This window comes from Benincasa hispida, chromosome 8 (genome assembly GCF_027475165.1).
Source record: "Benincasa hispida cultivar pf3 chromosome 8, pf3_genome.v1.1, whole genome shotgun sequence".
Lineage (NCBI taxonomy): Eukaryota > Viridiplantae > Streptophyta > Magnoliopsida > Cucurbitales > Cucurbitaceae > Benincasa > Benincasa hispida.
The window spans coordinates 60,295,554-60,366,863 of record NC_143485.1 but is presented as its reverse complement, the minus strand read 5'-3'; the positions used below and the strand labels follow the sequence as shown (position 1 = coordinate 60,366,863).

Sequence of the window (71,310 nt, the reverse complement as noted above, 5' to 3'; positions counted from 1 at the left end):
AATAGATAGGGAAATTACTAATTCAACATGTGAATGAGGGTCAACTTTAGAGGAAATGAGTATATGTGTAGATAATTCTAGTTCAATACATGTTATTTAATACTAAAGAAGATTTACAACTTACTGTAAAAAATTACTGTGTGACAGAGCACTATGAGATTATTATAGTGGAATGATTCAAACAGTGGAAGGATGGTTGTGATTGGAGGTTACAGGCATGTCGGCGTAAAACTCATAGGATGTTCGAAATCACCAAACTTGAAGGGGAACACTCATATTTGTTTTCAGAATTGACATAGGATCATTCACAGCTTGATTCAAATTTTATAAGTATCAAAATCCAAAATTTGGTTAAAGATGATCTTAGGGTACCTGTGGCCCTACTCCAAGAAAAAAATTAAAAAACAATATGGCTAAAATTATAGATGGGTGTGGCAAGCCAAGAGAAAAGCGTCGATTGTTGTGTTTGGTGATTGGGAAAAATCATACTCAGAGCTTCCGTATTGGTTAAGTGCTCCTGTTCATTACAATCCAATAATACGATCGGATTGGTATTTCCTTCCGTCTGATGTGCCAGGTATGACTATTTCGAGTTTTTTGGTCCTTCGATCCTGCAAGAGAAGGGTTCAAATATTGTAGACCATTAATCTAGATCGATGGAATTCATCTCTACGAAAAATATAAGGAGAAATTATTGACCGCCTTATCTATTGATACAAATGGGCATATATTTCCCCTTGTTTTTACTATTGTTGAAGGTGAAAATTCGTCCAGTTGGTCATGGTTTTTACGGACATTGCGTGAATATGTTACCCAAAGAGATGGTATTTGCTTGATTTCTGATAGGTAAAAAGGCATTCTTGCTACAATTAATAATGAGCAAATTGGTTGGAGTGAACCTAGAGCGTATCATCGATATTGTCTTTCTCATGTTGCCAGTAATTTCAATATGAAATATAATTCAAAGAAACTAAAAGATTTGGTGTTTAAGGCAGGAAATCAACACCAGAGGCGCAAGTTCATTCAGTGCATGAAAGAACTGAAACGATTGAACCCTGAATGCCTTGAATATTTTTCTGATATTGACTTGGAAAAATAGACCCAATCACATGACGGTGGGTACCGCTATGGGTGGATGACAAGCAATGCAGCTAAATGCATGAATGGTATTTTGAAAGATGCTAGAATGTTACCAATTACTTCTTTGGTTAAGCTAACATTTTATCGCACAATACTATATTTTGAACGTCGAAGACAAGAGATTAATGGAGCACTCGACCGTAGGGACATGTATACAAAATATGCCCTGAAAAAACTTAAGAGGTGGGGAAAACGAGCATCTGTACACACAGTGACATCTATCGACAGGGAAACTCAAAATTTTAAAGTACAAACTAGCATAAGTATGATTTCTCCCTATAAAGGACAACACACACAAGTTTTGAGCTTGAAAGAAGGAACTTGTTTTTGTAATAAATGGCAGTCATTCAAGATTTTATGCTCTCATGTAATTGCAGTTTGTAATTACATGCGTTTGACATACATACCTCTTATTGATGAATGCTACAAATTGTCCCATTTCAAGCAATGTTATAAAGGTCGCTTCCATCCAATAGAACACCCAGATTATTGCCCAGAATTATCATTTACAGAAATTCGTCCGAATGCGGACTTACTAAGAGAACAGGGTCGGCCAAAAAGTAGCGTATTCATAATGAAATAGATTGAAAAGAGGCAAGCCAAAAAGTTCGATGTACAATTTGCAAGAAAGAAGGACATAACAGACGTACTTGTCCACAACGTACATTAAGTGCTTCCTCTTCAAGTCATTAAAATTTTTATATAATTGAATCTTTTATGTACTTGTATTTTTCATGTAATTGTATCTTTTATGTACTTGTATTTTTTTTTATGTAATTGTATATTTTATGTACTTGTATTTTTTTATGTAATTGTATCTTTTATGTACTTATATTTTTTATGTAATTGTATTTTTTATGTAATGAATTTATTTTATCTATTCATTATTGGGAAATAGATTTTGTTATGTGATGGATTTTGTTATGTAATGTAATTTGTACTTCTTAGGTAATGGAGTCTGGTCCTTCTAATCCTATATAACTATATCAACAAAATACGCAACGTTCACAATCGATATGAGATAGTTCTTCTACCACAGTTTTGAGTTGTCGGAGAAAGGAGGCATCTACACAACATACTATCCCATTTGATCAACCTATTATTCCCTACATTGAACATGCAGGTTTTCTTGGGGTTGCACAGATCGGATTTATCCAAAATGATTGGCACCTCATTACTGCTTTAGTTGAGCGTTGGAGACCAGAAACCCACACACTTCACCTGCCTTGTAGGGAATATACAATTACGTTGTAGGATGTTGCCATTTAGTTTGGGTTACGAGTGGACGGAGGATCATTGATAGGTTTGTTACAATATGATTGGAAGAATGTTTGTGACGAGCTCTTAGGCGTTTTACCAGATGATTTGAAAGGTTCAAGATTGAGTATCCCGTGGTTGGCGTCCCAGTTTCCAAAATTACCTCATGATGCCAACGACATCAGCGTACGTAGGTATGCACGAGCATACATCATGCAGCTTATTGGAGGATTTTTGTTTTCTGACAAGTCGAACACTCTAGTACATCTCATATTTCTCCCGTTACTATCTGATTTTGAGCATGCTGGTACATACTCGTGGGGTGGTGCCTGTCTTGTATAGCTTTATAGAGAACTTTGTCAAGCTACCAATGCACAAACGTTGGAAATAGCGGGGCCGCTGATACTATTACAGGTATGGACTTATGATAGATTTTCAATTATAGCACCACAAGTCCAGTTACAGGCCCTAGGTCATCGTCCACTTAGTGCCAGATATTATTTCATTTATATATTTATTTCATTGTCATTTTATGTAAGAATATAAATTGATTGTATTTTTTATAATTTTAGATGGAGTGGTGTATTAGCTGCTTCTGAACAGTAAACAAATATGTTGCTAGTATACCGAAAAATATTTGACAGACTGATGTACAATCAGGTAACAAATGTATATATAAATGAATATTTAAAACATTTTGGGTTTATAATTATTATTATTATTATTTTGTTAGATTAATTGGACGTCATATACACAAGATATTTGGTCATCACTATCTGGTAATGGTGAAGACATCTGGTTAACCGTTAGCCTTCTTATATGCTTCCATATAGTAGAATGCCATCTAGATCGTGTGTTGAGGCAGTTCGGTCTGCAATAAACGATACCTTCGTTGTGCTATACACTCCCGACACTACACTAGATTGATTTGAGAGGTAAGTACGACCAAGACTGGCGTCAAATTTACGTGAAATATATATCTTACTGGCATAGACGACGTGATTGTTGTGCACAGGGAGAAATAACAAATGGGTCAACTGTATCAGATGACTACTTTCCTTGATTCAATCACGAGGTGATTTATCACATCTGACGACACTTACTATTACTACATGGTAAGAGATTTAAAATCAGACATTTTTCAAATATACGATATGAATATTGTTTAATATTTGTTTTTTTCATCGTATAGAATAATTTTATTAGAGATGTACAACAAAGACGTATTCGTTTATTTTTTTCAAGTGTTCTTTTTTTTGTCAGATTAATTGGACTAAATATTGCTGACACTGATCGAAGATGTATTCGTCGTAGACGATAACGACAACAGGATGAACTAATTTAGAGGTACATGAAGACGATCCCATGTGAGGTAAGGACCAGGGGTCGTTTTAAAATTTCATGTAAACTTCTATTTTCAAATTAAAGAACTAATTGTAAATTTATCATTACATTTTTTTTTAATATGAGTATAGAATAATTATGTTTTCATTGTAGATTAAATATATAATTAAGTTTAATAACGAAGGAATTTGTGGACCCGGGTCCACAAGTCTTAATATTGTTGTACATCTTCGATTAAAAAAAATAATTCGTCAATCGATTTTTTTTAAAAAGAAAAAAGAAAAAGAAAAAAAATCGTGGACCCAGTCCACGACCTATCCACCAACTGAGTCGACGTGGTGCTGACAGGATTAAATACGTGTACCATGTACACGATTTTCCTTCATACCAAAATTATCCTTTTTATCATTACTTTCCATTCCCACCTATTTTTTAAACTTCTTCCCTATGTACACCATTTTTGTGAATGATTTGAACATCTACAATATTTTAGAACTTGATTCGAAAATAAGTTTTGAAAAGAATATATCTATATATTAATAGTAGATTTTGGGTTTATGATTATTGCAAATTGGGCCAAGAAAGGACGGAAGACCCAAACAAGCAAACATAGATCTCATCGTCATCTCTGCGAGCAACAAGCAACCGGAAAGGACACAACGGCGATCATTTTATCCGTTCCGGTGATCATCAAGCAACCTGAAGGTCTGGGCAGGTGAGGAACTGACCTCAGAGGGCAGTGAAGAAGTGGTACGATGTCGGATCCATATGCAGGGGTGAAAGGAGGTAGGCTCACCTTCAAGGGAGGAGTCTTAGCCTCTCGTAGCAAGGATATTGACAAGAAGAAGAAGAAGAAGAAGAAAGACAAAAGTAAAACCGAGGAGAACCCCACGGACGAGGCCGAGATTTTGTCGTCGGCTGATGGTGTAGAAGGTGGAGACGGAGCAATGTATACAATTGACGCGGCCAAGCGTATGAAGTATGAGGAGCTCTTCCCTGTGGAGACCAGGAAGTTTGGTTACGACCCTAACAACTCCAATACTAAATTCAAGTCTGTGGAGGAAGCTCTCGATGACCGTGTCAAAAAGAAGGCTGATCGTTATTGTAAATAATCAGGTCACTGCTCTCGCTATTCTACTTTAGTTTGTCTCTGCGTTTGTTCTCTCTATTCCATTGTGCAGTTTGTATTTCCTGCCTTACTTTGATGGATACTTTAGTTAGGATTTTCAGTTAGATGCGTAATATGTTTAAAGCATTAAGCATATTAGGTTAAGATCGTACAAATTAGGTTAAGTGTTGGTTTCTAACGAAAGAAATGTTTGTCCAATGTGCCTTATACTTGGAGAATGTCTGAATTTAGTTAGGGAAGTCTCTTTTGTTCTTTTTTCTTCTACATTTGCTTCTTTTAATAATCCTTGAATAAATATGCATAGGAAGGAATTCGTTGCATAGTTCCTTAGGTAGCCACCAAAATTTCCCCTAGTCTTTTACTGTTGGAGAACAGGAAGCAAGTTGGATCTGAACTAGCGAATTTCTGATCCACTCCCAAAGAATCTCGTCTTATACCGAGAGCTTCTTTTCTGGATAGTAGTTTTGCATACTCGTTTGTGTTTTTAGTTCCTAGCCGTTCATGAATTCATTAATTATCGAGGCTGCATTTTAAATGTTCCCTTTGGTAAGGAACATCATTTGTTTCCATCCAAGTGCAAAGGCAAGGCAGTTCAGGTATCTCCAGAAGAAATTGAGATACAGAAGAAGTTGGAATTTGGAAATTGGTCCTCCAACTTGTTAGTTTGTAAAACAAAGTAAAATCGTGCTAATCATCTGTGAATGATAGCTGTGAAATAATAAAGGTTTAGACAAGGCAGTGCAGATATAACCCCGGATTACAAAGGAGGTCTCTGAGTTGTCAGTAAATAAGCGCCCGCGATACTGGTTGGATGCAAAGCTAGAGGTCCTTCTAGGATCCTTACAAACACTCACAAAGAAAACTACTTAGATCGAACTTAGAATCTATGATGGTCACTCTTAGATCCTAAGACAACTCACTCCAGAATTAGTTTGATCAAAGACTAATCCAATGAATTGATTTAAATATCAAATCTAAAGCAAGATTTGAAAGAAAAAGACAACACCAAAAGGTTGAATAAGCACAAACTTTTTACTATTGATAATCTGAATTTTGAAGAACATTACAAGCCATTTTATAGGCCAAATGGTCGTGGATGCAAGAAATGCAAAAGTCATTCAAATACAATTAATTGCAAATTGTAGAAAATAACACCTAGAAACTTGAAACTTAATTGCATACTAAATTATAAGTCCAAATGCAAAACTAGGAATGTAGAAAGTCTTCAAATTGCCTTAAATATCTCCTCTAGAAGGTGGCAAAGTAGATATACACGTTTGACAAGGTTTGACATCACATTTCCCCATGCAGTGTACACTTGACAACATTTTCTTCACAAAATCTGCACACTTTTTTTTTACCACCATGTCATCTTCCAAATTATAGGACTTTTCCCATGTCATCTTCATGTCATTCTCTTCTTGACTCATCGAACTAACATTATATAAAACTTTGGTCTCAAAATTATTTGTCGGTTCTTGTGAATTTGCTAGTTTTTGAAGATGTAGTGTGAATGCCTCTTGAATCTTCTTTGCCTTACTTCTTGTAATTGGTCCTTTAGATATATGCAATGGTTCAATGGTTGAAGTCATATCACTAGCATACAAGGTTCTATGACAAATATCCTCTGCAAGTTCCATAAAGTTGCCTAAGTGAAATCTTTTGCCCAACACACTTGAAGTCCCCGTATTTATCTGCAGAAGTTCGTCTATTATCTTCTAGATTCATCAGTAGGATGCCCCAATAGCATTAGTTGGATGAATTTTAATCTAGCCTTGAGTGTTGGAGATCAGCAAGTCTTGGACATCTAACTGATCTCTCTCTCTCTCTCTCTCTTTTCTGGGGAGAAACATGTCTGTAGCCAGCCTTTGCCTATGAGCTAGGGGGAGACGTGCTTAGGCATAAGTTAGTTACCTGCTTGACATGATATGCTGATTTAGACAAGTTAACTCATGTTACGCATAGTCTAAGGCAACAAGAGAAAAAAGCAAGAGGGAGACAAAAGTAACTACAAAAAGAGGTTCCAATCTAACAAAACCAAACTAGGATCATAGTCACTTGTGGTGTTATTCAAAATCAGGGTAGCAGTAATACTAACACTCTTCACTGAATGCTTGATCTGATCTCTACTTCCCCCATATCCTTCCTACAATTCTCTAGTTCTTTGATAATCTTAATCTCTTCAAGTTTTCTTCAAGTGTGGTTCTTATCCCTTTCTGAGAGAATAGCTGCCAATTTCTTCAAGTCTTGGACATCTAACTGAACTCTCTCTCTTTTCTGGGGAGAAACATGTTTATAGCCAGCCAGCCTTTGCCTATGAACTATGAGGAGACGTGCTTAGGCATAAGTTAGTTACCTGCTTGACATGATATGCTGATTTAGACAAGTTAACTCATGTTAGGCATAGCCTAAGGCGACAAGAAAAAAGGGGGAGAGAGGAGAGAATGTTTAGCCTAGCCTGTCTTAATGTTCTGACTGTGCCTGCCCCAATTCCTAAATGAATGATTGCTTTTTAGAAATAATGGAACTTTTAGCTTGTGCTGTAGAGAAGGCGCCACATATGGTAGGTATATATGTAAACTTGGGCAGTGTCACTGGGCTGTTATTATTCTTATTATTGGGTTTTTCTTTTTTCTTTTTCTTTTGGGAAGAAACCAAACTTTCATTGAGAAAGAAGGAAAAGAATATAAGGGGATACAAAAAGATCCCGATTTTTTTTTTTTAAAAAAAACCAAACTAAGATCATAGTCACTTCTCATGAGGTGTTATTCAAAATCAGGGTAGCAGTAATACTCTTCACTGAATGCTTGATCTGATCTCTACTTCCCCCATATCCTTCCTACTATTCTCTAGTTCTTTGATAATCTTAATCTCTTCGAGTTTTCTTCAAGTGTGCTGGGAGAATAGCTGCCATTACCTGAGTGGATAACTGAAACTGCACGGCAGTGATTTGTGTGATTTACATATCATATTTCTATGTTTGAAAAACGGTTTATGTAAATTACAAGAAAATACTTTTTTGCATAGCCTATAAAAGGGGGAATGCAAAGATTGCCTAACTTGATGGTACGCTAATTGAACCTTACTTAGGACAATTGCATTGCGTGTGTTGATTCAATGCCGCGGTGCACATTACCTTTTGCTCTACATTTAGTCATTAGTGCATAATTGTGAAAAACTAGCATCCTTCCGTACTTTAATGAATTGATGTTTGTTTCACGTTCTTGTGGAAGCTTTCGGTCCTGAAAGTCTTCACCATCTTGTTCATGTTTGCCATAACGCTCATATAGTAGTTCTTTGTTGCAGGCATCGGTCATAGTGGAGATTCCAGGAAGTTCTTGTTAGGATGCTCATCGTGCTCCACTAAGCAACGGGTTTGGTATCACTATGCCTAAGATTTATGGGTTTCATGGTATTGTGATCTATATATATAACTCATGGACCCATTACAATTGGAGAAATTTTAGTATCTTGCTGATTGTAATTTACTTATTTCTCCTTTAATAGTTTTCTATCCCACAACGTGTCTAATGGGCCAAATTTGTACCAGCTATCATGAAAAGATAGCTTAATCTTTGGTTGTCAGTATTTTGTAGAAATGATGGTATATGGATAAATCTAACAATTCAGGAACCAAATAATTTAGGATGGATCGAAATGTGAATCTTCTTGACTTACTCAAAAATCGTTGTAATGGTCTATACGTTATACCCACTTTCTATTATGGTATGTATGTTAACTATCTGAATCTGAGGCCTGAAATTTGTTATATGATCTCTAACGTATAAAGTTCGTAGTTGTTGTAAGTTGTTCTTATAAATCATTCTTAAGAGTAGTTTGTTTGACTTTTCCTTAAAAACTTATTTTTACACTTGACTTAATATCTATATTTTTTTAGTACAACCATCGCGGGAATAGAGAATCAAATTTGTAATCTTAAGGATAACAAGAGTGTAGTTACTGTTGAGTTAAACCTACCTTAACACCCTACTTAATTGTTATTATGTTATCTTGTTATTTTTTATCATAATAATTTAAAAAGCTAGTTCCCTGTTTTTTAAATAAGAAATAATTGAACAACCACGTTACAAGTTAAATGAAAATTAGAATGAAATTTAATTAATTATTTATTTTTTTATTCCATGTGATAGTTTGTTTTCAAATATCTATCACAAAATATAAAAAAGGATAATCTTTCTTAAAAAAATTGGACTAAAATATATACAACTATTTTCCTTCGTGGGTGTGTATATATGTTATGCTTGATTATATTACTATCTATAGTTAAACAGGATGATATATATATATATATTTATATATTTATATATTGTTCTATTATTCCATTTTCTTGGTGGAGATCCGTTCTAATGTGGCGAGATTGCCTATTTAGACGGTGAATGAAAATTATCCCTAAACTAAACGATGTAAATGATATGGTCATTGTTTGTTTAAAGAAAAAAATTGTTTTCCAGACAAGATTTCAAAACCATATGTTGTGCGTTTCCCACCTCATTTTTTTTTATCTTTATTGTTCAAATGTACACTAATTATAAAATAACTTAAGCGGAGAGTTATGTAAATTTAGGCCTGTGTTTTACTTTAGTTAGCTAAGTCATTACTAAAGATGTAAATTTGTTATAAATTCTAGACAATTCGTTTAAATTAGCTCACCAATTATATTTGAGCCCACTGAGGCCCATTAGATGTTTTTATTATTTAATTTATTTGAAGTAATATATGGACCGTCCGATGAAAATGTATTTTTTGGTTTTGGTGAATCAGTTCGTAGCTTTAGCAACCTATTATATGGAGGGAAAGGGCATAACAATCTGTTAGCGCCGTCCGGGAGTCTAACTTTCTTCCGCGAGCCTCAGTCTTATCCCCCAACTCCAAAACCCTAGCCCAAAGGTAATTCCCTCCGTCCTCTCCGCTCTTCATCTCTCAATCCATCATCTTTAATCTGTTTTTGGTTCTTAGATTCTTTTTTGTCGGGACTTTTCAATCTTTACACATGGTTGGGCTTGTAGGTTTAGACGAAGTTTTTATAGATTGGTTGATACGGATTCTCTATCTTTTTGCACACTAGGGTTTTCCTATTGTTTTCGATTATCCTCTACTTCTGCAAGGTCGTGTTCTTATCTTGTTCTTCATTTATGCCCCATTTCTTTACCGAAATTAAATTAATGCTTGCATTCGTTCGTACCTCATTCTTCTATAATTAGGAAGCCTGTTGGAACAGCACGACATTTTTATTGCTGCATTTCGTTTCGGGTATATTTCTATGATTGAAGGATTTGGGTCTGTTCAGTGGAGGGTCATTACTTATGCTGATTGAGTTTCAGTATGACGGTTTTGTTTGTGCAGTCTCTTTTCTGATTTGTATATAGTTTTTTTATTAATTGATAGTGGTAGATGAAAAAAATATTGTCTTGAAAGATTACTCGAGTGTTGCCTCCTTTTTGGTGGGTATCTGCTCCTGCTCGTAGCTTTTGGGTTTTACTTCTATTATATTTGTATTGTTCGAAATATTCTGTTCTTATGACTTATACCCGAAAAACTGTTGCTCCTCGTGTGCAGCTTTATGGCTTACTTATGATTGGCATAGTTTAATTCTATTTAGTGTCATGCAGATGGATCAGGAGAGGCTTAGAAAGATTGCCAGTGCCGTTCGCACTGGTGGAAAGGGTACCATGAGAAGGTAATTTGTAATATTTATTGCAACTTTGTGCTTGTCCATTCTATTGTTCAGCACTGAAGGTGATGTCGTTGAAGCTTGTATTGCTGCCTGGAAAATGATAAGCTTTGATATATCATATAACTACCCCGACTCTTTACCTTAAATTTGATGGGTAGTTAGAACCATCCGAAATTTCAATTTTGCACTGTGATAAGAAATTATGCCCTCTTGAAGTTAGTATTTTCATACTAACTGAAATTTATTTTTCAAAAATACAAAACTAAAATAGAGGATATTAATGTGAACCTCTTTTAAGCCATCGTTCATGCCACTTTTGAAACTTATAGCTCGTTTTGCTCTGACCTTGTTAGTTTGACCTGACGACTTTTGAAAATTAAAGTCTTTTAAGTCTTGTTTACCTTATAATATACTAACATAGAATAAGAAACACACCCTGTTTGGTAACCATTTGTTTTTTAATTTTTGATTTTTGAAAATTAATTACCTATTCAAAAAGAAAAAAAAAAACTTTTGGATAGTCTTTCTGTGTCATTACATCCCATTGTCTTGTATTTGTAAAAAATGTTTCATTTTCACGTCATAACCTTTCTATTATTTCTTCAATGAAATTCACTAGAGACATTATCTTATTATTCCATTGGTTGAATTTTTATTTTCAAACCAACCTTGATAATAGAAAGAAGAAGGCAGTTCATAAGACCACCACAACTGATGACAAAAGGCTCCAGAGTACCTTAAAGAGAATTGGGGTGAATGCCATTCCTGCTATTGAGGAGGTCAACATTTTCAAGGACGATGTGGTTATCCAATTCAACAACCCGAAGGGTAACTTTTATTAGTTAATTTATTGTACTTAGCCTTGCATTCTTGGATGGCTCATAACTATTTTTATAACTTTTTTCCCGTCCAGTTCAAGCATCTATTGCTGCAAACACCTGGGTCGTTAGTGGATCTCCTCAAACAAAGAGTATGTATCTCTGCTAAACTATGTTGTAAATCTCGTAACACGATTGTCTTCTTTCCATTGCTTTAATATAAATTGACGTACTGGACAACCATCGGAGGCATCCTAGGGAGTAGTTGTACTTCTTTGAGAGAATGGTTTCTTGTTTTGGGAAATTGGATCATGGCTACAGGGAAATAATGTTCTTGGACCGTGTGAGATCTCATCAGTTTTAAGTGGATTTGATTAGTAATTCGTTGAACCTGCTTCTTCTTACCAACCTTCAAAGCATGTCTTACTGTTAGAAAACATCTGATTTGTATACAATAGATTTTGTTGTCTTGTTAGGCTGAGTTAAATTGTCTTTCATTCTAATTTTTATTTTTCTTTTTTTAAAATTCTATTAATTTGTGCCATTTCCAACTACAGAATTGCAGGATATCTTGCCTGGTATCATCAATCAATTGGGTAATTATCTATTGAGTTGTTTTATTGTTGGGTCTCCGTTGGTTTGAACTTCAAAATAATGTTTTCTTGTTCTACTATCCTCAGGGCCAGATAACTTGGACAACTTGCGTAAATTGGCTGAACAGTTTAAACAGCAAGTACCTGGAGCAGGTGGTGATGCAAAGAATGCACAAGAGGAGGATGACGATGTTCCAGAACTTGTTGAGGGGGAGACTTTTGAAGCACCTGCAGAAGAAAATCGTTCTTCCTAGAAAGATCCCATTTGAAGGAGTGTTTTATGACGTTTTATACTTCCTAGAGTTGCTTCAGACAAGTTTTTATGATTTCGATAATTCTTAATCTTATCATAATTTAACTTGTTCTCTTTATGATGAGGAACGGTACTTTCTCTGTTTGTTCAATGCCCTGCCATACTCTTAAATCTTCCAATGATCCTTTCAATTAGCGGTATACACAACAAAAATTGCGGAGCTATCTTCTCCGCCAAGACTTGTGCCGTCCATCATTATTCTTGGTAGCTCTCGTCATCTAAATTTGAAAAAATTGTAATCTACGAGTGCATTCGTGGGAACAGGTGGCTTCAATGTTGAGTAACTAACCTATATGCAATCAAAAGCTGTTTAACTGTGACATCTGTTACGGGTTAAGAGCTCATTCTCCTATCGTATGTTTTGTGTACCGTAAAATGTTTATGAAAGTGTTCCAATTAACTACAAATTATCATTGAAATCTCAATTTAAAAGTGGATTTTGTGATGGTGCATGGAATATCAAACGCATTCCTTCGGTAATTCCGTGAACCTGACAGTATCTTTACAATAATCGTATGCCAAGTGCCTTGCACGAACCACTTGAGTTGATGTGCTTTGTGCTTGGTTAGCCCTCTTAATGACGGTTTGTCCCACCAGAATTGCCTCGTTAGTCCACATCTGGCCTCTGCATCCTCTCTTTCTGTCCCCAATTCGCAATCTTTAATATCAAAATCCCGAAATGTTGCCACAAATGGCGCATTACTCCAATTGGTTTTAACTCTAACTCTTCTTCTTTGTTCTCGAACACTCTTATTAGAATTCTGTCCACCAGAAACCTATAAATCTAAACATATTATTAAACTGAAGTGTATGATATTGTTAAATTTGTAGTCTTGAAAATGCGATACTTACAATATCGAGTAGCGATTCCAAAAGAGGGAATAAATATGGAAATCGGCTGTAGGGTCAAACCAAAGAGTGTGCCTCTGCCTTCTGTTTCCAGTGTCATTAGTATACACATTGGTCTGAAGTAAATATGGGTGTCCCGAGACATTTCCCAGAAATTCAAAGTCTAGCTCATCTTAGTAAATTGGTTTGGAATTTGGATATATATATGTAGTATGCGTCTTACGTAGAAGGCTGTCACTGTCCCTGCAGAGTCGCCCTCCACGAGTTTGATTTGGACAGTGGCCTTCCCGAACAGATGCTTCTTCTTGGATTCAAACCCACAACCTGGAAGAAACCAGCCTTTTTGGTCTTCCACTTTCAACCAAACCAGCCTTTTTAATCTTCCACTTTCACTGCACCACTCCCACGCCACCCCCTGCCTCACCCCAACTCTCTTGAATACCACAATCACCATACATTCTAAGTTTTCATATTCTTTTTGGTATGTTATCTTTCTAATCACTTGATGTTCTAGGCAACTTTAGCTTTCCTAGATAAACACAAAATAGAGGGAGTTCAATGTTATCATTCAAAAAATTCTCTCTCAATCTACTACTCGTCAATAAGAAAGTACATGAACAAGACAAATTTACAAATTTTATCCATCACATCTTTACACAAACAAAAGCAACCAATCAAGATTTCTTGATCACATGGAAACAAAATCACCAAATTTTACAGACCAGCAGGTGAAGTCAAGATCAACAGACCATTGGATGAAGACATAAATATCAAAATTTACATTGTTATTGGATGCGTGTGTAAAGTTCGTTTCGGTAATTTCAGTCGAATTTGAAGTAAGAAATGGTAAAAAAAAACATCGTCTTCAAAAGGTAAGGTAAATCTCATGATCTCAACCCCACTTGTGTCAAGTGGGTGGGCGCGTTGCGAGAGCCAGTGTTTCCACAGTCCACACTGTGTAATAAATAATTAATAAAAGCGAAAGAAAGAAGAAAGAAAATAGCAGAGGAAAGCAGAAGCAAAGGGATAGAAAGGGGGAATGAAGGGAAGTGTTTGTTTCCTGTGCGCTCCTCTCCCATTTCTTCCAAACCAACCTTCCTTCTCGTCGTCTTCTTCTTCTTCTTCTTCTTCTTCTTCTTCTTCTTCCAATTCCATTTCTAAACGTATCCCCATTCATGCTCAAACTCACACTCACCACCAAGAGATTCGGGTTTGCACCAATCGCACTTGCCGCCGTCAAGGTTCCTTTCACGCCCTCGAAATTCTCAACGCCCTCGCACCTCCCACCATTACCGTCAATTCCTCTGGTTGTTTAGGAAGGTGTGGCGCTGGCCCTAACGTTGCTGTTTTGCCTGATGGATTCGTCGTTGGCCACTGTGGCACGCCTGCTCGAGCTGCCGAGGTCATCATCCAATTATCTGGTGGAGACTCAGATTCTGTTGGTGTCTCCAAGAGTTTGGAGGCTCTTGCTCTGAGGAAGAGAGCCCAATGTGAGTTGGAGGACCGGAATTTCTCCCAGGCCGACCTACTTCTTTCGCAGGTAAATTGCTCCGCCTTTTGCTGTGTGATACTATATCATTGGTCAGTAGTTTTCCACTCTTCGGTCTGAGAATTTTGTTCTGAATAATACATTATGTATGATGCCCTGCTTCAATTTGTTGCAGGCGATAGATTTAAAACCATGCGGAGGTATCCATATAATATTCAAGGACAGGTGTTCTACTTCTAGTTCTATGTTGTATCTTATTATATACAAATCGTGGGATTGTGTCCCTTCTTATAGTAATTTTGGTAACGATAGTTGAATTTATTCCAATAAGCGCTGACAGTTATTATTGCTCCTTCAATTTTAAGTCACCTAAGTTCTTCCCAAAGGCTCCATGCTGTTGATAATTTATCCTGCGTCTTTCTAGCTGTTATGACAGAAAAACGAATTCCCAACAACTCTAGCATTTGTATATTTCTGCACTTAAAAATTGTTTGTCAATGTATTTGCTAAAGCTGATGCATCCAGAAAATTTAGTTTCACAGAACTGTTAACTTTTCAGGTCCATCGTAAGACTGGCGCTGGGGAATCATTCTGGCGCCCTTGAAGATGCAAATGAAGCTCTAAGAATAGCTCCTCATTATCTCGAGGTGAGAAGTATTTTAGATAATCATCATGTGCATTACATTCCATCTAAAAAATTAGACGTTAATTTTGAGAAAATGACTGGGCCGTTTACACTTCAATGAGTCTGGATTGTGAATATAATCATTACCGAATGGGTAGTTGGTTTGAAACTACCAAATGTGGAGAACAGGTAGTAGTACCTCAATTTGTTGACAAGATTTATGAAATATATTCCGATTTCTTCCATTTTAAGCACATTTGTCTAGTACTGAGCTTTAGGTGTTGTGAGCAAAAGAAAATTTGGAGGATAACAGGAAAATTTTGGACATGAACATAAATTATAACTGTAAATTGGGGGATCAATATTTTGTTAGGCTCCCTGAGTCTTTGTGATGCTTGAATCTTTACATGTTGATATTAAAATTGAATGTTAAGAAATAAAAATTGCGACAGACAGGACATTCATGGATGTTAAGAAGAAAAGAACTCTTAGTCTAAAAGTCAAAAGACCGATGATGCTAAACTATAATTTAGAGGTTCCTTCAAACCCTCGACCAACTAATAGAACATGCAATCCTTTTGAGATCATTACAATTTCTTGTCCAGTTGTCCTTTAATTGAAAAGATGTGAGAAAAAAGGATTCTTGCTCTAGAGTAGATTATCATACTGTTCCCAAGATGTGTTTCATAATTTCAATTTGCAGGCTTACATTTGCCAAGGTGACGCATTATTAGCTATGAACCATTTTGACTCAGCTGAGACGTCATATTCAACAGCATTAGAAATTGATCCTTCAATTCGCCGTTCAAAGTCATTCAAGGTATTGATTCACCCATCTTGAACTTTTTTGGAATTCTGGTCTGATCCCCAACTGGGCACAGTTTCTGAAGTGTTTGCTATCAAATTCTCTCACTTAACTCTTTCAATCATATGATTCATCCCCTTTCGAGTGATTTATTCCTCGTTTTACAAAATGAGATTGAAGTCAGTTTTTGTCTAGTGCCTGCTAGAATGCCCGTTTAATATTCCTTTAATATTTGTGCATCATTTCTTCAATAGGCGCGAGTTGCTAAACTTCAGGAGAAGCTCAGTGCTGTGAGAACACAATAAAATCTGAGATGTGGAGCCAGGAAGAAGAATAATTGATGAAAACAGTTCGAGATTCTGTCAGGTTGTTTCCAGGTTTCAAATTTCTGACTCAGTTGTCTTTGAAATCTTTCATTAGATTTAAATACATGAAATTTGATGTAATTTTGGAGTTTCATGGAAATCTGAATGGGAATTTGAATAATTCTACATGAGAATGTAGAATAATCTGGGGATTAATAATTTTAAGAATCTTCCGAATCTTCTGGCATGAGATAATTCCTAAACATTTTTATGTTGGAGGAAAAACCTCGCAAGTTTCCCAGTCTCATAACCATTAGTCTCAGGGTATGCATTCTCATGGAGAAAGTGATTACTGACATGAAGAGGAAGATGGGGATTTTGATTGGGGATTTTGGTTTTTGCTCATATTTAATTATTAACATGATTGCTACAGGCATGAATTATTATACCAGCCAAAGGGTTCGAATTAAATTTTTTAGTGTTCAAAATTTTAAAATCAGATGTTGTAATGAGAAGGTTTACTGTAATTTATGAAGTACAAACACTTTGTTTTTGGTAAAGTGTCCGTGTTGAACATGGATACGTCTGGACACGCTAAAAAGTATGTATGAATTTCCCCCCCTAACTTTGGACATGACTCGGACACAAGTCTGAAAAATATTTAACCTAAATATTAGGAAGCTTTTTTAGATTCTCTTATAGATTTCCTTATATGTTGATCAATCCTAACGTATTAGGATGATATCTTCATCCTCTAGTCATAGCCAACTCAATCTTTTTATATCTAAGATTTCAAATATCATTAATGGAATATTTTTAGTGAAGTATATTTTGTTTTTATGTTAAGTTTACATGTTTTTATCTATAAAGAAATATTAATATATTAATATGATTCATATAATTTTTGGTCCTTATTTGGTGTATCGAGATGAGTTTGGGATTGTATTGAGGAACTGGCCATGTTGTCTTGTTCCTGGGTGTGTTTAATTTGAGTAGATATGAGGATTTCATGGCAGAGAATGGAGCCATTTTGGTACAGTTGAGACGAAATGATGGTGGAGGGAAGCGAGGAGAGAAAAGAGAGAATGAATTTTTATTTATTTATTTATGAATATTTTTAAACAATAAATAAAAAAACTTAATGAATGTTATACGAACCTTTTAAACCTATTTTTTTAAATTTGAGGATTAAAATGGTCAAATCTCAGAGACTAAAACAGTATTTTTTTTCCCCTTTTATTTTCCTGGATGCAAACAAATGCACGCTTCGGGCCCTATCCTGAGCTCTGATTCGGTATAATATCAAAACTTGCTGGCGTTTCTGTATGGAATATTTCTCTTGTAGTAATCTCAATGATTAGGAAACTTTATACATCTTCCTTTACTTAACGTCTTGATTATATTCTTCTTTCTTCTGACGGGATAGATTTTGAGAGTGATTTATCAGGCTTTTGCCATTGGAATCCCCTCTTGACTTACCGAATATGAACCTTTGGGATTGAGCATTTTCAAGATATTTTTTTTAGGTTTAAGAGTCTATTTGGAGTGACTTTTTGAGACTAGGCACTGAGTTGAGTTATTAAGTCTAAATTTAATATGGTGAAGTTAGAAAATTTGTGTTTAATGTATAGAGTTATTTAATTTGAAGTTAGGAAACATTATAGAGAGGAGAGAAGATGAAGTTTCTTGATAAATATATAAATTTCAATAGTAAACACTATTGAAGTTAGTGGAGTTGAGTTATTTAACATCAACTTGTGGGTCGGTAGGTCAAACACCCTCTGAAGAGCTTAGAAAGGTTAAAAGGTGTCACTTAGGGGCTGTTTGGGATGCTAAGTTGAGATAGAATGTCTAGAATTCATATGTCTGTGTTTAGGTTGCGGATTTATTTGATCAGAGTTCATATGTCTGTATTTGGGATACAGAATTGAGTTCGTATGTTTGGGATATTTGATGTCGTTTTTTGAACTCTAAATAATATGCTTTTGCTATTTTTGTTTTGTAACTTTTTAATTTAGTAATTCTACTCATCTTTGTTTGAATAAAATAAGGATTGCAATTTTTTTCTTTTAATTGTTAAAACTTTCTTTCTTTTTTCTTCCTTTTCTTTTTTGGGCAATGAACAACAATTAATCTATTATATTTCTTGTAGAAATATGGTTAAATAAAATGAGAAACCAAAGAGAAATCAAAACTTTTGATTCCTAATTTTTCTCCATGGATTTCTTTATCATCTTCTTATTTTTCTTCTTCTTTATGTTGTTACTCTGTATTTTTACTATATAATGATTTTTTTTATAATTAAATCTCTCCCATTATCTTAGCGGCCAATGGAATGTCACCACATTTTTTCAACAATTTCACTTTCAATTCCTCCAAATTTGGAGATCATCGGGGAACAAATCTCTATTTTTCACTAATTCTTGCTGGAAAATATTACAGGAAAAAATTTTCATTTTATATTTTTTTATATATGTTACATACTTTTCAACTACATACTTTTCGTCTAAATATTCTTAACACTCATTTGAAATGTGAATTCAATCAAATAGAAATATATTTTTTTACAATTTTTTGCGTATAAATATTGCACTTAATGTAGACAAAATAATTTTTTTATATATATAATCAACAACCCTACAACATACTTTAACATTATTAGTTTTATAGTAGTCGAAAGTGGTTGTCGACGTTGATTATCGAAGATACTTTCACTAGTTAGTCGTCGAAGTTGGTCGGTCAAAGGTGGTCATTGAAGGAGTTTTCTATTGGAGTTTGTAGTCGAAGGTGGTTGTTGGAGCCTACGAATGTGGTTTTCGGAGTTTGTTGTCGGAGCTTGAAATTGGTCATCGGAGTTGAGTCACCGAAGGTGGTTGCCAAAGCTCAAAATTGGTTGTTGGAGTTGGTCGCGTGAAGGTTGTCGAAGCCCGAAGTTGGTTGGAGTTGTTATCGGAGGTGGTTGTCGAAGCCCGGATTTCATCATCAAAGTTGTCATCAGAGGTGGTTGTCGGAGCCCCAAGTTGGTCGTGAAGTTGTCATCGAAGGTGGCTATCGGAACCTGAGTTAGTTCCCAGCATGTGGCAGTGGCCGATGGGTGAAGCCGTTAAAAACATTGGAAGAATGGAGAGTTTGAGTGAATTGATAAAATATGCCAACTCAACTCCACCAACTTTTAAAGTTGGCCAAAGTTGGTATATTATACCAACTCAACTCATGTTGGTGAGCCAAACACCCCCTTAGTGATATTTAAAATTATTCTACCTTATCTCTGCGCTATGATATCTAAAATTAGTTGATAGGTATTTAGTAATATGTGCTTGAAAGTCAGCATTTAATGACTGGTTTTGTTGATTACAATAATTGTAACCTTTTTCCAAAACACAAGGCAAACTTATTATAAACAAAAGCACGAGCTTCAAAGTGTCCGAGAGGGGTATGATATCAGAACTGAAAAGTTGGATTATTTATCGAATTGCATAATAGTTTTGGTGTTATGGTGCATTATGAAGCTGTGAATTGAATATGTTTGGCAGGATGCCACCATTGCTGTCGTAGAGTCATTCCTCTAATTACATCACATCTAAAAACAGATAAAAGTTGGTGTTAAGAAGGTGAGTGAACTTAAAACTATTTCATACTGCTTTCTTATACTAAGGTTTAGTGTCCATCCAAAATATCATAGATGCTAATAAAGATACTTTCACCAAAGTTATTTATAGGGTATTGGCAAAAATCTTGATACACTACTCCACTACACTAAATATCTCTAGTTAAGTAAAACTGAAAAAGGAATTTGTTAAGTAGGATTGGTGCCGTGACCACACAAAAACATGTCCATGCTCTTCACCTTTGCCCACCACCTGTAAGCCTTCCTTCCGCCGTTACTTGTTTTGTGACTTACACTTTTGTTGATACCAGAAACCCTCTTGGATTTTAGTTTTCCAATTTGAAAGCATGCCTCCAATGTTACCTCATTCCCATTGTGGTCTTTGTGCTTGTTGCTGCATCTACTCTCTACTATTGCTTTATCTGTCTTCACAAGCTGATCATAGTACTCTTTATTCCTTTTCTCCAGCCCGTAGATCTGGCCTTGAAGATCTTCAATTTTCTGGTTAAGCAGGTAAACCCTATGATCATCCCGTAGCTTCAGCATACATCGTGCCATCTCGCCTGCCTTCTGTTTCATGAAAACAGACTCTGCTACCAGCCCCTTGTTTTCCTCCATCAAGGAAGTCACCCTATACCCCAATCTTGCATTTTCATTTAGCAGTATGAGCCTCTCAGACTCCAAAACCTCAAGCAAACTCTTCTGAAGCTCTATCTTCCTTGACGAATCACAGCATTGCCTTTCCAGGCTGCTTACCTCATTTGTAAGAATGTCATACTCCACATTCTTGATGACAAGCTCAGCGATAAAAGCATCGTTGTCTACCATACTACAGTTTTTAGCTGATGTTACAGGTACTTGCTGGTAGGACAGAGAGCTCTCCGCATCAGACTCAATCTGACTGATCGCTGAATCTTCAACTCCATCAAAAGAGTCAAGGGTTGAAGTAACAGAAGAATGTCTGTTGTGATGTTTGGCAACGGTTTGGATGTAGCGATCGGATAAGGTGGTGTAAGCAGTGTATAGTTCTTGGAGAAGTGCCAGCAGTTGAGGGCGTTTATTGTAGTAAAATTCTGCACGTTCAGCAAAAGAGCCCCCAACATCGTCCTCTTCAGCATGTTTCATAGCAAGTAAATTGATCCTCTGCTCCATATCTGTCATAGCACGTTATGTTTCAAGACAACATTAAAGACAACGAAATAAGAAAATAAGTGCATTTCGTAGGTGCAGTATTTTGACCTTGATTAACCAAAAAAACAAAAAGTAAAGAACCGCATGAACTGTTGCTTCTAATTGATTATGCATATAAGGTTTCGTTCGACGCCTTTTAGAACAGACATAACAATGGATTTTAAAAAATTACATTTGAAGGCGGAGTGTAGAGATTCAAATTTCATATTATGCCAAAAATATATATAGACCCAACCAAGGACCCGCCACTACCACTGCCTTTAGTGTGGCACACCACCTATTTTGGTTTGAGAAGGGTAGAATAACCTAAGATGGGACTTATGGGACAATATGTAATGGAAATCCAATAAACTGACATAATATTCCAAAATCTATTGATGTGACGTTTCATATTAAAAACGAACTAATGATATTAGCTATAATCTTATTAAAAGGTGCAAGGCAACTTGGCTTAATTTTCTATTGAATTGCCATTTTCTTTTAAAGATTTATATGATGGTGCTTTAGGGAATATAAAGGACATGGGAACAAATATTCACGAGGATGGCAATTGAATCTCGCGACAAATTCTAACATAAAATTTTGAATTCCTGTCAAATCATGGGGCAAAGGTATGGTTCCCCGCCCTAGACGGTTTCATTTGGCATTACATTGTTATCCAGGAAAACGACCCATCCATAAATATAGTTCCTATCATATATTACCGACATTTAAATTCAATTAAATTATTTTAAATGGATCTTAGCCTTTCAATTCAAAATACTATAAACTATAAAGTTGAAACTATTCAAAATAATTTGAATTCCTAAAAGAACAAAATGGCAAAATCTCTTAAAGGAAAAAAGAAATGACTATAGGTTCACAAAGTTCAAAGCCATCACGGGTTTGCATCAATCAGGCAAATAATAAGTTGCTCTTTACAGGAAAGTTGTAGAGGACTGCACATTGGTCAGGGATGAAAGAACAGAAAGGTCGCTGTTACGAATATCAAGAAAAGGTTCATACATACACTCCCACAAGAAAGGCAACCTGATTGGTGTAGAGGATGGAGGCTTCCCTTCTCACAGTTTCGGTGTTTCAAAATTTTAAAATAAAGTGGGAACAAAATACCGTGGGGACGGAAATTCAAAGTCGAACCTGGATAAACTACCTACCCTTCCTACTGCAATAAATTCGTCTACATGTATATGCAGTTGGTAGGTAAGTCATTACCATAGACTAGGCTTAACCCCCACCCCCCACCTCCCTGGTCCTTAGTGTTATGTAAAACGAATGAGGAAAAAAAAATGAAAATAAAGTAAAGAAGTGTGTTTCAACTTTCAAGTCAACAGTTACCATTACCTGCGAGAGAGGAAGACAACATTGAAGAAGGCTTGGTGCCGAGTGTTATACTGTTTCTGTTGCTGCTGAAAGTAACACAAGATGGAGATGAAGATGTTCGATTGGTTGAAACCTCTTCTTCCTCCGGGGCCGCCATTGCTATCTAACCGTTAGGCTGCGCAATGCAACCTCCACTTCCTCTCAAATGCCTTTCCTCACTCAAAGTGCATCAACTACAGAAACACTACCAGCTGACAACACGGTTTGTGTTAATCAACCGACAAAAATATGTGCAAAAGCACTACTTCAGAACAACCATACAGAAAAGCAATACATTTACCACATATCAGGCAATATTAATTAAAAATTAAGGACAAAGATGAGCCACACATGATTTAAACGCCACAACGCACAAAGCATACATATTTAATGTATGGGTACATACACTTCAAGAACATTGCAATACACGTGCCATGATTATCAACAATTTAAGATATTTTCGTTTGAGGCGAAAGACAATTTAAAACTTTCTTTAAACTGTTTCATAGAATTTATTTTGTAATTACAAATTAAGTATTAAGATAAATTGTTGGGCAAATAAAGATCATTTATGTTGTGATTTTATTGAGTGTCAGGAGTAATGATGGTAAGTTTCCAATTAAAAAGGCATATGCCCCATAAGGTCATTGGGGCAGGCAAGTAGGGAAGCACAAAACCCAATAAAATACAACGCAATAAAAGCAGCAGGCCGTACAAAAACCTAACCAGCGTTTAGAATAGAAAATTAACAAAAGGCGTAGTATGGGCAACAAATTGAAAAGTAACTCGGTCTTAAAAAAGTAGGCGCAGATCTCGAAAATTTTCAGCTTAAAGATAAACAAGTGCAAATCAAATCACAAAGTCTGTCTCAATATTCATGGTACCAGAAGCTGCGAAAACCGTATTACTCAAATCCCCAGGCTCATTTTGTAATGCTTCTACATTTCGTTTACTTCGATCTTTTCCTTAGGCACTGGATTACCACAAACAAATCCGAAAGCATTTGGTGCTAAACTAAACTTAGGGCTAAGACATGGAAACTATATTCAGACGATTTAGTTCCTGCTGCGATTCAATCGAAGTGTAGAGAGAAAGAAAAAAATAAGAGAAAAGCTTTCTTATGATTGTTTGGTAGGGGAAACTAATGGATGGAAAGAAGACGAAGAGAGACAGATCAGGGAGAGAGGACGTTCCGATTCTAGGAACCGCCATACTCGTTTTCAGGTGGTAATTGCAGAACACCGAACGTTAGTGCACTATACTACACAGAACTAGCATAAACTTCAAATTACAATGCCAGGAAAGCAAAATCTTCACAAACTAAAACCGTGTTTACAGCTTAAGGCAACGCTGATCCTCGTCTTCTTAGCAACCAAACAGGATTCACATGAGTGGAAAGTAGACATAGAAACGAATGCAAAAAGAGCAGTAGATGATCCAGAAGAAAGCAAGTAGAGTGGTAGAGAAGAATCCATGAAAATTACCTCAAATGAAACAGCTTCTGAATCAGAATCAGGCAAAGGAAATCCGAGAGCGAGGCATGGAGGTTGAGGGCTTTGATCGAAAGGGGTAAGAAGATAAAAATGTGTTTAAAAATTTGAAGAGATTACGCAATTAAGAAGGAAAGGAAAACGAACCGAAAAAACAAAGAGAGAGAGAGAGAGAGATAGTAGGGATCGGGTTATTTCCATTTGAACGATACTGCACAGTTCACATAATAAAGTAGTTCTTTTTCTTTCCGATTCCTTCAACTTAACATTTTCCAATAACGTATGCGTTTTAAATGTTTGAATTTGATTTTCAAATAAAATAAGAGCCATATCTTTATATTCTTTTTTAAGGTATAAATTTGTTGTTTTTAAACTTTAATGTCATGATTATTCTTATGAAAATTATTAAAAACTCTGTCATATGGTGGTACTAAAAAAATTATCATGTGGCATAATTTTTTTTTATATATTTTAATTGTATAGATCTAAAGTATTTCCTTTTATTTTATAGAGCATCCATTTCCTACTTGTTGTTAGTGTCCATCATCCTCGACATATTTATAAGTCTCGATTAACTTATTTTAGGAGATCTTATTTGGTATTACCTTACCACATTTTCATTGGATGAATCGTAAATTTTAAAATTATTTTTTTCTAGTATTTTAAAGTTACTTGTGGTAATGGTGCTAATTTGATGTTTTTTTATTCTCTTTCTATTTTTATTAACGTAAGAATATACTCCTCTTCTTTTTAAGATAAGAATATAATCTGTCTATACTATCTAAAATGGGCTATGGGAGAAACATTTGAGTTTCCCTTTTTATCTTTTCTAGTAGATGGTTATAGAAATATTTTAGGTAATTTCATATTTAAATCATTAAATAATCAACTTTTAAGAAAGGAAAAAACATTGAAATCAAAAGATAATAGTCATGGAATTAACATGCAATTAGAAAAAACATTAAAACATTGAAAGCAAACAAGATCATTAAGCACTATAATTCAATCAATTTTAGTATCTAAACAAGCATGTTCAAGAACTAGAATAGGGTTTTAGAAAACTAATCTTTGTTGAACTCTTCAAATCTTCAAATTTCAGCTTGAATCTCCTCCCCTGATTTTTTTTACTATTCTCTAGTACCTTAGATTAGATTGCGGGATCCAAAATGAAGCTAAATTTAGGGAGAATGGGAGAAAAAGTCTGATTATGGTGATCAAGGTTTAAGAACTTTTCTTCATCCAAAAAAATAGAAATTCAACCATGCACTCTCTGCTTTCTCAACTGGAGTTTTTTGGTTTTTAGTTAACTTAGTCATGCAATCAAATTGCATACTAAAATGACACCAAAACACTTTAATCCATAGTGGAATTTTTAGTGTCTAAAGTGGGAAAACCCAATAAAATCAATTTCCCATTAAATTGAATTAAAACCAATTTTGAATTGAATTTTTAAAATTCAATTTTTAATTTAATTTTTAAAAAATCAAATTAAAACAAAATTGTTTTTAATTTTCACAAAATTCAAATTTTCAAATTTAAATAAAATGAATTAAAATAATTAATTTTAAATAAAATTTATTTGATTAATTAAAATAATTTAATATCCAATATTAAATTATTAGAATACTAATTCCATAACCATGAATCTCTATTCATGTAATCAATATTTAATAAATCAAAATTGAATATTATCCAATTTTCTAATTTCGTTTAATTTGATAATTAAACGTGCAATTATATCGTATATAATTACTGATTCCCTAAATTCGAATTTGAACATTTCAAACTTTCTCATCAGGTTATACTAAAGTTGAAGAAAATTGGATGTGAGGATTTCCATGAGCAGCGAAATGATCGTTCCAAATTTCATTCGTATTTGAACCTACACAATTACAATCAAGAAGCGGAAACATACAGGTTATGCACAAAACGAAATTACAGCATGCTTTACTAAGATCAAGGGATAAAGAAGCATACTTTTGAAGACTCATCTTCAACCTCCCTCGATTCTGAACGCTTGTTCAATCAGCAAGACAACAATCACGAACGTTCAAACACTTCGACCGCAACACAGCACAATCACAGCGACTACAAACTCAACGATCTCCAAGAACCTCGAACTATGTCGAGTTGAGTACGACACCACCACAATGGCTACCTTGGTATTCTTAGTGTGAGAATCCATAAGTGTGGGCTCTGTGTGGACTTGGTTAGAGGAAGAGATTGGAGGAAGAATAATCGTATAAACGATTAAGCAAGTGGGAGATGACAAAGGTCTATTGTATAGACGATGTCCAATCGTTTAACAAATGTAATGCGATCCTTTAGCAAAAGCTCCGCAATCGTTTAGCTAAAGGCCAACTGAGTGAACTATCGTGTAATGTCACTCCATGATTTCAGCTATTATTTAATGAATCTAATCCACTTGACAACCTTTCCGTGAGAACTTTCCGAGAATGGAAAATCTCAATCGTACTAAATTTAGAATAACATTTTTTCTTTTATCTCACGGTTACCATGACCAATAATCTTCCACTCAATTGGTTATTAGAGAAAAAGATATAATTATCCAATGATTAATATTATTATAAATATATATGATAACCAATTTACCATACTATATTTATAACCTATAGTTTTAATATTTCATCTTATGAAACATATCGACCATAATTCTTTTTCTATTTCATGGTACTTAATGTAAATCATTTACATTAATCCTCAACTTGATGTATCTCATACATCATACCAATCATACCATATATAATCGAATTACCTCTTGTCAATTTGAACATTTCAAATCAACACCAAGAATTGATTCTCAACTTGAATCCATTGAGCTACCAAGGGGACCTTATGAACCTATAACTCGAAGCTCTAACGGTACGTGAATAACTGACTAAACTATTTAGTCACAGGATTCACCATCCGTTAACTGCCAAGCACTCCATTAAAGGCCGACAGTTGAACTCTCCTTACAACATATATATTATGTGCATATCAACCAATCAACAATGCGATAACTCTTCACAGATCGCTCGTAAGTACAGCTGGGCCAATAACCGTTATGTCCCTGTAGTTACATCTAACTCTTTAAGTATCATTGATCCCTCTAATGAATATAAGTAATAGTCCTACTATGACTGAGTCCTTTCTTTCAAAAAGAAGTTGTGGCCACTATGTTCAAGACCCAGAATCAGCTCTTAAGGGAGCAGTCTATCTACTTACTCCTGTTTCAGAGAAGGAGTGAATTTCATCTTGTGTAACTAATTTTCCAGCTCACAAATCAAACAAATCCTCATAAAAGGTAGGCATGTTGAGTTGAAAATCTAGCCACTCTCACTCATACTAATCAAAAGATTGCCCTCAAAGGCAGGAGTTCCCAAAACACTCGAGATTGAGGTCATGTCACCTATGGTCGTTTAGGTAAGATGTAAGTCTCCAGTATCAATGACGTTATATACAGAGACGAATCATCTCGTGGTCCGGTCTTATACATACTCTTTGTATCGGACACCCTCGCTCGCATGTCTCCACATGAATGGTCAGGATCTACCATCTGTAGTAGTTCACAACACTTGCAAACCTCTACAAAACGGACCGTATCCGTAGTGTTACCAGGATCAGGTATCCCTCCTTAATCCTTATATTACAGACCTGTTTAGGTTATCACTTAAGGCATGGTCCACTTGTATATCTCATATACATGCATAAGTTTACATAAAATAACCATGGAGCTTTTTTTATTGGATATGAGTAAATGCCAGATAAAATAACTCTTATTTTATTCACAACAATGTGTATAGATTACAAACTACGAGACTCCGAGAGAATTAGGAAACCAATCCCAACAATCTCCCACTTGTCCTAATGCCTCGGGAGACTAATATACAATACAAAATAAATACATATACAATATACAATAAACTAGGGCATACCCCAGTATCATCTCTCACTTGCCCTAGATACGATGTCGCATGTCCCACAAACCCAGACTCTCCACGTGACCTTCAAACACTTTAGCTGTGAGAGCCTTTGTAAATGGATCAACAACGTTGTGATTCGATGCGATCTTCGTGACTATCACATCACTACGATGCACAATCTCCTTGATCAAGTGGTATTTCCGTTTGATATGCTTTCCTCGACGATGACTCCGAGACTCCTTCCACAGCCCCGTTGTTATCACAATAAAGAGTGATAGACAAATCCATAATTGGAACAACTTCCAAATCCATAAGGATTTTCCTCAGCCAAACAACCTCCTTAGCTGCTTCACAAGCGGCTACGTATTCGGCTTCTATAGTGGAGTCTGCGATGCATCCTTACTTGATGTTTCACCACACTACATCCTCTCCATTCAGAGTGAACATTGACCCTGATGTCAATTTGCGAGAATCTTTATCGGTCTAAAAGTCAGAGTCTGTGTATCCTTTAAGGATCAGATCCTTATCTCCATACACGAGCATGTAGTCTCTCATTCTCCGAAGATACTTGAGGATCATCTTGACCGTCGTCCAGTGATCTAATCCTAGATTTGACTGATATTGATTAACAATCCTATTGCATAGCAAATGTCAGTTTTGGTACACAACAATGCATATATTAAGCTTCCAACAGCTGAAGCATAGGGAATCCGTCTCATCTCCTCAACCTCTTGAGGTGTCTTAGGATATTGATCCTTAGACAAAACGATTCCATGCCTGAAGAGTAATAAACCCCTCTTGGAATCCTACATCATGTACTGGATCAACATCCAATAAGGTTTAGCAAAACTAACATGAACCCCATGTGACATCTAGTTTCGCAATGACGCTTTAAAGGTTTAGGACAAAAGCCGCTGAAGGGTGGTCAATTCATCCCTCCTATGAATTAAGACATTCTCAACCAACCATTAATACCATAACAACTCTTGCTCCTATAACGAATAGTCATAATTGATTTGGTCAAGAGATCATTAACTTACTTAACAATCTCCCATAAGTGTGACCCACCGTTTTAAGCCCTAGAGTTCTGCTCCAAGCAGCCAATCCGAAGGGAAAAATTCCGATTGGGGCAAAAGCTAAAGTGACCCTATCCATTTCTAGATTTCACCTTGATATTGATCGACTGCACAAAATCCATTTGAAGGGGGATGCTCCACAAGGGAGTACAGAATGATCTCACAGTGCAAACCAATGACAGAGACCGTATGACATGTTGACACACACCCTTCACCCATTTACTATAAATACTCTCTCTGTCCACCTTGATATTGACTTATGCAAACACCATCCGAATGGGGATGCTCCATGGGCACCACGAGGCCAAGCATGAATCTTACGGTGTGAACATTCAAGGAAAAACGTGAGTAGAATTATTGACATATCAGATACATCTCTTCCTCCCACTGAGTATTTTATAACCTAGGGTTTAGTTTACTTAGAAAAAACATAGCTAAGGATTTTAACTAAGTGACTTTTTAAGTTTGACCAAGAGTAACTTTTACCTCGGATAATTTGACAACTTTTGATCATCATCCATGCTTGCAGAAAATCTATCTAATTCACCTTTCCAAGTAGGGGTGTTCCGTTTCTGTTAGCTTAAGTACTCCAGCTTAAACAAAACCCGTCTTATACAAAAGGTCCCTTACAAATAGATTTGATACAATTTTAATCTTTTATGTTAATCAATTTAATCCTATTAAACCGATTTAAAAAGATTAAATTGGGTTGCTAATCCCATTAGAACCTTTGGACTTAGGTCTATCTCAATCCAATTTTAAAACCTTTTTAAAACATGAGTTCATCCTAAGTCCGCATGCAACTCTTTCTTATCGATTTTAGTTATAATTTCTATTATAACGTTTATAACATAAACAACCAAAACCATTCACAACGCAAAGCTAACACATATAAGGCATTCATAACGTTTATAAACAGCCTAAGTGTCATGCTCCATGCATTGTTCATTAATTTCTACTTTTTATATAACACTTATACAAAATAGCAACGAACCAAGCAAAATACGCTTCCATACACCTTATACTATAACACTTATAATATAAAGATGATGCATGGATATGCTTACTACATGCATAAATATAACTCTTATATTTTCACGATGCATGTCCATGCTTTCTTGTAATTTCATCATATCATATTATAACACTTATAATACATGATGCATGAATAGTTGCACAACCTAAGGTGAGTTTCAAATATACATGCCATACACTATGCCATATAAACTACATACATCTCATGTATATTAAACAAAAGTTGATTAACTGAAAAAAATTGCCTTCAATCCTCAAAACCAAAAGCTAACTATTACAAAAGCAAAAAGTCTTCGGTTCAAACAAGAGAATCGAGTCTTGAACCGTCCGGTTGAAGTCTGTGTCTCCATTAATCGTGTACTAAAATCCACGCGATTGTCTACACGAAAGAGCAAACAGTTTGCTCAATCGTTAACCTACGCTTCCAGAGCTAAACGATCATGTACCTTTTACTATGCAATGAAGCATGAGGTACGCGATTGTGCAGCGCGCTTCGCAATGCAAGCCTTATATGATCACCAAAACGACAATGATGCGGTGCCTGCACCTGGACAGAAAGACCCTATGAAGCTTCATTGTTCCCTGGGATTGGCTTGGGCCTTTCCTGCGCAGCTTAGGTGGAAGGCAAAGAAGGCCCCTTTCCGGGGGGGCTCAAGCCATCAATGAGATACCACTATGGCAGAGCTAGAATTTTAACCTTGTGTCAGGACCTATGGTCCGATGAACAATCTCAGGTAGACAGTTTCTATGGGGCGTAGGCCTCCCAAAAGGTAACGGAGGCGTGCAAAGGTTTCCTCAAGCAAGACAGAGATTGCCCTCGAGTGCAAAGGCAAAAGGGAGCTTGACTACAAGACCCACCATTGAGCAGGGACGAAAGTCGGCCCTAGTGATCCGTATCGTCTACATTCATCAATGTTCATCCACAAATGCATTTAACAATTAAACGCAATGTATAGAACTCACCATGATTGTAAAAGAAGTTCAAAACAGAAGTGAAATTTGGAATATCAGAACAACCTGGCTCTAATACCAATTGAAGGAAATCGGATGTGAAGATTTCCATGAGCAGTGGAATGATTGTTCCAAATTCCATTCATATTTGAACATACACAATTACAATAAAGAAACGGAAATATACAGGCTATGCACAAAACGAAATTACAACATGTTTTACATAAGATCAAGGGATAAAGAATCTACATTTAAAGACTCATCTTTAATCTCCCTTGATCCCGAACGCTCGTTCAATCAACAAGACAGCAATCACGAACGCTCGAACACTTCGACCGCAACACAACACAATCACAGCGATTACGAACTCAGTGATCTCCAAGAACCTCAAACTATGTCGAGTTGAGTACGACACCACCACAATGGCTACGTTGGTATAGTGTGAGAATCCAGAAGTGTGGGCACTGTGTAGGCTCTGTTAGAGGAAGAGACCGGAGGAAGAACAATCGTGTAAACGATTGAGTAAGTGGAAAATGAAAAAAGTCTATCGTATAGATGATGCCCAATCGTTTAACAAATGCTATGCGATCGTTTAGCAAAAGCTCCGCGATCATTTAGCTAAAGGCCAACTGAGTGAAATATCTTATAGTATGACTCCACGATCATTTAGTCTCTCTTCAGCTATCGTTTAATGAATCTAATCCACTTGACAGCCTTTCCGTGAGAACTTGCCGAGAATGGAAAATCTCAATCATACTAAATTTAGGAAAACATTTTTCTTTTTATCTTACGGTTACTATGAACCACCAATAACCTCCCACTCAATTGGTTATTAGAGAAAAAGATATAATTATCCAATTATTAATATTATTATAAATATATATGATAACCAACTTGCCATACTATATTCATAACCTATAGTTTTAATATTTCATCTCATGAAACATATAAACCATATTTTTTTTTTTTTTTTTCTATTTCATGTTACTTAATGTAAATCTCATTTACATTAATCCTCCACTTGATGTATCTTATACATCACATCGATCATATCATATATAATCGAATTACCTCTTGTCAATTTGAACATTTCAAATCAACACCAAGAATTGATTCTCAACTTGAATCCATTGAGCTACCAAGGGGACCTTATAGACCTGTAACTCGAAGCTCTAATGGTATGTGAATAACTGACTAAACTATTTAGTCATAGGATTCACCATCTGTTAACTACCAAGCACTCCATTAAAGGTCGATAGTTGAGCTCTCCTTACAACATATATATTATGTGCATATCAACCAATCAACAGTACGATAACTCTTCACAGATCGCTCGTAAGTACAGCTGGGCCAATAACCGTTATGTCCCTGTAATTACATCTAACTCCTTAAGTATTATTTATTCCTCTAATGAATATAAGTAATAGTCCTACTATGACTGAGTCCTCTCTTTCAAAAAGAAGTTGTGGTCACTATGTTCAAGACCCGGAATCAGCTCTTAAGGGAGCAATCTATCTACTTACTCCTGTTTCAGAGAATGAATGAATTTCATCTTGTGTAACTAAGTTTCCAGCTCACAAATCAAACAAATCCCTGGAAAAGGTAGGCATGTTGAGTTGAAAATCTAGCCACTCTCACTCATACTAATCAAAAGATTGCCCTCAAAGGCAAGAGTTCCCAAAACACTCAGGATTGAGGTCATGTCACCTATGGTCGTTTAGGTAAGATGTAAGTCTCCAGTATCAATGACGTTATATACAGAGACGAATCATCTTGTGGTCCGGTCTTATACATACTCTTTGTATCGGACACCCTTGCTCGCATGTCTCCACATGAATGGTCAGGATCTACCATCTATAATAGTTCACAACACTTGCAAACCTCTACAAAACGGGCCGTATCCGTAGTGTCACCAAGATCAGGTATCCCTCCTTAATCCTTATATTACAGATCTATTTAGGTTATCACTTAAGGCATGATCCACTTGTATATCTCATATACATGCATAAGTTTACATACAATAACTATGGAGATTTGTTTATTGGATATGAGTAAATGCCAGATAAAATATTTTATTCACAACAATGTGTATAGATTACAAACTACGAGACTCCAGGAGAATTAGGACACCAATCCCAACAAAAGTTTAATCTGTTTATGAGCTAATAGAGGACCTAATGAACCTATAGATCATGAGCTCCAATGATCCGAGATTAATTGGTTAAACTCTTTAAATCGAATTAATCAATATTCAATAACTACCTGGTCACTCCATTAAAGCCCAATAGTTGCATTCCTCTCACTATATATATATTTCTGTCTACTTAGTTAACCATAATTAGTAACTCAACCCTTTCACAGGTTGTTCGTAATAACGGTTGGGTCAAAAGTTGTTTTACCTCAGGGATTACATCTTGTTCCTTAAGTCCCACTGATCCTCTAATGAACTATTGGTTTGTGATCCAATCACCAAACCGAGTCCCTCTCGAGCCAATGAGAGAGTGGGGCCCTTTGTACAAGACCCGAAGTCAGCACTTAATGAACAACCTCTTTACTATCCCTAAAAGCAGGTAAGAGTGAATTTCGTGTTGCACCCTATGTCCCCAATTATCTACCCGGTCTTACCCATGAAATGGGGGCTGATTGAGCCGACGCTATTGAGCTAACCCCCACTCATCCAAATATAAGGACAATCTCGAATAAACAAGAGTTTAGAGTTAGCTCAGGATTAAGGTCAAGTTACCTAGGTCATCGCTTTGAAATACTCAGTCTTAAACAGCAAACAACTTTGTGACTTATTTATTGGTCTGATCTTATACAAACTCTTTACATAAGACGTCTCACTCACATGTCTCCACATGAACTATTCAGGATCGCATCATTTGTACAAAGTACAAAGTGAGCCACATCTGATAGTGTTTCCAGAATAAGGTACCCAACCTTATCCGTATACTTATATATCGTTTTGGCTATCTACTGGAATTTGATCCACTCTTATGTCTCTACATAAAGTTCGGTACTCATGTAGTAGCCATGAATCTTAATTTATTGAATTCAGTACAATTTACATATTCAATAACATTTTTATTGAACAAAACCTCAATAACATCTTTATTGAAAATATAATATGTTTAATCTTATAAACTCCTAGTTTTAGGACATATAACCCAATAAATAGAAAAAGATTTTTTTCCCAAAGTTTTCCTCTAACGTGGATTAAACAAACTTGAGATTTTAAAATCCTAAAAGATTTGATCTCTTTATGTCTTTTTTTTAAAAAAAAAATATTTTAATTTAATGTGGATTAAAGAAATATGATATTTTAAAATTTTTAAAAATTGTATTTTTAACTTGACTTTATATATTATTTTTATTTATATATATATTATTGTTTTTTTTTTTTGTACGGATGACCTTCTTTTGGACGCGTTATCGAATTTTAACTCGCCCATGTGTATGTTATCTAACCTTCCACTAAGGACAAAGAAAATTTTCCGTATTAAAGGGCCCATCGCATTCGGGTTGAAATTCCTCGCTCGATGGTGATCGTCCCTAACTCGATGACACTTCCAAGCGTTCATTTTTTAACGGTTGTTGCCACGAACCGTCACTCGCAATAGGGAGGACTATGGTTAAATATAGTGAATCCCTGGCTCGATTTCAGTAATGCAACCCAATGGTTAAATATGTTCACCGATGAAGCACCTTCCGATCGTGACAGGATACCGCACTTAACCCAATGAAACCTGCAAAGTCCTGACCCGAATTCAAAAAGTTAATGCGACATGAGAAATTGGGCCATATAGATTCAAAAAACGATTCATAACCCTTCACCTTCCTATCGCGATAGGGATGCCCAATCTAACCAAATCAAATATGTAAATCCCTACCCTGATTTTAAGCAGAATCACGATTTTTAAGATTTTTAAGAAGAAAGATTCAACATTTTCGCGAATTTCAGGTGTTGTAATGGCAATTATTCATAAGAAGCTCTTCTAACACCGGTTTCATCATCGTTTCACTTACCACTGAACGAATGTATAATCCTCTCCCGTGATGTAACATTGAACACGGTCAACTATTTTTGCATTATATATATATCACAACATGAAGTTCACATGTATAGACTTTGTTGATGGCGTGATTACAGAAATTTTGAAAATGCAAAGTATTCTTCATTGCCTTTTGCTTCCAAGTGTTATTAGTTAATTGTAGTCTTGGGAAAATAGCTGGGGACATAGTCTTGCAAGATGAAATTCTCTCCTACCCAATTCTAGGGATAATAGATAGGTTGTTCTCTTAATTGTTGTCTCTAGGTCTTGAATAAGGGGCTCCACCCTCTCATTGGCTCGAGAGGGACTCGGTTTGATGGTTGGACCACAAACTAATTTTTCATTAGAGGATCAATGAGACTTAAGGAGCAAGATGTAATTACAGGGGTAAAACGGTATTTTTTTACAAACTATGAAAGATCAACTTACTAATCATGGTTATATCAAGTGGATAGGAATGTTGGAATACAGAAACATGCAACGGCAAAAATCAGGATCATTAAGCATTCCAATTCCTTAATTTTGACATCAAAATAAGCACGTTCACAAAGAATTAAGAGGGTTTCAACACATACCTTTGAAGATCCTCTTCAAACACGAATTTGAGCTACAATATTCTACAATATTCTACAATCCTTGTTGTGGACCACCAATAGAACTTCCCTACTACTCTTAGGAGCCTTATATTGAGTTGTGAGACACAAAACATACTTGAACTTAGGGAATTGGGGGAGAGGTTTTCTGGTTTTTTTTAGCTTGTTGAAGAACAACTTCTTTAACTTTAAAAAACTCAGAAATTCAGTAATTGCATCAGCTTTTTCACTAAATTAAGAGTGGCTTTATTACATGACTCTCATGCAAAACTGATTACCTCAAGTGATACCAGCTATCTCTTGAATTTGGTGGTAGAATTATGTGTAAGAAGGTGAATAACCTTCTTGCTTGAAAGTGAGAAAAGCCCACATCGGGATTTCTCTAAATTTTCAATTTCACTTTTTGATTTTGAAATTGATTTTCAAAATCAAAATCTTTTTCCAATTTTAATTCTTTAATTAAAATTGAAATGTTATTAATTTTATAAAAATTAATTCAATAATCAAATTTTCTAATAAAATTAATAATTAATTAAATAATTTAATTAATTATATTAATATAATATCAAATATTTAATTAATTTGTTACCAATTCCATTATCATGAATCCATATTTATAGAATTAATATTTAAATCATATTTATATATTAATTGATTATCCAATTACGTTTAGTTCCAAAATTAAACGTGTAGTTATATCACAATGAATTACTAATACCCTTAATTCAAATTTGAACGTTTTAAATCAACTTATCACGCTATCTTAAGGCTATCCGTTTGTGAGCTAGTAGGGGGACCTAATGGAACTAATGATCATGGGCTCCAACTATCCGAAATTAATTGGCTAAACTCTTTACACCCATTCGTTAACTACCGGGTCATTCCACCCAGTAGTTGCACTACCCCCACCTTAGATATATTGTGTCAACTCGTATATAACCATAATTAGTAAGTTAACCCTTCATAGGTTGTTCATAATAATGGTTGGGTCGAAAGACTGATTTACCCCCGAGATTACCTCTTGTTCCTTAAGTGCCACTGATCCTCTAATGAACAATTGGTTTGTGATCTGATCATCAAATAGAGTCCCTCTCGGGCTAATAAGAGGGTGGAACCATTTGTTCAAGATCCGAAGTTAGCACTTAAGGGAACAACCTCTCTACTATCCCTAAAAGCGGGTATGAGTAAATTTCTTCTTGCACCCTTTGTCCCCAGCTATCTACCCGGTTTTACCCCCGAAATGGGGGGGCTTATTGAGCCGGCGCTGTTGAGTCAACCCTCACCAATGCAAATCTAAGGATGATCCCGATTAAACAGGAGTTCATAGTTAGCTCAGGATTAAGGTCAAGTTACCTAGGTCAACGTTTTGAAATAGTTAGTCTTAAATAGTAAACAACGTAATAAAGTAAGAGTGACTTATTTCTTAGTTCGATCTTATGCAAACTTATTGCATAGGACGTCCCACTCCTCATGTCACCACATGAACGAATCAGGATCACTTCGTTTTTAACACTTTACAACTCTTTGTAACAACTACAGAGTGGGTCGCATCCGAAAGTGTCACCAGAATAAGACACCCAACATTATTCGTATACTATAGATCATTTTGACTATTTACTTGAACCTGATCTACTTTTATTTCTCCACATAAAGTTCAAGTACTCATGTAATAACCATGAATATTTTAGTTTATTGGATTTATTTCTAAAACGAAATAAGCAATTCATATATTCAATAACAACTTTATCGATTTACAGAATGAGTTTATTGTTTACAAACCACGAGTTTTAGAACATAAAATCCAACAAGAAATATATCTACAGTGAGAAGAGTGCAGCTATTAGGTTTAGTGAAGTGTTTCGGTAGTTAACGAATGTTGATTAATTAGGTTAAAGAGTTTAGCTAGTTAATCTCAAATCGTTGGAGCTCATGATCTGTAGGTTTATTAGGTCTCTTGCTACCTCATATTGGACTTAACCTTAAGATCGTATGACAAGAGAATTTGAAATATTCAAATTCAGTTTACGTAATAAATACTAAATTATATGTGATATAATTGGCATAATCACTTATAGTTGAATTATTGAATTTAACAAATTGGAGAGTTGAAAATATTATAAACGTGAGTAGGGATTCATGTTGGTTATTAATTTAATATTTGATATTAAATTAATTTTACTAATTAAATTATTTAATTAATTTTATCTAAAAATAATTATTAGAATTAATTATACTTAAAATTGTTTTAAAAGAAATTAAATTTATTTAAAATTAATTATTTTAATTAATTTTATTTAAACTTAAAATTCCTTTTAATTTGGTTTTTAGAAGATAAAAAATTAAAAGAATTTAAGGTTAGTGGGATTTTCCCACTTTTCTCACTAACCCTAACAACTAATCCCACTAATTGCATGCATAATTAAGTGTCATCTTGAGGTTGATTCACTTTCCATGTAATTCTTCTATAAATAGAAGAAGTTTTGTAGAGATTTTTTTTTTTCATGCAATTTTGATTTCTTGAAGCCTAATTATCTTCTTAAAGTGTCACACCAAAACTCTTCCAAACTCTTAATTCCCTACAAATTAATCACAAATTGGATCCTACAGTCCATCCTAAGGTCGGAGAATAGCGAGGAAGATACTAATGATAGTCCACGAAGTGTTTGTGATCATTTTCAACCAAAGAATAGCTTCATTTGTTAGTTTCTTCAAAGGTTGTATCTCTAACCCTATTTCCAAGATTATATACGTACATGCTTGTATCTTAAACCCTTTTTCCAAGTTGTATACATGCATGCTTTAATCTTTCAAATTAATAAAATTAGAGTGGTTATGTTCCCAATTGCTTCCACATGCACCTTTTTAACTCTTACATCAAGGTGATTTGAATATGGTCGAGCAATATATTGACTTAGTTTATGAACTGAAAAACAAATGTCTGGTCTTGAAATCTGTAAATATAATAATCATTAAGTCTTCTATAATATGTTGTATCATCATTAGATAAAAGTTTTCCTGAAAAAGTCATGAGTTTGAGATTAGGAACCATGGGACAAAAGGCTGGCTTTGCAGCTAACAAACCACAATCATCTATGATCTGTAGGCAAGATTTCCGTTGAGAAATGTATATCGCTGATAAGGAACGAGAAAGTTCAAGATCAAGGAAATACTTTGCATGACCAAGATCCTTCAACTTGAATTTAGATTGCAGAAGAGCTTTAGTGGAATCAATTGATTCTAGAGAAGGTCCTAAAAGTAGAATGTTAATAACATAGACTAAAAGAGTAACAAGTGATGAATTGGTTTCTTTTGTGAATAAAGAATAGTCCGCTTTAGATCAAATAAATCCGTGGACATCAAAACAGAGTTGAAACCGAACAAAACTATTGTCTTAAAACTTGTTTGAGGCGGCTGTTCACACGAAGTTTCCGGAGAAACGTGGTTTGTGGAGTTGAACTTGAGTTGGTGTTGATATTGAAGTTGATTTGATGCAATGTGGTTCGATCTCTAATATTTGATCCTCTGATTCTTTCTCAGTTGGGTGAATATGTTTGACTTAGGGAAGGAAAACACTGAACGTTCTTGAAGTAGAAGTCTTGGAAGCTTGGAGTAGAAGTCTTGGAAGAGTATTTGTGTCTTCAAAGGTCTTCTGTCTTATAGGAGTGCACCTTCAGGAGTCTTGGAAGCTTGAAGTAGAAGTCTTGGAAGAGTATTTTTATCTTCAGGGTCTTCTACCTTATAGGAGTGTATCTTCAGGAGTCTTGAAAGCTTGAAGTAGAAGTCTTGGAAGAGTATTTGTATCTTCAAAGGTCTTCTGCCTTATAAGAGTGGAGGTTTAGGAGTCTTGGAAGCTTGAAGTAGAAGTCTTGGAAGAGTATTTGTATCTTCAAAGGTCTTATGCCTTATAGGAGTGCAACTTCAGGAGTCTTGGAAGCTTGAAGTAGAAGTCTTGGAAGAGTATTTGTATCTTCAAAGGTCTTCTGCCTTATAGGCGTGCAACTTCAGGAGTCTTGGAAGCTTGAAATAGAAGTCTTGGAAGAGTATTTCATCATGGTTTTAATTATTCTCTTCATTTGTAGGATTCGTCAATATGATGAGTTTTGGCTTCACTATCAAGGAACCTTCTGTACTTATGTCAACAAAAAATTTCCTCTTCATGCATGAAAGGACACGACTGTGAATCTTTTCGTCGTTATTTTCTTCATGGAATGACGTTGGCGTCAAAATTTTCATCATTCCTTTACGTTGATCGCTTGTTGTCTTGAGACGATCAAAAGCAGATGCTGGAGGTTGATCTTTCTTTGATGTGGATATACTTAGCCTTTTGAAGGTTGAAGTTCGAGCAGAAGTAGTCATTGGATATTGGTTTTCTTCTCCTACCGTGGCCATACTCAATCTTTGAAAAACTGAAGATCGAGCACTTGAAGGCTTAATACGATCGAAGACAGAAGTTCTTTGCTTCATTTCTTCTGAGTCTTTGACTTCTTCAGCAGTCACATGATTGTTGTCAACTTCCACTATGCCGATAGTGTGACATGCAATAACTTTTGATACTTTCTCTGGATGATTATTGAGAAAGCTTCTTGGGAGAAATTCTGCCGAAGTTTCCGGCCGTCGAAATTGAGGGAAGCCTTTGTCTTCTTTCTTAGCAGGCTTAGGCTTCCGTGTTATCTTTTTGCCTTTCTTTTTCGATGAGTCACTACTATCCACCCTTTCGTTGTCATTTTCAACAAGCTCATCTTTCTTTCGGAATTTGCTGTTTGAATATCTTGTTGGAACCGAACAACTATAGGCTTGAATTCTCCAAACTAGATCGGACTTTGTCTTTGAGCATGGGACACAGACAATATTGGAACATTTGAAGTCACCGCTACTGTAACGATTTGTCTGAGCTACTTCATCCAAATCTAGCTCAATCTTCTTTTCACGAGCCAACTTCATAATTCGTTCCTTTAGCACAAAGCACCTTTCAACTGGGTGACTAATGACTCGATGATACTTGCAGTAGTTAGGATTATCTATTTTTCCTTCTTGTTCCGACCGCTTGCATTCCGATAGCCGAATAAGTTGCTTCTCTAGTAGTTGCTCCAACATATCTGCCACATCAGAGCCAGGAATGGATAAACCTTCTTTTGTCGTTTTTTAAGAGTTGGACGACGCTTCTCGCCCTCATTGTGCCTTCTTTCAAATTTTGTTTGTTTTCCTTTGGAGGAAAATTTCAGTGGGGTCACATGAACGACCATAGATTCTTTTGTGGCACTACCCACGATATTTTCAGTGCCCTTGGCATCATTTTTGTATTTTCTCCCTTCAGAGAATAGAAAATCTTTAGTTCCCCTATTGGCAATGCTCAACTCCATATCATGAGCGCGTGTTGCCAGCTCCTCAAATGTACGAGGTTTTATCCCTTGTAAGATGTAGAAAAGCTCCTAGTGCATGCCTTGAGTGCACATCTCCACTGTAGATAATTCAGTAAGTCTATCTTTGCAATCCAGACTTAAAGCTCTCCATCGGTTGATGTAATTGATGACTGTCTCTCCCTTCCACTGTTTGGTATTTGTCAACTCCATCATGCTAACAATACGCCTTGTACTGTAGAAGCGGTTCAGGAACTCCCTTTCTAGTTGATCCCAACTATCAATCACTTCTGGCTCCAAATCAGTATACCCATCGAAAGCATTTCCTTTCAAGGTACGGACGAACTGCTTGACTAGCTGGTCTCTTCTGGTTCCTGCATTTTCACAGGTTTCAATGAAGTGTGCAACATGTTGTTTTGGATTGCCCTTTCCATCGAATTACTGGAACTTTGGAGGTTGATACCCAGCTGGCATTCTGAGGTTGTCGATTATCTTGGTGTATGGCTTGGAGTACATAAAGAAGCTTTGCAATGGTCCTTCGTACTGAGCTCTTATGAAGTTTGTGATCATATCCTGAAGCTGTTGAACTAACGGGGAGGTAGTAGAGGTGGATTGTGGTGGCTGACTTTCCTGCAAGACAGTCTTTCCTTTGTCATTGGCTTTTGTAGCTGGGGATTGACTTGATTCAGCAGTATCTTGAGCCTGTATCTGATCTCTTAAAGCAGCGATTTCATAATCTCGCTCCTCTACAACCTTCATTAGGAGATTTATCTTTACCTCAATGTCTGCCACGGTCGACTTAGTCGTTACGTTAGTCATCATGACAGACACTACATCAAAATGTGATTCTTTCTCTGATAGATCAGTAACAGAAGCATAATTTTCAAACAAGGGATTTTCTCTGATGACGATCCCGCCTTTAGGATATTCCATCAGCTGGCCCCAGATTTCCTCCGTGATGACAAAGCTTATGTAAGTGTTGCTTGCGACGGTAGCTTTGGATGCAACTTTCTTTGGTGCCATCTATAGATTTCTTGTCTCGGATGACGAGAGAGAGATGAGAGGTAGAGATGTCCTACTGGGCGTGCCAATTTGTTCACACGAGGTTTTTGGAGAAACGTGGTTTGTGGAGTTGAATTTGAGTTGGTGTTGATGTTGAAGTTGATTTGATGCGATGTGGTTCGATCTCTAATATTTAATCCTCTGATTCTCTCTCAGTTAGGTGAATATGATTGACTTGGAGAAGGAAAGCACCGAACGTTCTTGAAGTAGATGTCTTGGAAGCTTAGAGTAGAAGTCTTGGAAGAGTATTTGTATCTTCAAAGGTCTTCTGCCTTATAAGAGTGTAGCTTCAAGAGTCTTGGAAGCTTGAAGTAGAAGTCTTAGAAGAGTATTTGTATCTTCAAAGGTCTTCTGCCTTATAGGAGTGCAGCTTCAAAAGTCTTGGAAGCTTATAGTAGAAGTCTTGGAAGAGTATTTGTGTCTTCAAAGGTCTTCTGCCTTATAGGAGTGCAGCTTCAGGAGTCTTGGAAGCTTTAAGTAGAAGTCTTGAAAGAGTATTCAAAGGTCTTCTGCCTTATAGGAGTGCAGCTTCAAGAGACTTGGAAGCTTGAAGTAGAAGTCTTGGAAGAGTATTTGTGTCTTCAAAGGTCTTCTACTTTATAGGAGTGCAGCTTCAGGAGTCTTGGGAGTCCTCTAGTGAATTCTCTCTGGGTCTTCTGAGTGTAAAAAATGCTGCCCTTACAAATGAAGAGAACTTCTCTATTTATAGATTTCTCAAATGGGCTTTGTGGGCTTGGTTGGTCCATGGGCCAGACCCTTGGGCCCAATTAGTTGGTTTTGGGCCTGATCTGAAATTTGGGTCAAATTCAATTTTTTTTTATAGTTTGGACTTTAAGCCCAAATAGTAATATCAAATTGGACCAATTTAATCTATTCATCCGCATGACGTCATCGAAATTTGTCTTCAATTCAATTCGGGACATGTGTCAACTTCTAATTGGACCCAAAGTCAATGATTTAGAAATTTGTCGTTAATTTAGCAAACGACGTGGTGACTTGTGATTGGCCCAAAATTTCTCATTCAACAACAGTATATGGATTTGTGAAGATTTCATACTAGAAGAACAAATTGAGATGCCTTTTATTTTCATAATATCCCAAAGGAAAACTCATGTAGACTTCTTAAAAAAGGTCACCATTGAGGAAAACATTATTTACATCCAATCGAGTGAGAGATCACCTGAAAGATGCAACAATTGAGAGGATCATTTTGAAAGATGCAATCTTTTCCACTAGAGAAAAGGTGTCTATGAAGTATACTTCTTCTTATTGGCTATAACCTTTTGCAACCAAGAAGGCTTTATAACAATCAACAGTTCCATCAACCTTTTATTTCACTTTATATATCCACTTGCAACCAACTACATTGTGGCCTTGTGGAAGAGATGTTGGGTTTTATGTCCTAAAACTTATGATTTGTAAACAATAAACTTATTTTGTTAATCAATATAGATATTATTGAAGTTTGATTCACTGAAGTTATTATTGAATGTTTGAGTTGCTCATTTCATTTTAGAAATAACCTAAATCCAATAAATTGAGATCCATGGCTATTACATGAGTAGTTTAACTTTATGTGAAGATATAAAAGTGGATTAAGTTCGAGTAAATAGTCAAAATGGTCTATAGTATATGAATAAAGCTAGGTACCTTATTCTAAGGACACTATCGGATGCGACCCACTTTGTAAATGTTACAATTATTGTAAAGTGTTACAAACGAAGTGATCCTGACTCGTTCATGTGGAGACATGCGAGTGAGGTGTCTTATGAAAAGTATTTGTATAAGATCGGATCAAGAAATAAGTCACTTTTACTTTATAACGTTGTTTACTGTTTAAGACTGACTATTTCAATATGATGACCTAAGTAACTCGACCTTAATCTTGAGCTAACTATGAACTCTTGTTTATTCGGGATTATCCTTAGATTTGCATAGGTGGGGTTTGGCTCAACAATGTCACCTCAATAAGCCTCCCATTTTAGGGGTAAGACCGGGTAGATAGATAGCTGAGGACATAGGGTACAAAATGGAACTCACTCCTACCCACTTTTAGGGATAGTAGAAAAGTTGTTCCCTTACGTGTTGACTTCGGGTCTTGAATAAGGGGCCCACCCTCTCATTGGCTTGAGAGAGACCCATTTTAGTAATTGGATCACAAACCAATTGTTCTTTAGAAGATCAGTGGGTCATATAAAACAAGATGTAACCTCGGGTAAAACAAATCTTGACCTAGTCGTTATTACGAACAACTTGTGAAGGGTTGACTTACTAATTATGGTTATATCAAATGGACAAAAATATATCTACAGTGAGGGGAGTGCAACTACTGGGCTTTAGTGGAGTGACTTGGTAGTTAATAGCCAGTTAATCTTGAATCGTTAAAATCTATGATCTTTCGGTCCATTAAGTCTCCCTACTAGTTCACAAACGGATTAAACCTTTGAATAGCGTGATGAGAGAATTTGAACGTTCAAATTCGAATTGAGGGATTCATTAATTATATGTGGTATAATTAAACGTTTGATTATTGAATTAAATGAAATTGGAGAATTGGATAATATTTAAATATAATTTAAATATTAACATTACATGAATGGAGATTCATGTTTGTGGAATTGGTGGTATAAATAATTTAATATTGAATATTAAATTATTTTAATTAAATTTATTTAAATTAACTTTATTTAAAATAAAAAATTTGAATTTTTAAAATTCAAATATTAAATTCAATTTTAGTTTTAATTTAAATTTTCTGAAAATTTAATTAAAGAAAATTAGATTTAAATTAAAAAAATTGGAAAAATCCAGTTTAGTGGGTTTATCCCACATTCACCATCACAATTCCACTTTATCCTTTAAGTAGGTTCCGTCCATTTCTTGTGCAATCTGATTGCATGGAAGAGGTGAACAAATACTCAATTTTGGTACTGAGTATGTAAGACATACAGTGTAATTTTTGGCTAAAAAAATCAATTGAAGAAGGGTTCTTCAATTTCTGCAGAAAATCAACCCTCCTCTCAAAAAAATTTCCTTGAGTTCTGCTCATTTTGGATTCCACCATCCAATTTAAGGTCCAAGAGAATAGCAGGGAAGATCAAGTGGTGGTCTACAAGCTTTTGGAGTGAAGCATCAAGCTGAATGCGTGGATTGAAGAAGGTTTTCAAAGGTAACTTCTCAAAACCTTTTTTTTATCTTGTGAACATACTTTCTTAATTGCTAAAATTGATGAATTAGAGTACTTAATGATCTTGATTTCTTCCGGTGATTGTATGTTAACTTCAACAAGAGGAATAATGCTCCAAGTATTTGTGTGTTCCATTGCTTCAATTTATTCGTCCATGGCTTGTTTCCAATGATAAAATTTGATGGCTTGATGGAAATATGATGGCTCAAATACAGTTGTGACATTTAAAAGAAAATGCTTGTGTGAAGCTGCAAGATTATCATAGGATAAATCGTTACTCATTGGATAAACAGATGGTTATTTCACTAGTTGGCCAAGTGTAGTAGATTGCAACAATAATCTTAAAGGAAACTTGGAGGATTATGCACTATGGATGATCTTTTTAAAGGAGCATTTACGACTTCAATGTGTTCTCGAGCATCAACAAAAGTCGTCTCTTGAATATTAGAAGGTTGTGGATCTTCAATTGTAGACTACTGGTTCAAGGGTCGTGTGTTATTAACAAGCAGTTCACTGATGTCTTTAGCTTGACTTGTTGTAGTAGCAGGAACAATAACTGCTCCTTGTTCAAATTCTATTGAAATAATATCTGGCGTTGGAGAAGGAAGAACAAAGTCTCCAAATAGCTCATTTTCTTCAGGATCTTTTGGTGTTGCTTTGTTGAGAAAACAGAAGGTTGTTTCATGAAAGACAACATCCCTTGATATTAGGACTTGATGCTTTTGAAAATCATATAAACGATATGCTTTCATTCCAGGTGGATATCCAATAAAGATACATGGGCGTGATCATGGCTCAAACTTGGTTATGTGATTCACCAATGTAGACACATAGCAGAGACATCCAAAAACACTCATAAAATCATATTCATCTGGTTTATCATGAAGAATGTAGTAAAGAGATTTGTTGTTTAGCAGAGGTACAGGAGCTCCGTTGATTATATATGTAGCTATGAGTACACAATCGCCAAATCTCAAAAGGAACTCCTGACTGGAAGAGTATAGCTCGGGCCATGTTCAATAAATGTTGGTACTTTCTCTCAGCAACAGAGTTTTATTATGGTCTTTCTACACAAGAAATTGGTGAATAGTTCCCTTTGATGCAAAAAATTCAGTAAATTGTAGTTCGGGTGCAATTTCTTGTTGGGTTTGATGTCTTAAAACTCGTAGTTAGTAAATGTAAATAATTGATCGTCGTCAATAAGAGTTGTCAATGTTATTTCAATAAGTGTTATTAATTGTGTTGTATATTATTTTGTCTAAATAACCCTAAGTCCAATAAACTAAAATCCTAGGTTGTCTTATGAATTTTTAACTATATGTGGAGATATACATGGATCAATGTTCAAGATACAACCTAAAGGGTCTATAGTGTAGGGATAAGATTGGGTACCTTACCCAGGTACACTATAGATACGATCCACTTTGTATTTGATAAAAATGCAATGATCTAATGTGTTCGTGTAGGTGACATCGAGTGGGGGTATCCTATGCAATGAGCTGCATAAGACTAGACTGCGAAATACTGACTACTAGATGCAACATCGTTGACTAGTTAGGTTTCTATTTCAATAGGATGACCTAGACAATGTAGTCTTAATCCTGAGTGTATTATAAACTCCTACTCACAAGGGATTGTCCTTTGATTTGTATGGGTGAGAGTGAAGGAACTCTAATCAAAGAGAACTTATGAGCGGAAGAAAGATCGTTCCAAATTCATTGTGAGAGAATTACAAGCATTCACAAACATGCAAACAAGTTATGCATTTCAGAATAAATTACGACATGCTTTCATAAATTGAATACAAAGGAACGAGAGACTTACCTTTAAAGAACTCTTCTTCTGTTTTTCTCTCGCTCTCGTGAAGAATTAGGACCAACAACCTCTCGTTGTTGCTATAATTGTCTACCCAAATCTCTCGTTGTCGCTTAGCACACGAACAATCTTCTCCACGAACAAGCAGCCTCTCGGACACCACCACTTAGTAACCCTGGAATTCTCGGAGTGAGAATCCAGGAGGTGTGGACTCTGTTGGATTTGGTAGAGGGAAGGAGGAAACAACGATCGCACTCAATGACCAAGCAAGTGAGAGAGTATAGTGTCTATCGTATAGACTTTTTGCTTGATCGTTTAGTAAAACAAGTTTGATCGTTTATATGATCGTTTAGTGAAACTCATAAGACGCGCGATCGTTTGTAAAATGCTACACAGTTGTTTAGACAAGGACATGTGTACACGATCATTTAGACAAACTCTTGAAGCTATCGTGTAGTCTCTCGTCAGCTAAACAATTGGGAGTGTACTTGAATGCAGCGATTCTTACAAAATAAAAACATTTTTTATTTTATCCTTCAGTTATGAAAACTGAATACAACCTCCCACTTTCACGCACGGTTATGGAGAAACCACCAACAATTATCTCATAATTGTTTTAATTATAAATAAATATAATAACTAACTTATCATGTTATATTTATAACATATAGTTTTAATATCACATCATATGCAACATTTAAACCATAGTCTTTTTCTCCTTTACTTGATACAAATCATATTTACACCATTTTCCTCCAATTAGTGTATATCATACATCATGTCAACTATACCATATATGATTGAACCAGATTAATCATATCATATATGATCGAATTAGATTAATCATATCATATATGATCGAATTAGATTAATCATATCATATATGATCGAATTAGATTAATCATATCATATATAATCAAACTCACTCTCGTCAATTTGAACACTTCAAGCTGACCCAAAAATTGATTCTCAACTTGAATCCATTGAGCTACCAAGGGGACCTTATGGACCTATAGCTTGAAGTTCTAACGGTACGTGAATAATTGACTAAACTCTTTAGCCACAAGATCCACCATCCGTTAACTGTCGAGCACTCCACTAAAGATCAACATTTGCACTCTTCTCACCACAGACATATTTCTGTGTCCATCAGATATAACTAGTCAACAGTACGATAACCCTTCACAGATGCTCGTAAGTACAGTTGGGCCAATTTACCGTTTTGCCCCTGTAGTTACATCTAACTCCTTAAGTACCACTAATCCCTCTAATGAACAATACATCATAGTCCTACTATGGGTGGACACCTCTGGGGCCATGAAAAGGTGTGTGGTGCCACATCGTTCAAACCCCGGAATCAGCCCTTAAGGGAGCAATCTATCTACTTACCCCTGCTTCGGGGAAGAAGTGAATTCCATATTGTGTAGCTTAGTTCCCAGCTCCCCAATTAGACAAATTCCCAAAGTGGTAGGTTTGAGTCGGCAATTTGGCCACTCACACCCATGCAAATCAAAGAACCGCCCTCAAAGGTAGGAGTTCCCAACTCACTCAGGATTAAGGTCATGTTACCTATGGTCATCCTAATGAAGTGAGATTTCTGTCATGAACGACATTATATAACGAGACTATACACTTCGTGGTCTGATCTTATACAAAATCTTTTGTATAGGACACCCCGCTGGCATGTTTACATGAATGATCAGGATCAGACCATCTATAGCATGTCACAATATTTGTAACTATCTACAAAGCGAGCCGCATCCGTAGTGTCACCAGGATAAGGTTTCCCTCCTATATCCATACTATATCCATATACTACAGACCATTTTGATTATCAGTTAAGGCATGATCCACCTGTATGTCTCCATATACATGCTTAAGTTACAACGACAACCAGGGATCTTAGTTTATTGGTTTGTGGTAAATGCAAATAAAACATCTCATGTTTCATAGATAACAGTGAAGAAAATATCTCATATTATTACATCACAAGCGTTTGTTCAATATGGATGTTTACAAACTACAGGACCCAACGAGAGTTTAGGGCATCAACTGCAACAGAGAGTAGCCAGTTTGCTGACTCAATAAGCCTACCATTTTGGGGACAAGACCGAGTGGGGAGCTGAAAACATAATAATACAAGATGGATTTCACTCATTCCCGACTTTAGGGTAAGTAGATGAGTGTTCCCTTAAGTCGTGTATCCGAGACTTGAACAAAGAATCCTACCCTCTCACTGGCCCAAGAAGGTTTTTGTTTAATGTTTGGACCATAAATAGGTTGTTCATTAGAGAAGCATTGATATTTAAGAATACAAAGGTAATCTAGGGGTAAAACGATAATTTGACCTAGTTGGTGTTACGAACACTCGTAAAGAACTAACTTGTTGTCATTGATTTGCATTTGTGGCCACATAAATATATCTGTAGTGAAAAGAGTGCAACCGTGGGTCTTTGGTGGAGTGTACCTATAGTTAACGAATATTGATTCATTTGGTTAATGGGTTTAACCAATTAATCTCATATCGTTGGAGCTTCTGATCTGTAGGTCCATGAGGTCCCTTCCTAACTCGTGAGAATTGAGGTAACTATGTCTTGAATTGAATTTGAAATGTTCAAATTCACATAGGGAAATAATATAATGTATAATGATGCATTATAATATAAAATTTATGTTTTAACTCAACTTTATAATATAAAATTAATTTTTGGATATGATTCAAAATTAATATATGGGAGAATTAAATATTTAAAGGAGTTCAAATATTAATTTAATGCGAATTGGATTCATACTAAAACTATAGGTTAAAAATTAATGTGTATTTGATGCATATTAAAACTATAGGTTACGAGAGAAATGTAATTGAATATGATTCAAGTATAGGGTAAATTAAATATTTGATATTTAATTTGGTAATTAATTAATTGGAGAAATAATTAATTAATTAATTATTAAATTAAATTAAATTTTATTTAATTAAATTAATTGAATTAAAACGATAGGTTATATGAGAGATGTTTCATTTAAATATGATTTAAATGAAATCATTAATTAAATAAGATTTTATTATTAAATGTTATTAATTATTAAATTAATTAACTAATCTAATTTTATTAATTAACAGTTAACTTCCATGTAGGGAGTTAACAGGAATGTAGGATGAATCCCATGTTTCACTATCTCTTTTGATAAAACTTCTGCAACATGTTTGCATGGTGTTGGTTGCAATGTGTTTTTTTATCTGAGTATACAAAAGGTGTTCAGTAACTTTTTGCCTCTTTAAAATTCATCATTTTCCAATTCAATTGATTCTCACAAAACCATACACCTCGAATTTCCTAGAGGATGGGGATGTAACCTTTGTGGTGTAAATTTCGATCCATTGAAGAATTGTTTTTTGATTTGGTTCTGCACAGGTAAATCTTTATCCCTATTTTCTAATTGCATGCTTAATCTAGGGTATTTTTCCAGTAGGCTAATTTTAGTTTAACTAGGTCTCTGTCTTTTAAATTAATAATGAGTCTCTTAAATTAATAATGAGTTTAGTTTTGTGACTTCTGCTATGACTAGGGCTTTCATCCCTATAATTGGTATCAAAGTCAAAGTCATCCCGCTATATTGATTTAGGTTTTTGAAATTTTCCCTGGGTTTGGTGGGATTAAATTGCATTGGGAATGTAATTTTTTGCGAATGAATGTTTACAATAATTTTATGGCCATAGATTTCATGTTTTTTATTTGAAAAAAAAAAATTATAAAGGCCCATGCAGTTTGGGTATTTATCATGAAATTCGTTGTATTTCGTAAGTCTGCGTCTAGAATTAGGGTTGTATTTGATGAAGATCAAAACCTTTTTTTGGTCAAAAAGAAAAACAGTTGTAATTTCTACCTAGAAATGCAACCTGGAGTCGTAGCATTGTAGCGCTGCTCACGGCGTTGCAACGCTACAACAATGCAATGTTAGGGTTGCATTGCAGGCAGTTCAACGACGGTCTAGGGTGATTCGATCCAGTTCGACCAATTCAAAGTGGTTTTGTTGGTTGCTGTGTGATTTTTTTATCTCAGAAGAGGATAGGGAAATAACCTCTGTGGTGGTGTAAATTTCGATTCATTGTCGAATTGTTTTTTTATTTGATTCTACAAAGGCAAATCTTTATCCCTATTCTCTAATTGCATGCCTAGAGAAATTTTATGGTAGGCTAATTTTGGTTTAATTAGTTCTCTGTATTTTTCTGAATTACCCGTATTTTAGAAAACCCAAATTAATAATGAGTTTGGTTCTGAGATTTTAGCTGCGATTAAGGCTTTCATCACAACATGTCTGATTCAAACATTTTGATAATCTTGGAGTAGTGAGTCTCTATCAACTGAAAAAATCTTGGAATAATGTGTAGAACATTTGACTTCGCACGTAGGAGATAAATCCATGTATACCGAGAACAATCATCCACTAAAGTTAGAAAATATCGATAGTCATGATATGTAGGAACCTTAAAAGATTCCCAAACATCCCAATGAATTAGATCAAAAGAAGAAGAAGCAACATTATTATTTGATTCCAAAGATAAACGATGTTGTTTGCTAAGGGACATATAGGGCAGGGACTGATGTGTTTGTTTATGGTAATATCTTTCAACAATGTCAATCTTTTATGAAAAAGATGACCTATTCATGAGTGGCATGTATCAACATGAATATTACAAACATTAGAATTATGTGAAGACTTAGCTGGAGGAGCAAGCAGATAAAGGCCATTTAAACAATCAACCTTGTCAATCATCGTCGATCTGCAACTGTCCTGTATAAGGCATGAAGTGTCGGAAAAGATGATGGATAATCGTTTATCTTGTAGGAGTGAACTCGCGGATATAAGATTGAATTCAAATTTAGGCACAAAAAGGACATTTCGTAACGTGAGATTTTAAAAAATATGTACATCACCAATGAATTCAACATGTACTGTGTATCCAGTGGGAAGAGTGACAGTGACATTAAATGCCTTGTGCCAATTGTGGAACAGAGAATGCATATAACATACATGTTTGGAGGCACAAGAATCAATTATCCAAAGTTGAGAACAAGTTGGTTTAGAAGTACTTGTTATGTGAGCCATGGCAGTAGTAGCAATCTCTGGAGTATTCTTAACATGTGTGTTAAGTAACTCCATCAGTTGTAAGACTTGTTGAGAGGAGAGGCTTGCAAAGAAATTTGGTGGCTGTTGCACATTCTGAGTAACCGAGTTGATAGCAGTTTGTATAGAAGAGGCTTCCGTTGTATTAGAATTGGCAGCAGCTTGATTTCTTAGCTTATAACCAAGATGATAGCCATGTAGCTTGTACACTTCTCAACTACATGTCCTTTAAATCCATAATGAGTACAGATAGCCCAATTATTGTCCTTTCGAGAATTTGCATAGGACATCTTGTCTGATTCATTAGCAGAAGCAAGCAAAGTAGTAGATTCAATTCATGAAGGAAAAATCGATGTATTTGAAGTGAGGGAGCGTTGGTGTTCCTTTTGTATAATCAGGGAGAACAATTTAGTAATATTAGGAATTGGATTCATTAAGAGAACTTGAGCGCACAAAATTGGATTCATTCAGTACCATAAAAAATATCATCACAAATTCTGAATCAAAATGTACAAGTATCTTCTTAATTCCTCCGTAAGAGCATTCTTTGGAAGGTCGATAATCACACAAATTTTGCCACGCAGTTTTCAATTTTGTATAGTAGGCTTCGACAGAGAGAGTACCTTGGTTCGTGGTGACCAATTCTTTGCGAAGTTGATAGATATGTGGACCATTGCTCTATTTGAATCGATTCTTGAATTCATCCCACGCTAATTTTGCAGATTAGGAGTAGACAATGCTCATCGTGATTTCTTTTGAAATTGAATTCCAAATCCACGAAGTGATGATATCGTTATTGCATTTCCATGCTGCTGATAAATTCTTCTCTTTAGTGCTTGGTTTTTCAATTGTTCCAGATGAATCCTTCATTATTTTTGCCTAAAAGTGTGATCATCATCATTACTAGCTCCTATCAGAGGTTGCGTGACGAGAACCATAGTCGGGCCGTATGAATGATGGAGATGAAACAGATTGAATTGAGCATCAATCGAAGAAGATTCATGGTTAGGGTTTATCGAAACCATCGGAATGGTGGTCATGATGAAGAAGACGAGGGAAAGGGGTGGGGAAGGGCGCAAAACGTGAAATTTGCTCTTTTATACCATTTCACAATGGAGAGGAAATGAACTTCGTTTTATTCAATCAATGAGGAAATCCTCTCTTAAATACAGTAGCAGGTACACGTGAAAAATGTAACCAATTATAACAAAAATAAACTTCACTGGTATACATAATGTGATATTTTTTACTCGTTCACCATATAATTTTATTTGAAATAAAAAAAAACTAATACTCACTTATTTTCTTTAGGTGGTAGACGTTCTTGTTACCTAGATCTTATCCTTATAAGAAAAATAAAATTTGTAAGCGCTAACGATTATTTAATTGGTTTAAAAAGAGAAAAAAACTTATAAACTATAAATTTATTTGCTCCATTATCCGATCTTCCAAATGTTTTCAAAATAGAAAACAAGCTTTGAAAAATGATATTAAGAACTTGTTTTTGTTTTTTAATTTAGCTATTAATTCAAGTATTTCCTAAAACCATTATAAAAAAAAAAAAAAAAAAAAAACACAAATTTTAGAAAAACCAAATAGTCGTTCAAATGGAGCCTGAATAACCTTCGTAATTAGGCAAGATGTGTGGTTTGTTTTAACTTTGTATTAACTACACTTTTTACAGTTTTGAAATATATGAAAAAAAACATCAAACAGAATCTAACTCAATTGGTATGTACGTGTGCATGAAACCAAGAGTCTGTGGTTCGAACAGTAAAAAATAAAAAAAAGTCGGCAACAAAATTGTATTGCCTTGCGATGCTGCTATTTCACATTAGACAAGAGAACTTGAAAACAAAAAGGGCATCATTGATGTCATTGTTACTTCATCTACTATTATATAGTTGATAACAGCCCGGATTATGGGGTGCCGGTCAAGTACCAGTTTTCACTTGTACTTAATTAATAACACAATGGGACGTCCACAAAAGCGCCGTAATATACAAATGGGCGGAAAACCCAATTCCTCTGTAAATCTTTCTGACGAACCAAAGAGGTTAATAGCAATTGAACCGAATAATACGACAAAATCTTCATTTCTGTTTGTTATGATGTATGATTTGATGACCAATTCGTGTCCCAAAAATATCGCCGTCTATCAAATGCTAAGAACAGAAATTTGTCATGAGGTTAAATTAGGTGAATTTAGTGCTTTATCATTGATTTATGAGGTTGAACCTGGAAACTAATTATACCATTAGTCGGCCGATTCAGCTCCGTAGTGACAAGCCACTTGTTCCCCTTCTAATAGCCTCTCTACGACATCTGAAGGCAAACCAACCATCTCCAATGTTTTCTCCCAGAGTTGGTAAGAAGTCTCAACGTTGTGTGCCTCTTCTGAAGGATTTGTTGGACGACACTCTTGGGAAAGAAACGCACAAACAGGCCAGTTATCTGCTTTAAGTAGTTCGCAGTACTCTGGAACTTGAGGATCAGTAGCAGCAAAGAGAGTACTTCTAGAACCTGCAAGTGGCGAATAATGATGTATATTGGACATTAAATGCCAAGAGAAATAGAGAGAGGTGGCAAAGAAAACATAAAACATGCATCGGGCTCAACGAAGACATTTCAAAATGGATTCACCTCAATCAAAGCCAAAGTTATGTTAACGCAAAGTATCTTAGTAGGATTTTCATTAATGAAAAAAGTTCACAGGTGCAACAGGTTCTTTCATTTCCGTAGGAGGCATTTCTGTTCACCCCCAGTGTTTGGTATTTCCTTGAATAAAAACAAAGAACCATTTGAGAGCTAAAATCTTGTTAATTGGAATTATGCGTTTCTACCTTCGGAAAAGGCAGCTTGATCGTGACAACATTAGAAATAGCAGTTCAGCCTTCTTTCTAAAGGTACTTGTGTATTTTCTCATCCGATTCTTTCTTGATAGAACATATCTCAACCAAAAATACTTGAGGAATTATGAAACAAGAAATTGTTATCGAGTGTAACTACTTTATTTCATTTAAGGATGAAGTTGAAGTAGTTCAGAACAAAGAATAAAACAATTATGAAAGTGGTCTCTATGTGGCTCACAGGCAGCAAAGTTTAAAAGCATGCGTCTGGATGGTACAAAGCGAGTATTATTTGGGTTAACCCACATGTTGAGCAGCACATACTAATACCTCAATAAAGATTGGCATTTTTCTTATTTGCTTAAGACAAGAAACAATGTCATCGCTAGAAACAAATTACCTTCTTGAGGACTAAAGATAAAATAAGGAATTAGGCCATAAGCAGCTTGAACAAATTTTGAAAGGTCCCTTGCCTGCATCGACACACAAAATTAAACATGATACAAATAGAGACAACTTATATTAACTACATTCAAAAGATAAAATTCAACTACCTGACTGATAGTGAAACCACTCAGCACAATTCTATTAACAATAAGGTATAAGGTACAGCAAATATAATATTCCAGACAATGGCCTATAATTTTGGTGACATGGATGTGGTTTTGAGGCAGCCATCATCAACATAAGGTTTGACAATAATCATGTAAATGTTAGGATACCTCCTAACAAGAAAACTCAAGAGCAAAAAGAACAAACAAGAAAACTAAAAGATAGAATTATATTACAATATCATGAAGAAATTACAATATACCTCAGAACATTCTAGAGGGCTGAGAATCCTCTCCCAAATTCCCAATTAGGAAATCCCACATAAAATTCTTCACACTTACTTCCACCCCACTTCCTCTATTTATAACTAAAAGACCTAACCAACTCACCAACTATGGACTAATTTCCCCATTTTAATACCCATACTAATATTCCACTAACTATCCCAATATATTCCTAACTAGGGACCTTACAGTAAATAATGCTCTGTTTTGGAGTGAAGTGCAAGCTAAACACAAGAACAGAATGTGCAGAAATTAACGGCGGTGTAAGGTACAGCCCTCAGAGTGAATTGCCATACACAGATGAAGGATATTTCGGTGAGAGAAAAATGTCTGAAAAGTTTTAGAAGCTGCTGCGAATTTTAGCAGAAACTCAATCCATTTATTGAGATGTCATACAAATACTTAGTAACATACGCAGTTTCAGTTAGCAAATTTTAAGTGTCATCACCTCTTCTGAAAGATAATGATGGGATGATAATAATAATATAAATGATTACTTCAATCTTATATCGTAGTCATACCAAACAAACGTATGAGATCGAGATGATATGAATACAACTGAAAATATTATATCTTGTTTCTGCTATCAACGAGATGATATGAATACAACTGAAAATATTATATCTTGTTTCTGCTATCAAAGGCTGATACTTCCTCTGAATAAAAACTTACCACATTTGTATGAACAATCCCGGGTGATACACACACAACATTGATGCCAGATTCGACAGGCAGCTTCTTATGAAGAACACTGCTAAACATAACCTGTAATCCAGAAACCATCAGACCAAGCTATGTAATGTTGGCATATACGAACCAGTAGTTCAAGATCAAACCAGACAATCAAAAGGTGAGAATGTCAACGCACAGTGAATACATCATCTAAGAAATCAACAAATTACCCAATCAACTATTAGCAAAAAATAATTGAATAAATATACCGGGGATATTAGTATTGTTTATTTGATAGACTAGCTCAAGACTCCTTACTCAAAGTATACAAAATAAAGAAGAATCAAGAAGGATGTACAGGAAGAAGCAAAATGTGAAACAAAAATCATACAGATGCTAGGAACATTGAAAATCTTTATATACAAGAGAGAAATTTTAAGGCTACAGAAGCATTGTTGATTTTTTTTAATTTCGCAAAAAGATTTTAATGGAGTCACGCTCCCAAAGAGAAGTGCTTTTCCATGGATTGGCATTTTAAAAGGGGGAGAAACGACAACTAAACAGAATAAGATCGTTGTTTTACATGTTAATAAATGATTAAATTGTCCAAGAAACAAAGAATATGGAATATCATAATTGAATTCACAATAATAACAAATTAAGGAAAAAGAAAAAGAAACACAATAATAAGAGGAGAGTTTCCAGGAAATCCAACATGAGAAAGGCAGGTGTTATGGGAAGAAAATGAGTAATTGACGAGTAACTACACCTGTGCCAGCTTACTGCTTGAGTATCCAACCAAGCTTGTGAATTTCCTTTTCGATGAAACAATATTCATGTCTTCCGTGTCAACAAAGCCAACATAGTGCATCTACATATTAAGCATGTAACCAGGATTACAATGATAGAAACAAGCATCAATGATGAAATACGAAGGATCTATTTTGCCACTATGAATCCATGATCTTTAGTAATAACTAGCCAGATAAAATCGCTTCCAAGTTACAGATGAACCTAGAGTTGTAGGGATTGAAATATGTCAATGTTGAAAATCCAATCCTGGACTCTCCATGCAACTGATGCAGCATATAATTTACAGAGATATAGAAGTTAAATCATTCCAATTTATTCCCAGGCTTTATCTTTACTTTATTTTTCGGAAGACAGAAAAAAGAAATTTGTTATCACACATAGACTACATATGCACTTGATTGTGCTATTGATTAGCTACAATTTTCATTACATAATATTCACAAGTGTTGATTACTTCTTATTCATAGAACGAAAAAAGAAGCAATAACAGACATTTATGATAAAATGAGTAGAATAAAATGTATTGGCTAAGCACATGATGTATACAGATATGGCTTGAAACAGACTACCATTTCCAAAATATGCACATGTATAGATATTATATGATGCAAAAAACGTGTGTTCTATGCTTTTGTATAGTGCCCATGAAACTTACAACGGAGTTCACATTAATTACTCGGCTTGGGGAACCTCTGATAAGGGATGGCAAGAGTAATATTGAAAGCAATGCAGGTGCCAAATGATTCACTTGCAGGTGCTCTTCAAAACCATCTTTAGAAAATTTTTGTGGCTCTAGAGACAATAAACTCAAATTAAACTAAGACATTGGCACATATGTCTTCATAAAATTATAAATATTATTATAATAAAAAGAAATGTAATTGTCCCACAACTACATAAGATGAATGAAATGAATAAATATTCAAAACTATTTTATTTAATGAAATCAGTTAATGCCATTGGCAAGTATAGGATCATAATAAGTATTTATACTCGCAGGAATAGTCAGCATAAAATGTCTATAACAGAAAAGAGGTGGACAAAAGTTGGAAACTAGTATGGGAATGGTAATCAATGAGCAAGGTGGATTTTAAATATCAAGTAAGCAATCACAAGAAACTTCAACAAAATGCATTATATTCTAAAAATAGAGAATAATAAGCACAAACTATTTCAATGACAACAGTACTCTCATCGGCATCATCAATATAGTTCCTGTTAGCATCTGTCAACTAAAGAAAGTTATAATACGAAAAGTAACTGCCATTTGTAAATAACTAAGATGATTCAGCCGTGGCAATAAGGAATTGGAAAATAAGACAAACGAGCAAAAGATTACTAACCTCCTATGGAAAATATTCCTGCATTATTGATAAGAACATGTAAAGGTCCCATACGAGCATTATAAGCTTCAGCAAATCTCACGACAGAATCCAGAGATAGAAGATCAAGTTCCATTACCTAGAAAAGAAAACAACATATATCACTCGTTGACATACAATAGCTACTATTTCTAAAATTATAAATTATAGAATATAATTTGAAGTTCAGAATTCATTTGATGCAAAGCTACAGAGTTCAATATGATTGCTCTTTCCAACAGAAAGTAAAACATCGTGGATTTTCGATACCTCAATATTGAGAGGAAGGCCCATGCCAGACCAATCATTTTGCCACTTCTGAATCAAGTCGAGAGCAGCCTTTGGGTTCCTGACTGCCATGACAACATGTGCCCCTGATTCTGCCAGTTGCCTGCTCCATTGAAAAAAATAAAGAGAAAAGGGAAAAAATAATTTCCAAATAAGAAACTGCAGCAAGTGTCTACTGAATCACGAAGATCAAGGAACGGAAAGCAGTGAAATTCCGAAGGAGCCACAAAAGAAGAAGTGGAGAAGAGAAAGAAGCAACTGATTCCATAAAATTGAAACTCGTTGTGAAAAGTGCCCTAGTTAAGCAGGGAGAGGAAATGAGAGAAATGAAAACCTGGCAATCTCGCGGCCAATACCGCTGGTGGATCCGGTGACAATGCAAGTAAGGTCGTTAACCGGAGGAAGAGGCATAGGATTCTGCAGATGGCTGGCCAGGATTCTTTGAAATAGCATCTCATGAATGACGTACATCCAACCTCTCAACCATTCAACCCAACCCAACGCCCCTTTCTTGTTGTTGTTGTTCTTCTTCTCATGCTCCAAATCCTTCTTCTTCAGTTCATCGGAAGAAGACGTCAAATCCTCCATTCACATACAGCTGCTGCTCGCTAACTTCAATGCTGAGATCGGAACTGGAAAACCAGCAACCTCTCTTAAGTTTCCCTCTCTCTCTCTCTAAATTTTGTATTGTTTCGGTTTGGCAGATACTGGAAAGTCGGAAGTATCTCATGTGTGTATGGCCACTGCCCGCCCTACTTAACGCGATGCATCTAATTCTTTTTTCTCTTCTTCTTCTTCTCTCTCTCTCTTTTTCGCTGCTTTTTTCATTAAATTCTAAATTCCTCTGCTTTTTTCATTAAATTCTAAATTCCTCTGCTTTTTGTTTTTGTTGCTACGCCCCTTTCCCAATGCCTAAAACAAGCATCTACTCTCCAACATTCATCTCAACATCACTTATCCACAAATTAAAATTTAAGTTTCATTTACGAGTTTTTTTTTATAATAATTTTATTCTTGTTTAATTTCTATGTTTAAAAATTTAAACTAATAACATAATGATAGTCATTAAATGATTTAACATATTACATTAATTTTAGTTGAATAATATGTTTAGAAATCTTTAATTCATTTTTTAACAACAAACATTTATTACACAAAAGCATCTCTCAAATATTATCTTTTCGTAAAGGTTTAAAATACTATTTTTTAAGAGATTTTTTAAAAATAGAAAAATATGAAGATTATTTACACAAAAAAAAAAAAATTAATCTTCTTTAATAGAAGTCCATAGAAGTCTATCGATGTTACAGACAATGATAAAGGTCTATCATTGATAGACACTAATAGAAGTCTATCGGTATTTTTTTTTCTTTTTTGTTACTTTTGTAAATAGTTTGACATTTTTTTCTATCTATAAAATTTTTTCAATCTTTTAAACTATTTTTTAAGAGGATTTTTAAAAATAGAAAAATATAAAAATTATTTACACAGAAAAGTAAAATTTTAATCTTCAAAAATCAATAGAAGTCCATCGATATTATAGAAAATGATAAAAGTCTATCATTGATAGACGTTAATAAAAGTCTATCAGTATTGTTTTTTCCTTTTTGTTACTTTTGTAAATAGTTTGACATTTTTCTATCTGTCAAAATTTCTCATCTTTCAAATTATATATATATATATCATACCAATCAACCTTTTTAAGTGTGGGGCTTAAAACTTTTTAAATGCTATTGTGTTTATTTTTTTTAATGGCTTTTGAAATATACAATAAAATTTCTGGTTAAATTATAAGTTTTATTTTTATATTTTAAGTTTGTGTCTGGAAAGTTTGATGACTTATTAAATAATAAAAAAATTGCAGCTTTAAAAATATACCACAAAAATCAATATCATATCATTACTTAAAAAAATGGTCACATGGGCACTTAGAAAACATACCATAAAAATCAATATTGTATGTCACTTAAAGAATTAGTCTCACGAACACACTTTTTGTTGTCCATCTTTGATACACTAAACCAATTTTTTGCAAATTGAAAATAATAGTTTTTAAAAACTTATTTGGAATTTGATTAAAAATTCAATCCCTAGTAAGAAAATTAGCGTTGGAAAAACACTCGACTACTACCATATTTTAAAATGTCAAACTAATTTTTGAAAACTAAAAATACTAGTTCCTAAGAACTTATTTGGAGTTCAACTAAACATTCAAACATGTATCCTTGATTTCTTGATAAGGAAATTAGTGTTGGAAAGATTCCCACTAATAGTGTATGAACAAATACAATAATTTACGTGAAAATTTCTAATACCAAGAAAAATTATGACCCATCAGAAATAAATCTACTATGTAAACAATTATTAGAACATTGTCTCAAAATGACCTAAAATGAGGGTTACACTTACACAGAATTGTTAAGGATGTTGACAAATTTTGAACCGAACAATGGTGACTGTTAGATTCAGTTACAAGGAGTTGTTTCTGTCTAATGCTTGAGATTGTCTCATTCCAGTGAAGGGGCACTTGATCACCGTACGATGACTTTTTTCCTGCCTCACTGGAGCATCATTGCAAAATAGATGTCACTTAGGGTACAATAGAACTATTTTGCTAAAACTTAATTGGTGTTAAAAGTGGTTTAATGCAATTAGACTTATTAAGTATGTTCATTTTTCAGCTTTTTTTTTTTAATTATGGCTACCGCTACTCTTTCACTTATTGCTACCGACAAATTGACTGGCGAAAATTATACTAGTTGGAAGAATACCATTAACACGATACTAGTCATCGATGACTTAAGGTTTGTCCTTATGGAGGAGTGTCCTCTTATTCCACTCCCAACGCTACTCAAAACGTTCGAGACGCATATGTGCGCTGGACACGAGCGAACGAAAAGGCCTGAGCGTATATCTTGGTCAGCCTTAACGAAAATTTGGCCAAGAAGCATGAGTCCATGATCACTGCACGCGAGATCATGGAGTCCCTGAGGGGAATGTTCAAACAACCGACCGAGCAGCTCAGGCACGACGCTCTGAAGTACATCTTCAATTCACGCATGAAGGAGGGAACATTTGTTTGAGAACATGTTCTCAATATGATGGTCCACTTCAATGTGGCAGAGATGAATGGGTTGAGCATCGATGAGGCCAACTAGTTTAGCATAATTCTGGAGTTGTTACCAGAAATCTTTCTTCATTTCGTAAGCAACACTGTTCTAAACAGGGTTGATTACAAACTTACAACTCTACTCAATGAGTTGCAGACTTTCCAATCTTTACTGAAAAGCAAGGAAAATAAGGTTGGTGAGGCAAATGTTGCCTCATCTTTCAAAAAGTTCCATAAAGGTTCGACCTCAGGAATTAAGTCTGCACCTTCTTCTTTCGGCACCAGCAAGTGGAAGAAGAAGAAGGGTCGTAAGTGGAAGGCACCTGCTAACCCACAACTTACTACTCCACGGGGTAGGTAACCAGTGAGGGTTGACAATGAAAAGTGTTTCATTGCAACCAGAACGGGCACTGGAAGCGGAATTGCCCACGTTATTTGGCTGAGAAGAAGAAGGCCAAACAAGGTAAATACGATTTAGTAGTTTTGGAAACTTGTTTAGTGGAGAATGATGATTATGCCTGGATTATTGACTATGGGGCCACTAACCATGTTTGTTCTTCATTTCAGGGAATTAGTTCCTGGCGATAGTTTAATGCTGGTGAGATGATGATGCGAGTTGGAACCAGACAAGTCGTCTTAGTTGTGGCAGTGGGAGGTCTTCGCTTGACTTTACATAATAGGTTTATCATTTTTAATGATGTTTATATAGTTCCCGAGTTAAAGAGGAACTTAATTTATGTAAAGTCTTTGCTCGAATATAATTATACACTGACTTTTTCTGTTAATAAAGTGTTTATTATGAAAAATGGAGTTGATATATGTTCGGCTCAACTGGAAAACAATTTGTATGTGCTAAGGCCGTTAGCAACAAATTCCCTCCATAACATAGAGATGTTTAAAACTGTCGTAACTCAAAACAAATTACTTAAAGTTTATCCTAAAGAAAATGTCTAACTTTGGCATCTACATTTAGGGCACATCAATCTCAATAGGATTGAGAGGTTGGTGAAGAATGGACTTCTAAGCGAGTTAAAAGAAAATTCTTTACCTGTGTGTACAGTCATGCCTTGAAGGCAAAATGACTAAAAGACCTTTTACTAGAAAAGGTTATAGGGCCAAAGAGCCTCTAGAGCTAGTGTATTCAAACTTTGTGGTTCGATGAATGTACAAGCCAGGGGAGGCTATAAATACTTCATCACTTTACTGATTATTATTCGAGGTATGGGTACGTTTATTTAATGCAACATAAGTTTGAGTCCTTTGAAAAGTTCAAAGAGTTTAAGGTTGAAGTTGAAAATGCATTAAATAAAACGATTAAAACACTTTGATTTGATCAAAGTGGAAAGTTTTTGGATTCTGAATTTCAAAACTATATGATAGAACATGGAATAGTTTTCCAACTCTCAGCACCTGGTACACCTCAACAGAATGGTGCATCGGAGAGGAGAAATCAAACCCTGTTGGACATGGTTCGGTCGATGATGAGTTACCCTTCCTTACCTGACTCGTTTTGGGGTTTTCCAGTAGAGACTACAGCCCATATCCTAAACTGTGTTCCCTCCAAGAGTGTTGCCAGAACACCTTTGGAGTTGTGGAATTGTCATAAAGCTAGTTTACGTCATTTTCGTATATGGGGTTTCCCAATGTATGTGCTTGAGGCTACTCCTAAGAAATTGGAACCACATTCGAGGCTATGCCTATTTGTAGGCTATCCAAAGGGACGCGATGAGGTTATTTTTATGATCCTAAAGAAAAAAAAGTATTTGTATCAACAAATGCTACTTTTCTTGAGGAGGATCATATAAAAGAACACAGACCTAGAAGCAAAATCGTGTTGAATGAGCTTTCCAAAGAAACTACTGAATCTTCAACAAGAGTTGTTGAAGAGTATGTTACCTCAACAAGAGTTGTTGACATAGGTTCATCTAGTAGGTCAAATCCACCTCAAGTGTTGTGGGAACTTCGACGTAGTGGGAGGGTTGAGAACCCACCTATTCGTTATATGAGTTTAACTGAAATCTTAGCTATGGTAGCTGATGACAAGGTTGATGATCCTTTGTCTTACAAGAAGAAAATGGAGGATGTTGACAGAGATGAATGGATCAAAGCCATGGATCTCGAAATGAAGTCTATGTACTTCAATTCAGTTTGGGATCTTGTAGATCAACCTGATGGGGTTAAACCTATAGGTTGTAAATGGATCTAGAAGAGGAAACAAGGTGTTGATGGGAAGGTGTAAACCTTAAAGGCTAGACTGGTGGCAAAGGGTTATACCCAAGTAGAGGGAGTCGACTATAAGGAGACTTTCTTGCCTGTTGTCATGCTGAAGTCTATCCGCATCCTCCTATCTATTGACTCATATTATGACTATGAGATATGGCAAATGGATGTTAAGACTACTTTTCTGAATAGCAATCTTGAGGAGACTATTTATATGGTGCAGCTCGAGGGATTCATAGTCTAAGATCAAGAACAAAAGGTTTGCAAGCTGAACCAGCCCGTTATGGACTGAAATAGGCATCTCGATCTTGGAACATAAGGTTTGATACTGCGATCAAATCTCATGCCTTTGACCAAAACGTTGATGAACCTTGTGTCTACAAGAAAATCATCAACAGTTCAGTAGTTTTCCTAGTGTTATATGTAGACAATACTCATTGGGAATGACATAGGCTTATTGACTTTAGTTAAGAACTGGCTAGTGACCCAATTCAAAATGAAAGATTTGGGAGAGGCTCGGTTTGTTCCTGGGATTCAGATCTTTTGAGATCGAAAGACCAAAATGTTAGCACTGTCTCAGGCATCGTACATTGACAAGATATTAATCAAGTACTTGACGCAAAACTCCAATAGAGGCCTTTTGCCTTTTAAGGACGGAGTTACATTGTCTAAGAAATAGTGTCCTAAGACACCTTAATAAGTTGAGGAAATGAGATGGGCCCCCTATGCATTTGTCGTAGACAGTTTGATGTATGCGATGTTATGTACTAAACCTAACATCTGCTACGCAGTAGGGATAGTCGGTAGATATTAGTCTAATCTAGGATATGATCACTAGACAACTGTCAAGAACATCCTCAAGTATCTTTGGAGAACAAGGGACTACATGCTTATGTATGGTTCTAAGGTTTTGATCTTTACAGGATATACTGACTTTGATTTTCAGACTGATAGGGATTCTAGGAAATCTACTTCAGGATCATCACTCTTAACAGAGGGACTGTAGTATAGCGAAGCACCAAGTAGGGGTACATCGCGGATTCCATCATGGAGTTCGAGTATGTAGTAGCTTGTGAAGCTGCTAAGGAGGTTGTTTGGCTCAAGAAATTCCTGACTGATCTGGAAGTTGTTACAAACATGTCTAGGCCTATCACCTTATATCGAGATAATAGTGGTGTTGTGGTGAATTCCTGTGAGCCTCGAAGACATAAGTGCAGCAAGCACATTGAGCGGAAATACCATCTCTTCCGAGACATTGTGCATCAAGGGGACATGATTGTCACTAAGATAGCTTTGGAGCACAACGTTGTTGATCTGTTTACGAAGGCCTTCACGACTATAGTGTTTGAGGGTCACTTGTAGAGTATGGGTCTATAGGATAAATGTTTCTTAATACAATTTTCGTGTCAAGAAAGATAATACACTTTGTTGGGATTGGTGTCCTAAATCTTCTGGTAGTCTTGTTGTAAACATTCTATAAACATATTGTTATTAATAAAATAAATTTTATTTTATAAACATTTACTCAATCCAATAAACTAAGATCCGTGGTTATTTTATGTAACTTAAGCATGTATGTGGAGACATACAAGTGGATCATACCTTAAGTAATAACCTAAATGGTATGTAGTAGATGGATAAAGGAGGGATGCCTTATCCTGATGACATTACAGATACGGTCCGCTTTGTAGATATTATAAGTGGTGTAAAGTGCTACAAATGGTTTGATCCTGACCATTCATGTGAAGACATGAGAGCGGGGGTATCCTATACAAAGAGTTTGTATAAGACCGGACCACGAAATGATTAGTCCCTTTATATAACGTCGTTGATAATTAAGACTTACATTTCACTAGAATGACCATAGGTGACATGACCTTAATCCTGAGTGAGTTGGGAACTCCTGCTCATGAGGGCGGTCCTTTGATTTGTATGGGTGAGAGTGGTCAGAATGTCAATTCAACAAGCATACCATTTTGGGGACTCGTCTGATTGGGGAGCTGGGAGCTCAGCTACACAAGACGAAATTCACACCTTCCCCATAGCAGGGGTAAGTAGATAAATTGCTCCCTTAAGGGTTGATTCTGGGGCTTGAACATAATGGCCACACCCTCTCCTGGCTCGAGAGGACTTGGTCATAGTGGGACTATGACTTATTATTCATTAGAGGAATCAATGGCACTTAAGGAGTTAGATGTAACTATAGGGGTAAAACGGTAAATTGGCCCAACTATAATTACGAACGATTTGTGAAGGATCATCACACTGTTGATTGGTTATATGGACACAAAAATATATTTGTAGTGCGAATAGTGCAATTGTCGGTCATTAGTGGAGTGCCCAACAGTTAATAAATGGTGAATACCGTGATTAAAGAGTTTAGTCAGTTATTCACGTACCGTTAGAGCTTTAAGCAACAGGTTCATAAGATCCCCTTGGTAGCTCAATGGGTTCAAGTTGAGAATCAGATTTTGGGTTAGTTTGAAGTGTTCAAATTAACAAAAGGAAATTCAATTATATGTGATATAATTGATACAATGTGTTTGATACATTATTATTGGAGGAATGAATATAAATATGATTTATATTAAATACAATAAGACAGAAAAAGAACTATGGTTTATATGTTGCATATGATGCAATATTAAAACTATAGGTTATAAATATAATATAATAAGTTAGTTATTATATTTATTTATAATATTTAATTATGTGATAATTATTCTTTTTCTTAACAACCGACTTGAGTGGGAGGTTAATTTGCGGTTTATAATAACTGTGAGATAAAAAGGAAAATGGTTTTCCAAATTAAATGATGATTGATTATTGTATCGTTTCACAAAAAGAAAACTATCGAGTAAAAGAGTTTTATGAAACATAGTGCCTCACAGCTTAAACGATCAAGTATTGAATTTACTATACGATGGTTACTCGTTGCTACACGATTGAGTAGCAAGTCTATACGATAGGCTTCTTCTTACTACATGATCGAGTATAAGTCTATACGATAGGCTTCTTCCTTCTCCCATTTACTCGATCGTTTACCTTCTTCATTCCTCTAACTAAAGTCATACAGAGCCCACAACTCTTGGATTCTCACACCAAGAATACCAAGATAACCTTTATGGTGGTGTTCTTGTTTTGTTTGAGGGTTGAGGTTCACCCAGTTGATCGTTGAGATCAAGTTCTGATCGTTGCATTCAAGATCATGCTGTTGGACGCGTTGTTGAACGATAGAGGGATACTTAAAGAAAGGGTTCTTCTAAAGTATGACATACTCTATCCCTTGTTTGTTCTTTAAGAAGCATGTTGTAATTTTATCGTTATGCATAATCTGTCCTTTTAGACTATAATTGTTTGTGATTTGTCTCAATGGCATTTGGAACGATCCGCTTCCAGTCATTGGTTCTCTATTTAGAGTTCCTTTAATTGGTATCAGAGCCAGGTTGTTCTGATATTCCAAATTCCATTGTTGTATTGAACTTTATTTTACAGTCTTGGTGGGTTTTAAATCTTGTGGATGGTTTTATGGATGTTACAGGATTATTGCCTATGTTTAAATCTTTTTTTAAGTTTACAAAGTGATAATTTGTAAGGGCCCCTGTGTTTTGGGCATAATTAATAAGCAATTGAGTCTGTATTCAAAGTTTTCTTTGTGTTTGAGTCATTCGTGATAAGTCTTCAAAGACACATAAAGAAGTTGTTCTCATCGAGGAAGAAGACCGAAGGTTGGCCGCATCGTGTAGCTCAGGCTAAACGATCGTTTAGATTTGGCTAAACCATCGTGTAGAAAAGTTCTACCCGATCGTGTAGTATGTACTAAACGATTGCATGGCTGATGTTAAACGATCGATTAGAAAGTTTACTTGATCATGTTGTGTTGGTTGCTCGATCGCATAGACGCTCGAGGTAAATGATCGCATAGAGTATATGATACTTGACGCATGGTAGACGTGCACACTAAACGATCGGGTAGTCGATCATGCTTCATCGCATAGTCACTGACTGCTCGATCATTCAATATGAGATATTTGACGCCTATTCCTCGATCGTCTAGACGATCATGCTTCATTGCATAGTTGTCCTCTACTCGATCATTTAGGCATGCGTTATTCGTTGTGCGCTGCATAGTTGTCGTCTAGTCGATCGTTTAGGCATGCATAGTTGTCGTCTACTCGATCGTTCTAGCATGCTTCATCGCATAGTCACTGACTGCTCGATCATTCAATATGAGATATTTGATGCCTATTCCTTGATCGTCTAGACGATCATGCTTCATCACATAGTTGTCGTCTACTCGATCATTTAGGCATGCGTTGTTTGTTGTGCGCTGCACGATCACGTGACCTTCATGCTTCATCGCATTGTTAAAAGGCACTCGATCCATGCTACACGATCGTTTATACTCGATTAGCATTATTAGACGATCACAAGGAGCTGTTACACGATCAAAGAGATGCGGCTTTGCTCGGATGGTTCAAGACCTGGTTCCCTGTTTGATCCGATGGACTCGATACTCTTTGTAATAGTTAGCTTTAATTTTACAGTTTTAAGGCTAATTATCCCAGTCCACCAACTTTTATTTAATGTACATGAGATGTATGTTTGTTTATATGCCATAATGTATGACATAGTTTTAAAACTCACCTTAGGTTATGCATTTATTCATGCATCATCTTTATATTATAAGAGTTATAATATGGAAGTTTGCATGATTAAATTACCTTAAAGCATGCTCAGCATCATATAATATAAGAGTTATAATATATGCATGCATTAAGCATATCCATGCATCATCTTTATATTATAAGTGTTAAAGTATAAGGGTATATAAAAGCATGTATGCTTGGTTCATTACTTTGTTATATAAAAGTTATATAAAGTACTAATGAATGAACAATGCATGGAACATGACACTTAGGTTTATTTATAAGAGTTATAAATGCCTTGTGGATGTCTAGCTTCGAATTGTGGTTGATTTTAATTGTTTCATTTTTTATAAGTGTTATAATTAATAAAATTAGAATTAAAATCAATAAGAAAGTGTTGCATGCAAACTTAGATTTTAATCATGTTTTAAAAGAGTTTTAAAATTTGATTGAGATAGAGCTAAGATCATGGTTCTAATGAGATTAGATATCTAAGTTTAATCTTTTAAATCGGTTGTAATAAATCTATCTATTAGGGACTTTTTGTCTAAGGGGAGTTCTACTAGGCTGGGGTATTTAAGCTGAAGGAAACGGAACACCCCTACCTAGAAAGGTGAATTAGATAGATTTGATACAAGCATGCAACGGTTGATTAAATGTTCGTTAAAGAGTTTAATGAATGTTGATCAAAAGTTGTTTTAACTTTCAAAAGTAAGAGTTACTTTTGGGCAAACCTAAATAGTCACTTAGTAAAAATAATTAGTCGTGTTTTTCTAAGTAAACTAAACCCTAGGTTGTTAAATACTCAGTGGGAGGAAAAGATATATATGATATGTCAATTCCACTCACGTTTCTCCCTTAATGTTCACACAGTGAGATTGGGAGCGTCCCCCTTCAGACGGTGTTTGCATGGGTTAATATCAAGGTGAACGGAGAGAGTATTTATAGTAAGTGGGAGAAGGATATGTGTCAACATGTCCTGCGGTCTCATTCATTGGTTTGCACTGTGAGACCTTCTTACACGGCCTCGAGGCACCCTGGGAGCATCCCCCTTTGGATGGTTTGTGCGATTAGTCAATATCAAGGCGAACTTCATAAATAGATAGAGTCGCTTTAGTTTTTGCTCCAATCGATTTTTTCCCTTCAGATTGGCTGCTTGGGGCAGAACTCTAGGATCTAAAATGAAGGGTCACACTTACGGGAAGTTGTCAAGTAAGTTAATGATTTCTTGACCAAATCAATAATGGCTAGTCGTTATAGGAACAAGAGTTGTTCTAGTGTAATGATTGGTTGAGAGTGTCTCAATTCAAAGGAGGGATAAATTGACTAGCCTTTGGTGGCTTTTGTCCTAAACTGCTGCAGCATCATTGCAAAACTAGATGTGTTACAGGGTTCATTTAGATTTTCCTAAACTTGATTGGATTTATTTTTAAAAAGTATTTGCTAAGATCTAACGTAGATCAATATATTTGTTTTTTTAGCAACATGTTAATGTTTGATTTTTCGTTAGTTGCCTTTTCTACTTTGACCGATTATATATGTTGGAAAGAGTCTATTAAAACATATTTCATGGCAAACGACCTTGTTTTTGTCATGTTCTAGGAGCGTCCTCAAGTCCCGACCCCTGATGCACCGCAAAATATTCTAATGCATATGAGGTGTAGATAAAGGCTAATTGTAAGGCCAGACTTTACATTTTGGCAAGCATACTTGATGCATTGGCCAAAAGGGTTGAGAACTTGGTCATTGCATGTAAGATCATGGACTCATTTCAAGAATTCTTTGAACGTAAGTTCTCACTTTTTGAGCAAATAGGGATTGATGACAAAGAAACCAGTGGTATCAGTTCCCAAGATGATCTCCAGTCTTGAATGTCAAGGGACTAAAGAGAAAGCAATTGTTGCTGACTCTGATGAAGTTCATCAACGAGAATTGTTCTGTGAAATGGAACTTGGAATTTATATAGGTTCTGATATTGATCCTACTACTCTCCAGAAAAGGAAGAAGTCCGGAGACAATAAATGTGATTTATTTTTCTTGGAGACGTGCTTGGTAGAGAATGATGATTTTGCCTGGATACTTGATTCAGGTGCTACTAACCACATATGTTCTTCCTATCAAGGATTTAGTTCTTGAAAAAAGTTGGAAGCTGGAGAGTTGACTCTTAAAGTCGGTACTAGTGAGGCCGTTTCAGCTGTTGCTGTATGGAGTTATTTTTGGACAAGAAACGGTATCTGTTACTGAATAACGTTTATGTAGTTCCCCATATCAAAAGGAGCTTAATTTCAGTTTCTTATCTGATTGAACAAAGTTATTCCAT

The 71,310-nt window shown here is 35.5% G+C and overlaps 5 protein-coding genes, 2 long non-coding RNA genes and 1 pseudogene across 17 annotated transcripts; 4 read left to right on the top strand and 4 right to left on the bottom strand.

Moving 5' to 3' along the window:
* The first annotated feature begins 4,293 nt into the window (after positions 1–4,293).
* On the top strand, positions 4,294–8,555 carry LOC120082512 (uncharacterized). The gene is made up of 2 exons (XM_039037715.2): positions 4,294–4,857; positions 8,177–8,555. The coding sequence occupies exon 1, from the start codon at positions 4,497–4,499 to the stop codon at positions 4,851–4,853; it is 357 nt and encodes a 118-aa protein (XP_038893643.1). The 5' UTR covers positions 4,294–4,496; the 3' UTR covers positions 4,854–4,857; positions 8,177–8,555.
* A 1,064-nt stretch (positions 8,556–9,619) lies between these two features.
* On the top strand, positions 9,620–12,466 carry LOC120082427 (nascent polypeptide-associated complex subunit beta-like). 2 transcript variants are annotated; one of them, XM_039037590.2, is made up of 6 exons: positions 9,620–9,778; positions 10,501–10,568; positions 11,245–11,393; positions 11,479–11,535; positions 11,941–11,979; positions 12,064–12,466. In XM_039037590.2, exons 2-6 carry the CDS (start codon positions 10,501–10,503, stop codon positions 12,228–12,230), a joined length of 480 nt encoding a protein of 159 aa, XP_038893518.1. In that variant the 5' UTR covers positions 9,620–9,778; the 3' UTR covers positions 12,231–12,466. The 2 variants fall into 2 exon arrangements, with proteins under 2 accessions (XP_038893518.1, XP_038893519.1); XM_039037591.2 differs by having other exon boundaries at positions 9,772–9,996.
* Positions 12,063–13,935, bottom strand: LOC120084152 (xyloglucan endotransglucosylase protein 6-like; annotated as a pseudogene). The gene is made up of 2 exons (XR_016531203.1): positions 13,142–13,935; positions 12,063–13,065 (listed from the first exon to the last, which is right to left on the bottom strand). The product of XR_016531203.1 is annotated as a xyloglucan endotransglucosylase protein 6-like (transcript).
* A 146-nt stretch (positions 13,936–14,081) lies between these two features.
* Positions 14,082–24,359, top strand: LOC120082956 (tetratricopeptide repeat (TPR)-containing protein). Of its 5 annotated transcripts, none has more exons than XR_016531202.1 (7): positions 14,112–14,678; positions 14,803–14,852; positions 15,187–15,274; positions 15,956–16,072; positions 16,312–16,423; positions 21,668–21,771; positions 22,084–24,359. XR_016531202.1 is itself a non-coding variant. In XM_039038398.2 (5 exons), exons 1-5 carry the CDS (start codon positions 14,178–14,180, stop codon positions 16,360–16,362), a joined length of 807 nt encoding a protein of 268 aa, XP_038894326.2. In that variant the 5' UTR covers positions 14,082–14,177; the 3' UTR covers positions 16,363–16,647. The 5 variants fall into 5 exon arrangements, 1 of the variants encoding a protein (XP_038894326.2); XR_016531200.1 differs by lacking the exons at positions 21,668–21,771; positions 22,084–24,359 and adding exons at positions 19,896–19,973; positions 20,438–21,198; XR_016531201.1 differs by having other exon boundaries at positions 21,668–24,359.
* On the bottom strand, positions 19,979–22,637 carry LOC120082954 (Kinase interacting (KIP1-like) family protein). 3 transcript variants are annotated; one of them, XM_039038396.2, is made up of 2 exons: positions 22,502–22,637; positions 19,979–21,123 (listed from the first exon to the last, which is right to left on the bottom strand). In XM_039038396.2, the coding sequence occupies exons 1-2, from the start codon at positions 22,635–22,637 to the stop codon at positions 20,159–20,161; spliced, it is 1,101 nt and encodes a 366-aa protein (XP_038894324.1). In that variant the 3' UTR covers positions 19,979–20,158. The 3 variants fall into 3 exon arrangements, with proteins under 3 accessions (XP_038894324.1, XP_090172367.1, XP_038894325.1); XM_090316241.1 differs by lacking the exon at positions 22,502–22,637 and adding an exon at positions 21,333–21,460; XM_039038397.2 differs by lacking the exon at positions 22,502–22,637 and adding an exon at positions 21,209–21,349.
* Positions 24,360–44,915: 20,556 nt separating the features above from the next.
* Positions 44,916–46,600, top strand: LOC120083499 (uncharacterized). Its single transcript, XR_005483437.2, has 2 exons — positions 44,916–45,230; positions 45,351–46,600. It is a non-coding gene; the product is annotated as an uncharacterized LOC120083499 (long non-coding RNA).
* Positions 46,601–51,964: 5,364 nt separating this feature from the next.
* On the bottom strand, positions 51,965–53,449 carry LOC150034747 (uncharacterized). The gene is made up of 2 exons (XR_016531397.1): positions 52,817–53,449; positions 51,965–52,576 (listed from the first exon to the last, which is right to left on the bottom strand). It is a non-coding gene; the product is annotated as an uncharacterized LOC150034747 (long non-coding RNA).
* Positions 53,450–54,041: 592 nt separating this feature from the next.
* On the bottom strand, positions 54,042–59,974 carry LOC120083052 (dehydrogenase/reductase SDR family member FEY-like). 3 transcript variants are annotated; one of them, XM_039038572.2, is made up of 9 exons: positions 59,347–59,870; positions 58,995–59,115; positions 58,707–58,824; positions 58,019–58,155; positions 57,320–57,421; positions 56,551–56,643; positions 55,443–55,515; positions 54,449–54,716; positions 54,042–54,358 (listed from the first exon to the last, which is right to left on the bottom strand). In XM_039038572.2, the coding sequence occupies exons 1-8, from the start codon at positions 59,598–59,600 to the stop codon at positions 54,451–54,453; spliced, it is 1,164 nt and encodes a 387-aa protein (XP_038894500.1). In that variant the 5' UTR covers positions 59,601–59,870; the 3' UTR covers positions 54,042–54,358; positions 54,449–54,450. The 3 variants fall into 3 exon arrangements, 2 of the variants coding, with proteins under 2 accessions (XP_038894500.1, XP_090172509.1); XR_016531282.1 differs by having other exon boundaries at positions 54,042–54,716; positions 54,837–55,515; XM_090316383.1 differs by having other exon boundaries at positions 54,042–54,716; positions 59,347–59,974.
* Between the last annotated feature and the right edge of the window lie 11,336 nt (positions 59,975–71,310).

Bases quoted from the DNA above. Each gene is read 5' to 3' on its own strand.
- LOC120082512 (XM_039037715.2), top strand. From the start codon at position 4,497: ATGTCGGATCCATATGCAGGGGTGAAAGGAGGTAGGCTCACCTTCAAG.
- LOC120082427 (XM_039037590.2), top strand. From the start codon at position 10,501: ATGGATCAGGAGAGGCTTAGAAAGATTGCCAGTGCCGTTCGCACTGGT. The intron at 10,569-11,244 runs GTAATTTGTAAT...CCTTGATAATAG, and splicing joins GGAAAGGGTACCATGAGAAG to AAAGAAGAAGGCAGTTCATA. The intron at 11,980-12,063 runs GTAATTATCTAT...TACTATCCTCAG, and splicing joins TGGTATCATCAATCAATTGG to GGCCAGATAACTTGGACAAC.
- LOC120082956 (XM_039038398.2), top strand. From the start codon at position 14,178: ATGAAGGGAAGTGTTTGTTTCCTGTGCGCTCCTCTCCCATTTCTTCCA. The intron at 15,275-15,955 runs GTGAGAAGTATT...TTCAATTTGCAG, and splicing joins TAGCTCCTCATTATCTCGAG to GCTTACATTTGCCAAGGTGA. The intron at 16,073-16,311 runs GTATTGATTCAC...TTTCTTCAATAG, and splicing joins GCCGTTCAAAGTCATTCAAG to GCGCGAGTTGCTAAACTTCA.
- LOC120082954 (XM_039038396.2), bottom strand. From the start codon at position 22,637: ATGGCGGCCCCGGAGGAAGAAGAGGTTTCAACCAATCGAACATCTTCA. The intron at 21,124-22,501 runs GTAATGGTAACT...GTGCTATGACAG, and splicing joins GTTGTCTTCCTCTCTCGCAG to ATATGGAGCAGAGGATCAAT.
- LOC120083052 (XM_090316383.1), bottom strand. From the start codon at position 59,600: ATGGAGGATTTGACGTCTTCTTCCGATGAACTGAAGAAGAAGGATTTG. The intron at 59,116-59,346 runs GTTTTCATTTCT...TCAATGGAGCAG, and splicing joins ATTGGCCGCGAGATTGCCAG to GCAACTGGCAGAATCAGGGG. The intron at 55,516-56,550 runs GTAAGTTTTTAT...GTGTCGATGCAG, and splicing joins GGATTGTTCATACAAATGTG to GCAAGGGACCTTTCAAAATT.